This window comes from Ambystoma mexicanum, chromosome 13 (genome assembly GCF_040938575.1).
Source record: "Ambystoma mexicanum isolate Mex_15411 chromosome 13, UKY_AmexF1_1, whole genome shotgun sequence".
Lineage (NCBI taxonomy): Eukaryota > Metazoa > Chordata > Amphibia > Caudata > Ambystomatidae > Ambystoma > Ambystoma mexicanum.
In genome coordinates, this window is record NC_090938.1 from 758,416,226 (window position 1) to 758,488,314 (window position 72,089).

Genomic DNA, 72,089 nt, shown 5'->3' on the forward strand with positions numbered 1-72,089 from the left:
AATGTCTTGTAGCACAAGTTGAAGATCACCCAATTTCCAAAGATGCACTCGGAACAGCGAAGGCATCAGCCAGGTACCCCAGGAGAGAGCTGTTACATCCAGTGGACGCTTCCAAAGGCTCATATCCTCAAGGGTGTCTAGACTGGTTGTTGCCACCGGTCCAGGGGACACAGTACTGATGAGGTCTTCTTCACATCAAGACAGAGGAGCAGGGCTTCTCTGGGATTTGGCTCGAGTCAATGCTTGTCGTAAAACAGTTTGCATTTCTTCATAGGGGTCTTGTCTCCAATATTGAATGACTGCAGGAGTCCTCCTTTTATCCAAGATTTGGATTTGAAGATCGCCTAGGTCCACCTATGGTAAGGGTCTGCACTATTCAAATTTATGGATAACTACTGGCCACACAATCTGCCAAGCAACAGGCATTCCAGCACCTGAATGGGGACTGGGACTAGACAGACCAGCCCTCACATCCGTGCTTACACACAGACAACAACTTTGCCTAGTAAAGCAGCAGCTTTCTCTGGGAAAGAGCTTCCCTCCGAATACAATTCCGGACCCAAGAGGGCAAGACGAAGACTTAAAACAATATGGCCAAAGGACAGGTGAAAACCTTGTTGCACAGCTATCTTACAGTGCTAGCCACTCTTAGCTGTTAGGAAAAATTTCTCTTTTGGCAACTTACCCTCCATAGATCTGTAGCCCAGCATCCCTTCTTGCGTTTGGCCTGGTGAAGCCCTGCTGGACTCCCTGACCTGCGAAGGCCCTGTGTGGTGCTTCAACCCCTGGACTGATGGGACCAACCAGTCCCGACATGTTCTCGAAGATCCAGCTGTCCTGACCCTTTGGAAGTGTCCACGGAACACCCAGTGGATTGACCAGCTCTGCAGTGGGCTGCCATGCTAGAAACGCCACCGTTCCACATTTTTAGACAGAACTTCGATGGTTGCCAGCTTGTCGTGTAAGTCGCCTTCCAACCAAATCGCAGCCTCCCAGCTTCAAGTTATCCTGCTCTGGAAAGTCTTCTACAGCCGCGACTGGAATGACGCCTGCCTTTGTCTGTGTGCCTTGCCTGATGCTGGAACTTGCCTTCACCCATCCTATGAAGTGTCCTGCATCAGTGCTTTCTGCATTTCTCCATCGCCAAGGTTTGCAATCAGCTCCTGGACCCGACCAGAAGAATCCTTGCACCTGCAGCTCCTGGGCACCTCTCACTGGAACCAAAAGTGGGAAATCCAACCTTTTTAATTCAGTCGGGTAACCCAAAATCACTATTGTGTGAAAACAATGCCTACTACCAGAGTAATTCTACAATGTAAACAAAAAGGCAATAGTCTTTCACTGGTGCTTATTCATACAATATTATAAACGGTACTTTGAAAAATTATTTTTTATTATCATACAAAAACACATACAAGCATATCACAATTTCATAAAACATTTTGCGCATTCAGATGTATAATTACACATTTTACATATTTTCAGAAGTGCCCAAACTTCTGCCTGTAATAACCTCTGAGCATTGGGCATTCGTGCTATGAAGCCTGATTTTAGTTGCAAGTTGTTTTATGCAAGAACTGGGCAGCCTATGATCTATGCCATGTATCAGAGTCGTCATGGTTACGTCATGCTGATTGAATAGTGGATTAAAAGGTGGATGGTCGGTACACAGATCATGTGACGCGGGGCACAATGATGACGTTAAGATTACACGTGATGCCAGTAGGGGTCCAAAGCCTATATATTAACGGAAGAGGTTGTGAGCCTCTGCACCAAATAATCGTAGTGGAGTTGTTCGGTTGTGACGTACGTGAATTCCAGAAAGCGATTAAGTTGGTTTTATGTTGAAGAACAATAGAAATGATGTTGGTGGCCTGAGTTTGAATTACTTTATGTGTAGATTCAGTTTGAAGGATTTATCTTGCACCCCTTGTAGGTTTTTACAGCAACAGTAAGACGTTTCAGACATGCCAGTTGTGTTGCGGTAACAAAATACAAAGCTTTGCTCGTAAGGCAAGCATAGCTATACTCTGGTTTGAAGAGTGCTACTTTTACTTTGGGTGTACTGCAGGGCACTTTGCACTACATTCGTGATGGGGTGGTAATTGGTAATGATGCATGAAGCAGCATCCTCACCTGTGATCTTGGTTGTGGATACACAGCGGTGTGTGTCAGGTAGTGGACATCTTCAGTAATTATTTTTTTGTGATTTGTTATCACACTGCAAAATGCAATTGACATGTGCTGTGTTTGATTTTTTTAGACAGGTAGGATCCTGAGATGTCATTGTCAAGTAGACATGAGTGTCATCATATTTATGATTTTGAGATGATCCATCAATTTTGAAAGATTTACAGGTATGGTGTATTATGTAGGTGTGACATAACTCTACACATTAATTGTTGAAACATGAAAATGATGACCATGTTGGTTTATAGTGGTGTGTATGTATAATTGAGAATGATTGGGTTTGCTTTTAGAAAGAAGTTCGCGGTTTAGGTAGCCCTGATTGAGAAATTGTGATGTACATGTGTCCAGAAAACTGGCTAAGAACAAGTGGAGATTATTTCTACAAACATTGGTATTCCATTGGAAGAGTGACCCTGTAGTAGGAGATGAAAATCATGTTATCGCCCCTAAAGAATGTCTGACAGTTATTGGAAAGGACAGAAACATGTTGGTGAAAACTGAACTAGGATCAGGTTAGCGAGAATTGCAACGTGCCTTTCAGGTGTACTTCTAATCTTGATGTTATTTCTAGACAGCAGTACTAACCATCAGTGGAACGTTTGATGTTTTAGATTGTTGGATCTCCTTTTTTATCATAGTTTATTTATTCCGCAGATTCATACAGAGAACAGACATTTCAACATATCCATAAACCATTATCTTGCAACTTAAATGATAACCCCTTTAGAGACCCTTTAGATGTCTCTGCTGGCTCCACGGGTTTTAACTTTTCAAACTCCCCCACTCAACATCTTTCCCACTCCCCCCATGTCCTCCCCCCTCGACCCAACTTATTCCGTTCCAAATTTGTATGCTGTTGAAAACTGCCAGGTATCTTATTCCAACTAGACTATTTCTAAGTATCCTGGGTCTGAAGTAGTGAGGTTCCTTGTCTTTTACCATTTCTCGGAAGGGTTCCCAAGTTGCCAGAAACTTGAGCTATCTACCTGCTTGCAATGCGCAGATCTTCTCCATTGCCAAGATCCCCCATATTTTAATCCACCACCACGCAATTACTGGCCCCTGCTCCGTTTTCCATCCCTGGGCTGAAGTCAATCTTGCAGCCGAGAGCAGGTGCGTAATTAGCATGGCCTTGTGCCCCTTTGCCGCATATATATTGTCAGCTACCGCCCCCAGCAAAATTACTTTTAGGTCATATGGCATCACGATTCCTGTCATCGCCTTAATAGTGCCAGGACCTCTTTCCAGAATATCTGTGCCTTAGGGCAGGTCCACCACATGTGGAAGAAGTCCGCTATTCCCCCACACTTCCTCAAACAGAACGGGGAGTATCTAACGTTTATCTTGTGCAGTCTGGAGGGAGGCCTATACTACCGGTAACAGATCTTGTAGGCCGACTCTTTGATTGCCGTGCATCTAGAGCTTTTATGGGCTCTTTCCCATATCTTTCCCCATTCCTCCACCAAAATACTGCCCCCAAGGTCCTTTTCACAGCTCATTTTGAATTGCAATACATCTTCTGGCAGGGCCTTATCCAGTAGTTTATAGAGCCTTGAGATTCCCTTTCTCGTTGAGCCCTCCTGTGGGGCTAGTTCGAGACCTAATGGGGTCTGTTAGCCGCCTTTCTGACAGTTGGATGTGTGATCCAATGCCTTAATTGGGTATATCTGTATCTCTGATTTTCTCCAATGTCGAATTTCTGTTTACATTCCTGGAAGGAGAGTGGTTCCCCATCCAGGAAAATTTCAGACAGGGTCAGAGATTCGGCTGCTATCCAGCCTTCCCAAAACATAGCTTGGAGTCCCGGGGTGAATTCAGGGTTGTATGCTAATGGAGAGTGGGGGCTCAGTCCACGCGGAATGTTCCTGCTTCTTAACTCATCGTCCCAACTATTGAGCGCCACCCTAGTGGCATCTAGCAATTTACCCCTTACGTGACGTTCGTGTTGTGGGAGAGTGTGCAGCATTTTTAGTGGGATCGTAGTAGCCTCCTGTTCTATTTGAACCCAGCCCAGGGATTTTGAGCCGCCCAGTACAGCATAGGTGTAATATGTGCCGCCCGGATGTATCTCTGTATGTCTGGCAATCCTAGGCCACTGAGGAGTGGGGGACGCGTCATGAGTTTCTGTTGTACTCTAGGTCTTTTACCTTTCCAGACAAAGGCGGAGATGGCTATTTGCAGGGCTTCAGAAACTCGTGGGGGATCCTAACTGGGAGGGAGCTAACGACATACAGCATACGGAGGAGGAGGGTCATCTATACTGCCGTTTTTCGGGCAAACCAAGACAGCTCCTGATTGTCCCATCTACAGAGGTCCTCCTGCAGTTGCTTCCATAACGATTTTATATTTACTTCATATAGGTCACTATATTTCCGGGTTAAACGGACACCCAGGTATTCTAGGGAGTCTTTTTCCCAGGACAGTGGGAGTGACCGTTCTAGCTCTACAATCTCTCCCTGTTCTTCAGTTATATTCAGGGCTTTAGATTGATCATATTTTATGTGGAACCCTGAGACCTCTGCAAATTCTTGAAGTTTTTGCATTACCATCGGCAAAGTGTCCCTGGTATTTGATATGAATAGCATAAGATCATCAGCATATAACGCAATTTTATGTTTGGTGTCCCTGCATTTCACTTCCACTATATTACTATCCTGTCTGATTTGTGCTGCAAATGGCTCCATTGCCATAGAAAATATTAACGGGGATAAGGGGCAGCCGTGTCTAGTGCCCCTTTCTATCTTGATCTTCCCAGAACTTTGCCCGTTGATCAAGAGGTTTGTCGAAGGGATCTGTAAGTTTGCCAATACCATGCTGATAAAATGAGGTCCACCTCCGAACCTCTCTAGTACCAACCTCAGATGTCTCCAATCCAGACTGTCAAACACTCTTCTAGCATCTAAAGCTGCCAAAGAGAAGCGCTGGCCTGTTCAGGTGCCTAGTTCAAAGATGTTTAAAGCCTGTCTCACATTATCTTGGGTGCTTCTGCCGGTTATTAACCCTGTTTGGTCAGTATGTATAATTCGCGGGAGGACCTTCCCCAATCTAGTTGCCACAATTTTGGCATAAAGCTTAGCATCCAAATTCAACAATGCTATGGGTTGATAGTTAGGACATTCTAAGGGTTCCCTCACTGGTTTCGTTATTAGTAAAGTTAGGGATCTACCCATATCTGGGGTGACCATACCTTTTTCCCTAATTAGATTAAAGAGCTTTACTAATGGCGCCAGTAGCAGTGTACGGAAAGTTTTATAGAACTCCCCACCACCCCCCACCCAAGGCCATCTGGTCCAGGGGTGTCATGATTCCTGCCCCTCATGTCCCCAGCCCTCCAAGATGTCAGGCTGGAGCCAGGCCACGATTATCTACATGGCCCTCAAGGGCCTCTACATCCCTCCAAAGACCCACTTGGAGTCAGACTTGGGGCTTGTGACACCAGACTCACTCACTCCCATAGGATAACATTGGGGATTGGACTTGTAGTGCATTGATGGGGACAAGATGGATGCCCCCACATATTTCGGTTCCCAGAACTGCGTGTGCAGTCTAGTCTTTTGGGTGTGATTCAGCCCAGAGGCACCTGGGATACCCAGAGACTATTTAAGCCACACCCAGGCCGAGAAACATGCTTTGCGTTTTCTGCACCTGCAGCGTGACACTCGCCGTGTTCGGATCGGTCTCCAGTAGGCCTGCATCTTTCTTCTGCGCTCAGCTCCTGCAAGAACAAGAACACCGTTAGGAACAGCCTTACCTTGCGGCGCTTCTGCCCATCAGTCATCGCTCCTTCTGTTCTGCGGGCATCTTCGGCGGTGTCATTCCCATCCCGGCACGCCGCTTCCTAAGGAAAAGGGAAAAGAACAGAAAAAAGGCATTAGTAAGCATTCTGCAAATCTTTGCTTATTTTTAAATACTGTACGAGCTTCAAACGCTTACCTGAATCCCAGCCGCTCTGGGGGAACTGTGTCTCCGGAACTTCTTATCCATCTGCAAGAGGGAAAAGACACTCCAGGTTAGCGTGGAAACATCTAGAGGTGCTGCATATCGCGCTTACCTACCGCATTTGTTCTTCATAACCGGCATCCATGCTGAAAACGTCGCGGCACCTAAAAGACACAGAAAAAGAACTCAGTTCAATGCAAATACGAAAGGGGTGCATCGCGCTCTCACTCACCTTCAGCGCTACTCATCTCAGCAGCATGCCGCTATCCTTGGACGCCAGCCATCATCTAAGGAAGGAAAGGAACGAAGTTAGAGAACTGTTCAAAAGACTCATTATACTTACCTGTTGGACTCTTGCCAGTGAAGTAACTAGGCAGCAACGAGCCTGCATCAAGCCACGCGCCCCTGCGCTGAAGGCAGGACGGAGAGCACACTATCCAAGAAAACAAGGTGAGCTGTGGATCAAAGGGAAGGGTTGGACCCCGGGGAAGAAGGGGTTCAAGCACACAGATACAATAGGGAGTTAAACTCTACCAATCCTGTGTTTCAGGCCCAGTCTCCAGTCAAATAGCCTCCAGGGAAGTGTTTGAGATCGTAAGAGGTCAGAACAGGCTGAGTGACGTCCCAGTGGATACCAGGTGAGCGTTACAAGGGGTTTTATTGGCCGGTACGCCTGCTATCGCATCACTGACCTCCTGTGCTGTTATCTCCTATCCTAGTGCCTCATTTTCTTCTTCTGTTATTTGGGGTAGGATTGTCTCAGACCGATACCTTTTTGGGCTTGGGGATTTAGTTCCTCTTGCTTCAATAAATTTGTGTGGTAATTTATCATTATCTCCAACTTCTCTTTTTCTCCCCAGCACAATTCTCCCTGACCACCCCTCAATTGTGTCATATAGTTGCAGGATTTTAGTTTTTGTAGCTTGGCCACTTGGAATTTGTTTGCTTTTCCCCCATGGACATAGTAGGACTGCTTGATGCGCAGGAGGGACTGCGCTACTCTGTCTGCTGTGTAGGCTTCCAGTTGCGCTCTGTTTTTTTTAAGGGCTGTGAGTGACTTTTGTGTCCGTCTACATTTGTGTTGGGATTCTGCTTCTCTCAGTTCTTTTTACAGTTTTTGGGTTACTAATGTCCGCTCCCTCTTGTATATTACTGCCTGCGAGATGAATTCCCCCCGTATGACCGCCTTTCCCGTGTCCCAGACCGTTCCAAAGTCCATCCCTTCCTTATAATTTTCCTTAAAGTAGTTGAGGATTGTATCTTCTATATGCGCTCTAAGCGCTATGTCCTTCAGAAGGAGCTCATTAAGCGTCCACTGCTTTGCCTTATTCGTTTTAACCTCCCCATGTCTGTGTATTATTACCGGCGCGTGGTTAGTCATTTATTGGACCCCTATATCCACCTTCATAACTTGTGGGATCAGCGTAGCAGACACTAGGATCATGTTGATCCTGGAATACCCCCGATGGACTGCTGAGAAATGTGTGTTCTCCCTATCTCTTTTGTGGAAGAACCTCCAAGTCTCGATCACCCCCAGGTCTCAGAAGAGTGTGCCTAGTGCCTGCCTATTCCTGCCGTCTGCCATTGTCGCCGGTAGTGTTTTATCTAATGACGGGTCCATAACACAGTTAAAATCTCCCCCTATTATTGTTTACCCTTCACACCAGCCACCAAATGTATCCAACACCCCCTGAATGTACTTGTCTTGGTTGTCGTTAGGTAGATATAGTGCAATAAATGTGTATTTCTGTCCCTTGATCTGACCCCCAAGGCCTATGAACCTTCCCTCCGGATCTGTAAGCATTTGGTCTTTCAAGAATCCCTGTTCCCTGCCCAATAAGATTGCCACTCTCTTTGATTTCTTTCCTCCTGAGGCAAAATATTGCTGTGGGAATAGTCTATGGGCCATTCGCTTTTCGTCTTCCGGGAGGAGGTGCGCTTCTTGTGGGAACGCCACCGACACCTTAAGCTCCATTACCCTCCCCAAGATTGCCCGGCGTTTCGCTGGAGAATTTAATCCCTGCACGTTTAGGGACACTATCACCGCTTCATCCATTTATCATGACCTGCGGGGTTTGTTGATCCTGCCTGGTACCCCTAGACCCTTGTGTGTCTTTGCTTAATGGGTCGCTGTTTTCAGTAGTCCCATTTCGCACTTGGAACCATAACGTATTTTTCTCCTTTCTGCAGTTAATTCTCTTCCCCGTTCTCTCCAGTGTCCCCCCTCCCTACTTCCCTTGTCCCCCTCCCCCTACTTGGGCAGAGTCCATCCGGACTCTCCCTGATTCATGATCAGGACTTAGGGCCCTTCTCTCTTCAACCACTCTCCTTCGCCTCCTTCGCCTGAACATCTTCAGCACAAGGATGCCTCTCCTTCGTTCTCCGTCCTCGCTTGTAGTTATGTTTTGTGCAGCTTACTTTCTTTCTGTCATCCCTCGATCCCGGAAGATTGAGATTGGGCCTCACCCAGTTCCACTCGTTCATCTGGTTCAGTCCATGTTTGGATGGGGGACCATCAGGGACCCTTCGCGGACCTTTTTCGCAGACCTCTCCGACATCCACTCCCATTGGTTGCTTGTGACTTTCTGAGGGGATTGTCGTATTGACGTTTCAGTCTGGCCTGTGTCTTCTCCAATGTGTAATATTGACATTCCCTCCTCGCATGTGGTGATCCGGTGAGTCTTTCCACCCCACGCAAATATCAAGCCATAGGGATAGGTCCATTGGTATCTTATGTGTTTGGCCGTCGGCTCTTTAGTCACTGGCCTCATCAGTCTCCTCTTCTGCAGCGTCGAAAGGGCCAGGTCTTGTTAGAGTTGAGCCCGGCTTCCATTGATTGTTAGCTCTGTTTGTGATCTGACGCTTTTCAGAATTTCTTCCTTCTGGGTAAAGGAGGTGCAGGCAACCAGCACATCCCTGGGTCTGTTTCCGGGTCATTTCTTCTCGGGCCAATTCAGTGTATTCTATCAAAGCGGATCTCTTCCGGTGGGGTATCTTTAATGAGACTGCTGAAGCATTGTTGTAGCGTGGAGCAAAGGTCCACGTCCGATACTGTCTCTGTTAGGCCTTTGACCCTAATGTTTGATCTTCGGGATCTATTTTCGAAGTCCTCAGCCTGTATTGATTAGTTGTCGCTCTGGCCATTTGTTCTAAGAAGATGCTGCTCTGGTTGGTATCCTCTGCCACAAAGGAGAGACCATTTTCCACCATGTCCACTCTCTCCCCAAGGTCATTAACTTCTTTCTTAATGTCTTGTAAGGCCAGCTTCAGCTCTTCCTTCAGTTGTCCCAATTGTCTCTGGAATGTGCTCATCCTTCTCGCTTCCATTCCCTTCAGACATGTCAGCACTTCTTCCTTGTCCGATGCCATGTCTACTGGCGCCCCTGCGGTTTCATCTTCTGCGTTATCCTGTCAAGTCGCCAGTGATAGGTCCTTCTCTGCTTGTTTATTTTTCAAACATTTAGCACCTGGCATCAGATTTTTTCAAGTTGGGCAGACACAGCCCTCGTATTGGATCCCACCTATGTGATTAGATGTTTTTATGGTTGCGTTGGGATTGGCAGGCTCCACCTCGGTTCCTTTGCCAGCCGGAGTTTGGCAATGTCTGGATCAGTTGTGGAGGAGTTGGGACCCTCTGCTTCACTGTGCTATTTCTCGAAGGCCTTTCCGTTCAGATCCTAGACCAGCGTGATTTCCACTGTTTTATGACCCTGGAAATGGGAGGGGTAGCCTGCATTTCCTCCAGAATCAGGACTCTCTAGTATTGGGATCCTTCTGGGTGAAAAAATGTTTGCCAGACTGGATTGCTGTATTAGAGGTGTTTTAATTTCGCTGTTTCTCCACCGCTGCCTTGCTTTATGGAGTGAGTATTGCACGTGTATGATTTGCCTAACATCAATTCCGAATGTGCTCTCTGAGAGGGATGGGGTCCTCCCTATTAGTAAAAGGGGGGCCTTTTGGCCGTTTTGGTTGCTCTTGGAGCTTCACAGGTGGGGGGACGGGTGGGCTGCAGTGATCCACCACTCCAACCGTGCCCCCAATGGCAGGTGCCCCGCACTGCAGATTTCCCCATGGCTCTGATCTCTGATCCTCTCTGTTCCTCTGGTGGGGACTGCCCTTAGTTTCACTTGGCCCCTCTTATTTTCTGGAGATTTGCCGGTGCGCTTCTCTATGGGTCGGTCCCATCCCCGGGAAGCCACGCACCTGGCTCAGCCGTCCTTCCGTGTTATCAGGTAGGCGCAGGGTCCGGGCGCGCTCTCTCTCCAGTCTATAGCCAGCATGGTCGCTCGCCTCAGCAGTACGCCTCCCAGCTTAATAACTCGGCCAGCCCCCACGCTTCTTTCACGGCCTGCCGACTTCAGAGCTCCGCTTACAGGGGGGAGGTCTACTTTACATGCAGCCCAGGTTACTGGCTTCTCCCGAAGCACAGCACCCCACGCAGCGTTCTCCGCGTCCGATCGAGAGTAGAACAACTTTGTGGTCTGGCGCCTCACTGCTGCATACAGTTCCTCCTTAATGACTTGGACTCTGACATCGAATCATCGATTCGCAATGTCGGAGTCCTCCGCAGCGGCTTCTTTCCGCCTTTAATCATTGCTGTTCGGACAGAGACTCGAACGCGTCTCCTCTACACGGCGACCATCTTGGAATCCAGGATCTCCTTTTTTTACATGTGTTTTAGAAGTTTGGACACTTCTGAAAATGTGTAATTATAAATATGAATGTGCAAAATGTTTTATGGAAGTGTGATATGCTTGTATGTGTTTTTCTATGATAATAAAACAGTATTTTCGAAGTTGTGTGTATGATATTGTCTGAATAAGCACCAGTGAAAGACTATTGCCTTTTTGTTTACATGGGAAATTCAACCCCCAGTCGACCCATCCAGTCCTCTGAGAAAATCTGAGTCAGGGGGTTAAGTAAACGCAAAACATTTGCCTTCCCCCTATCCTCTTTAGGATAATATTGAGGACAAGTTTCTTTGTATCCTTCCAAGTGCAACTGGGGCCACAAATTCTGCCGAAACATGCACTACAATCCTGCCACATACTAAGGAGACTTCTGAAACTGCTACTTTGTGAGGTGAAACCCCTGCTTTTTCTCTCTGCACATAATATTGAATCTAAAGATGCTTCGACCTCGTGACATAAGAGGGACCTTTTGGAGGGTTTTCTACTACGAGGAAACGCTGTGAGCACTCTGCCTCCCTTTGACAATAATTGTTAAACCTATGCTACAGCCTACAAAGAGAAGTGTTGTGTTGCGCAATGCACGGCTGTGAAGGATCAGAATGCACCCATTACCAATATTCTAGGTTTCAGCCATGCCAAAACACCCGATTTAGAGTAATTAGTTGATTCTACCAACAGCCTTGCCAGCGATTGCTCCTTAGCTAGCGAAGACACCCTTGGAAAGTCTTGCAGTGAAACTAATAATTTTCTTCTGCTATTGAAGGCTGTCCTGGCATTGTGCACTGAAATATTCAAAGAATTAAAGAGCAATCGTGCCCTTTTGCAATATATAGACCCGGGATTAATTACTTCAGCAGTACATCGATCCACACTCAAAGGGAGCTCATTGGAGGATGATCCTTGTGAGATCCTACTGCCTGTTGATTACATGGATGAAAGTGTAAATTCCATTATCCGACCACCTCCTTCCTTCACTGATGATGCAAGGTTGGAGGACATTGAGAAACGCATGCCCGGTCTCGCCCACTGCAAAGTATTTTGAGCAGAAGACCAGCTTTATGGCAGTAAAACACCATTTCAAAAGTAAAAAATGGCTTACTAGAAAATTTAAAAAAACGAATCTGGTTGCCCATGCAAAAAAATAAATTAACTGCCCTCTGTAAAGAAAAATAAGATTTCTTTGGCTTCCCAATCTTGTACACGGGTGACCTGTGTCTCGACGAAAAGTAAATACGTAGTCATGGGAAACAAAATCTAACAGAAAAAAGGAAGCAAAAAAAGAACAGAAAATTCAAAATTGCTGAATAAATTGGCTCTAGACAATTTGGTGTTGGTGACGAACAATGAGGAAAGGGAAGAAGATTCTGTAGCAAGTCTTGGACAACCTTTTGTGGCCTCCACAATGTTGTCCCTGAATGACATCAATGCAGAGTGAAATGTTAACACAATTAGGAGGTGCTGATTAATCAGGAGTCTGTGGAGACTATGGAGGTTCCCATGATGGACAGACTTGTGAATAATCCGCAAGCAATGGCTGGACGGACTGGCATAAAGTGACCGTTACAGAGCTATTCGCCATGCCTGAAAGCGCATGTTGAAATCTGAACACAGCAATGAGTTTGCCCCACTTGATTTCCCAGTTCTGGGTTATTACTGGAGAGGACAACGGAAATGGTGGCGTTACCCCGATCTTTTAACAATACAAATTGGTTATGTCTGCATTTCTTAAGCAGCAGATTTTGTTGCCTCTTTTGCGCCACATTTTCTAAACTAGGTTGTCTTTTAAATGAAAGTGGTGCTTTTCTATGCACAAACTATCGCAGAAAGACCGATACATTTTGAAATCACAACGAACCCTAATAGCAGGTGCATAACAAATGATGGAGGTATTGGGAATCTTTCTACTGCTGAGGGAACGGAGGAAGACTGGGCATGGTTACCCTTAGTTTTACTAAAATTTAACAAATACATTAATACATGTTCTAAAGATATTGCATTTAACTTGTTTAGTGGGAACACACAAGGCCACTCACATTTTGTTTATAGAGGAACTGGACTGGCAGTCCATACTAGTTGTGATGACTTTGTGCTACAGGAAATGTGGCTCACTACACATTTAATGATTGTTGGGCATGAGATAGTCAATAGATTGGCACATAGGGGTAAGTCTGGTAGGCCTCATGGAGGCCTGGTTATTGGCGTCAAGGCTCAGATCTCTGAGCAAATGCTCAGTTAGGGGCGTTCTACCCTATATGTTATGCGCCCCTTTGAGAATGGGTAATAGCCCAAAGGATACTTGCCTATTCATAGTTCATGTATACGTAGCGCAAGGCGGGGAGAAGACCTTAGAAATGATGACCTGCATCATCACAGTATTGCTTGAATTAAAAAATTAAGGACACCCTCTCCCCCTTCCCTTCTCTGCCTTTCCTCTCTTCTCCCCTCACAAGGTTTCTAGACAAGTCAGATCTATGAAAACCTCATCTAAGCAGGTCTTTCCCTGTTCTTCCAAAACCATCAAGGACCACATTCACACCCTTGCTCCACCCTTAGCTGACTTCTACAACCTTCTTCACCTCTGGAACCTTCCCCTCCTGTCTGAATCAATCTCTTGTGTACCCTCTTCTCACAAAACCCTCAGCCGACCCCTCCCTTCTGGCTAACTATTGCCCGAACTCTATCACTCCTTCCCTGGGCAAACTCCTTGAAAAGAAGGCCACCGCCCAGCATAATCTTCACACTGAATCTGTTGGCTGTGTCCATGACCATCAGTCTGGCTTCAGAGCAGCCAGAAGCACAGAATCTGCTCTCCTGGACACCTGTGAAGACCTGCTCTCAAACCTTGATTCTAACCTCCCCTCTGCCCTCATCCTACTCGATCTGTCTTCTGCCTTTGACACGGTTAACCATGCCATCCTGCTCATCTGGCTCTGTGATAATCTGGCGATCACTGATCAGGCTCTGGCCTGGCTGTCTTCTTTCCTCTCTGACCGACCCTCCCAGGTCCAACTTGGGTCCTTCATTTCCTCTATTTCTCTCTTCACCTGTGTTGTTTCCCAGGAGTCTAACCTTTCTCCCTGGTTGTTCAACCAATACCTGGCACGTCTCGCCCACTGCATTGCTGCTCTCTGATCCAACTTCCAGTGCTATGCGGATGACACCCAGCTTGCCTTCAGGCTCCCCTCTGCCTCCTCTTCTCCATCTCCCATTCCCGACTGTCTGTCTGCAATCCAGGAGTGGTGTGCCACCAATGAGTTCTGCCTGAATGCCAGTATGACACACATCCTCCTCATGGGCACACCTGCATCCCTCTTTCCTGCCACTCTCTGGCCAGCTCCCCTTGGCCCTCTTCCTGCTACCACCTGCAAGGCTAAGAACCTCTGGGTCATCTTCGACTCCACACTCTCCTTCTCTCGGACATCTCTAAGAAGTCAAACTACCAACTGTACCTCCTTAGAGGTGTTCTTCCTTTCCTCTCCTTCCCCCAGAAGATCACTGTTTCCAGAGCTCTGATTCTCTCCATGCTTGACTACTGTAACAGCCTCTTTTTTAAAATCTACCTGCCACTACATTCCGTCCTTTGCAACTCATCCAGAATGGGACTGCAAGACTTGTCCTTGGCCTCAAGCCCTGTGATCGTATCTCTCCAGCTTTGACATCCCTCCATTGGCTCCCAGTGGCTGCAAGGATCAAATTCAATACCCTTTGCTTTGTCCACGAGGCCTTCTGGGGCCTAGGACCAAAATATCTCCAACATTCTCTTCAGAAATAGCTTCCTTCTCGAGCTCTTCGCTCCTGCACCTCCAACTCCTTGAGGGTCAGTCGCTTTCCTAAGCAACAAGTTGGTGGCAGAGTCTCTCTTCAACCTGCGCCTCCCTTTGGAACAGCCTCCCTGCCTCTCTGAAACTTGAGCAGAACCACTGCCTGTTCCGGAAGCCGCTTAAGACTTTACTCTTTGCTTCTGCCTTCTGTCTTCCACTTCCCTGCTGATCTCCTGTCTGATACCACACTGGTTACCTGGCTACCCTCTGAACCACGGATCCGGTTCCTGCCTGCCCAGCTGCACAACTGCACTGCTTCCTGGCAACCCTGCACTTGGGACTTTATCTGCAACCCTACAGTCCCCCTACCTTCACTTATCTATCACTGCTACCTGCACTTAACCCTTGCACTGCCACCTGATGGCCGCACTTCTTTTCTATGTCTTGATCCTATGTCTCGCACTTTTCCTCCTCCCTTCCACTTTTCCCCTTCTCTCTTCCCCTGCACTTGCGCAATCTCAATGTCACTTGGCCTATTAAGATAATTGTCTTGTCCTCCCTTGTCCCCTACCTTGCCTCGTCTCGCCTTGAAACACTTGTGTATAGGCACGCTATGAATAAAATATCATATCATACCATGTCTGTTTACATTGTGAATTCTACTGCTGACCTTCACTGACTTTAGTTTTCAGAGTGCCTAACGCAGGCTTTTAAGTTAGAAAACAGAAGTGATCGCATCGCAGAAATGACTTTCGAAATATGCCTTGCAAAGTAGCATATTTCGATTTAAAAAGTCTTTGGTGAAAGAAAATGGAGCCCATTTAACATGGCCAATAACCAGTAACTGAGAGGATCAGTGCGGCATCTGTTTTTGTAGACTGGTACAATGATATGGTCTCTCCAGGACAATGGAAAGGTCTGGTTCATACTGATCAACAGAATAATCAGTGGAGCCCCTCATCTCAGATACTGCAGTCAGGTTTAAGGCGCTGGTTACAAAGCCCATCTGGGCCTGGAGTTCTAGATGATTTACTATCCAAGATTATTTTAGCTATGTCCGTGGGGCCCTTATCAAAGATCCAGACGGAGGAAAGCAGTGTATGTGTTAACTTGAGGGGAGGCAAGGGTTTAGTCGCCCAAGGTTTGCTAGATACGGAAAAAACAATCTTTTTCCAGAACCCCTCCCACCGTTCTACCTTTAACATTATTGCCATTGACAATCCTCCAGAACTGCTTATGATCATTGATGGTTGAGCAGTGAACCAGGTTGCGCCATTTGGCGCACTCCACTGAAAACATATGCCCCTTTAACCAACTATGATGGTTGGCCATATGTTTCTTTTACTGAGAGGGCCAAGTCTAGTGGGATTAGACTAAGTTTAGCTATTTTGCGCAAGCACTCAGAAGGAGCCTTTTCTTATTCCTTATGGCTATACCAAAGGTATGTTGGTAGGTGGCTATGGGACCTGCTCCTCCTTTCCTGGATAATCCCCCACTGTTAGTGGAAATACTGGCCTTGATCTTGTCAACACAGCACTTGTATTTTTTAATGGCTGATCAGACGTTTTCAATGTTATCCAAAGATACAGCGTTGGCTCTCTCTGAACAAAAAGTTCCTAACAGATCCTACACCAAACATATTCTCAAAAAACCAACCCTTGACCCACACCTCCCCCAAAATTGCCGACCTATCTCCAATACGTGTTTCATCGCAAAACTGAGTGGCCACGCCGCTTACACACAGCTTGGCCAACTTGCCGAAGCCAACAACCTCCTAGACCCAGCACAATCAGGTTTCAGACCGCTAAGGGGAACATAATCCTCCCTAGTCTCCATCTGGGACGACCTAAAAAGGACAGCTGATGCAGACGGCTATGCGGTCCTCATCCTGTTAGACCTTTCTGCAGCCTTCGTTACTATCGATCACGCTATTCTATTACTCAGACTACAAACACTGGGAATTACAAGCACAGCTCTTTCGTGGATCTCCTCCTTTATCTCTAACCAGTTGAAAATCATGCATCTCGACCAGTTCACATCCATATCATGTCCAGTTTGTAAAGGTGCCCCCAAGGAGGGTCCACATCACCGTTAATCTTCAATTTCTACATACAACCCATTCCCACAATCATCCGCTCGTGCAACCTTACCTACTACAACTATGCAAATGACACCCAGATCATCCTAAAAATCCCAAACTCTGAGGGCTCTGCCAGCCCGGACCTGTCATCGTGCCTCTCCGACATTGATCACTGGATGAAGACCAACCACCTCATCCTCAATCCTGGGAAAACTGAAATCTTAGTCAGAGGGAAAACATCACTCATCCCCCAACCAATCCTGTTGCCCAAATCTCTAGGACAAGCACCCGCACCCTGTAACATGGTTAAAACCTTGGATGCGAATTTGACTCAGATTTATCCCTCACTCAACACACCACCAGCGTATCCAAAACCTGTTTCTTCCACCTACGCATCCTTAGGCGGATTTTCCCCTACCTCGCTTATCCCCATCATTTCTCAGCCATCAACTCCATCATCTTTTCCCGCCTAGACTATGCAAACTGCCTCTACCTAAGAGCCCCAGCAGCCAAACTAGGCAAACTCCAAAGAATCCAAAATGCAGCAGCACGTCCACTCATTAACCTGCCCGCCAGAGAACACATCAGCCCTACCGTGAGAGTCCTCGACTGGCTCCCTATTGCTCGTCGCATCACTTTCAAAGCCATGTGTATCACCCACCGCGCAGACCACAACACCGGCCCTGAATTCCTCAGAGACAAAAGTTGTCCCCTACCCACCTCCCAGGAACCTCAGATCTCCCACTGCATTTCGCCTAGTGATCCCACCCCACAGCTCTATTAGACTTGGTGGTTTCTCTCTCTCTCTGTCCAAGCACCAATCATCTGGAATTCCCTTGCATTACACATTTGCAACACAGAAAACTACGTGAAATTCAGGAAGGCCCTTAAAACCTGGCTCTTCCCAATACTCTCCTAATCCACTGCTCCCCGTGAATATACCACTGATAAATGCCCACGCTTCAGCCACAACTCAGGGGCTGGCAGCTCTTGCAGCGGTTTCTCCTGACTCACCACTGACTGGTACTTCAGGTAAGCCAGCATCTTTCGCTGTGGCCCACTCGCAACACTACCAACATTCCCACGGTGGGCCCGCCCGCCAGCTCACATAAGAGACAAATAACAATGAATTAAGTAACCCAGGGAAGCGCACGCCCATCACAAAGTAATTCACTGCCACTCTTAACCAGCTCTCAACACTAGCAATCTCAGACTCCTAAGGTATTCCCAAAACTAGGTTCAACAAACCATCAATTTCTGCTACTCTATGGAAACCTACTGTACTATAGGCTGAATCCTACGGCACTACGAAGCCTAGGTGCTCCCCTCCCCGCCCACCATGCAGGACTCTCGAATCTGGACGTAGCCTCCAGCCTTGTTTATTATATGATGAGACCTACTGCATTTTTAGATCGAAGCTTGTTGCACACCATACAGGATTCCCAAATACAGGTGTGGCCTCCATCTTTGTTCTCTGTATGACGAAACCTACTGCATTGTGATACCTGGGCGCCTCTCCAAATGTACAGGATTCTCAAATCTATGCGTAGCCTCCATCTCTGTCTAATATAGGCAGCTACCTGTTACAGTATGAAAGCTATGCCCATTGGTATAGGACCCTCAATTCTAGACCTGAACATATATTGCCTGAGCCGAGCAATCTCGGAGCCTACGGTATGTATATCTTCACACCATTAGTGTGGACACAGGCCGCAGACACGGCCAAGCATCCATGCATGATAGAATACGACTACGGCCAAGCACACCTGGTCTAGTGCGCACATAGCCGTCCAGACAATCACCTGACGTACCTCAACACCTCTGCCACTAGCCTACAGCGACCACCGTCCGAAAGGAATCCGGTATAGCTGGCCTCATATAGACTCTCTCAACAATAGCAATCTATCTCATTCCCTGAGCAGCACCCACCCATGTGTCTGGCCTCTCTTGGGCTGCTTAGTCGAGCCTTGCCAGCCACCCAAGTCCTAGAACGGCAACATGCACACATGCATCTCTAAAGCTAAACTCCCTAGAATTTCCAACCACATCGATTACGGTCACCAAGGGCGTTCATCCGAGGAAAAAGCGCATTGAGGCCACACAAGTGGGGAAAGAACGCTATATAAATAACCAAACTCAATACAACACAAGTAGGGTATTTCCACTAGTTACAAGGGATGTTTTACACCCAAGATCAAGCCTCACCTTGGTCTTTCCCCTGAGACCTTGACTGGGTGGTTTGTTTAGAATGCACCAGTCATCTATTGCTATCTGCTCAGTGTGTCTGGTCTCCTGCAAGGCAACAACACAGAAGTTATCGATGCATTCCAACAGTCCATCCTGCTTGAACAGATGACATTACCATGGGTGTTCCATGAGACAAGCAAATATGGAGGACTAGGAGCAAGCCTGCCTTCTCTGTTGAACAAGCTTTGCTTGCCACTTCCAGTGGCACTCTTCCCAAGAAGTAATACCTGAGTCAGCCAACCAAGCAACCCTCCTTTGCCCAGGTGTGTGAGGGTGGTGCTGTTCCCCACCCAGGCTATTGGCCGAGCTTGCGTTTCCTTGTGCACCATCCTTTCTTGGCAAGTTCACAGGATCCACAAAAGGGACCTGCAAGATTAATCTTTCCCACCTCATGGTGATGAGCCACTCATTCAATGCTGCAGAATATTGAAGAATATAATCCATGAGGTTCTCCACCTGAAAGTGGATTAAAGAAGTAGCATGTTTGGCATTCTCACACAATTCCACAATGCACATGTCATGGCTCCTAATGTGACACAATGGAATAATACCATGGAACAGTTCCAGCAACCTAGATCTGTTTATATGTGACGAGTCACCATAGCAAAAGAGCTGCTGATTTTCCGGCCCCTGAGCCTTTTAGTGGCCTTGGGTGTAGGGTGGGTGTAGGTTAAGGCAGGAGCAGTGACACTAGGATCCATTTGCATCGAGACACTGGTGGCCCTGCCACATTGTTAGCAGTGCTAAATAGTCCTTTAAGACACTACACTTCTTCACAGTCTTTGCTGATAGACCCAACAGTTTAACCCAATTTCTTATGGGGCCCCACTTTAGCCCGTCGATTTAAAGAGGAGCGCTCCTTGCGCCAAGTTGACGTATGAGCGAATGTCCCCCCTGTTCTTGCTTGGAGGCATTACGAGACATCCTCTTCCCCCTCTTCGATGTTGAAGGGCTCCCCTGTGTGCAGTTGTCTGCGTTGGGGACCTGTGGGTTTTGCGGTCAGATTTCTGTGAGTGGAGTGCATTTTCAGATGCTCGCAACCAGTCCCGTGCCCTGAAGGAAGAAGGAAGCTGGAGTGCGGAGTGAGACAGCCTCCTTGCTTGTAATTCAGGATAGGATGCAAAAGGACGGGTGGCAATGGGTTAAGACGGTTTGCCTGACTTGCCCCTCCCAAAATGGCATAATGGCACTAGCAGCTCAATTGTCCTCAATTACCATCCCACATGGGCAGAATGATACCTATATACTTAGGGTGTCTGATCTTATTTGTGTGTCTTGTAATAAGCATATTCATTTAAGCACTCCAAGCTGCAATCAGCCCCTGGCTGCCCTTTGACCCCCACCTCTTAGTTTGTATGGCCTGGGGTATATATGCTCAATTGATGTGCAATGATTTGTAAGCTGGGCTGGCCTGGGTCAATTTATTTAGGTACACACACAGGGTATACATTACTGGTGCTGTTTGGTTATATTATCTGCACTGAAAATGGCAATATAAAAAGATATATCATGGCAAACCCTAATTTCCCATTTGCTGATGGAATGTTGTACTGATATCCTCAAGCAAACCACAAGAGGTGATAGCTGGAAGCTTTGTCACCCCGAGTGGGACGAGTATGCCCAGACTTGCGTCCCATGCCTGCTGGGCCTAGAGACACACCCAATGAGGCAAAAACATGTCTGGGGATGCTTGTGGTCTCATGCAGAAAGAATGTGACCTATGTGAGGAGCCAGGAATGAGACACAGAGGACTCATGGTTTTGGTTATAGACTTTTATTAAATGAAAAAGGGTTTGAAAAATTCCTTATTATCCTAATGCTAAAAGGTATTTTCCCTACCTCAACCAAAATGACGGGTCAAGATGTCCAAATCAAAAAAAGTACATCCTCTGTCCGGAATCCAATCCTAGTCTCACACTCTGAAAACGAACTATCAAGTGCTAAGGATATTGTCTCTGATTCTCAAAGCGCACAAATGTTCAGCTCCAACAAAAGGTATAAATCTACCTTTGGAAAAAAAAGTTCTCTGTGAACAATATTCAGGGTTCCAGCGAGTGATTCTCATTCCCAGGTTCCTCTTGTGTCCAATGAAATAAAACAAGAAGTTCCAACAAAGAATAATCAAGTTCCTTGTAGCCCAAGAGGGCAACTCCCTCCTGGTGCATTCAGAGTTTCACGCAACGGCTCCCCTCCTCAGATTCCTCCTCCTATGCAAAGAAAGTCACAATCCTAAAGGTATAACTCCTCCTTGGGTTTCTTTTTTACTACTTGTTGGTTGTGGCTCCCAGACTCGCAGGCCACCTGGTATACTCCCCTGACAGGTTTTCCCTTCACTTTAGAAAACAACTCACAATCTCAAGGCCATGGGCTCGCCTTGACATTTCTTTTCACTGTTGTTCGTCACACACACCTTTTCACTTTGCCTGGTGTACTCTCCTGCCAGGTCTTGGATACAGTCTTTCAAACACTTATGTTTCCCTGATATATTCTCCTGCCAGACCTTTGGTGTAATATTTCAGTCACTTGACATACAGTCTCTTTCGATTGCTGTTACGCTCACCTGATCTCCACGGGGGTGTTGGGGCGCGGTTGGAGCCCTCTCTGGACCTGGCTCCCATGGATCAGCTCTCTCTCCCAGCCACTGCGTTATCGAGGACCCAGCATACTGGTTCTGCTCCTGAGGGAAGATGGGAGATCGTAAAAATGGTGTGGTGACGTTGGGATTCCCCTCACCCCTTTCGTGCAAGAAGGTTGTGAGCAAGAGTTTGCCCATGCAGGCTCACCTGTTTTGCTTGAAAGATGAGCTCTCCGTCCTGCTTTCTTCCAGCAAGGGCGCTGTAGATGGACCTAGTTGCGTCACTGGTCCTTGGCGAGACGGTCCAGAGCGACTGCAACCTTTCCGTCTTGAAGGTAAGTTTTTGTAACTATGATTATTGTTCGTATTGATTGTGTTAATCTTCCTCCATGATTGTCTGTAACCCATATTGTCCTTGCTCTCTTCCTTAGGTATGAAGATGACCCAGGATCGTGTGACGACAAAGTCTACTCCTGAGGAGCCACCAGAGGTAAGTGGCCTCGATCTGAAGCTCGCCGCTCTGAGTTTGAAAGTCTATGCAAGTGTTAACCTTGTGTTTCCTTTCCCTTTGCAGGTGCAGCTGATCGGTGCTTGATGGGCGGTTTCGAACTCTTACAGGCGGCCGGAGATGCAGATCCTCGAGAATGGTGCGTTGGAAGAAGATCCCATGTTGATGGAAGTTCGGGACTGGTAAGGATGCCGGGTGGCAGCCGCGATGGGGCTGCAGATCCAAGTAAGGTATGTGCGTGGCTGCAGAAGGGGAAGCTTTAGCATTGCTTCCAGCGATGGTGCGGCTGACCAAGGTAAGATGCACGCGTAGTTGCAGAAGTGAAGTGAAGCGATGGCAGTGCTTCCAGCGATGGTGTGGCTGACTCAGGTAAAAAGCGCGCGTAGCTGCAGAAGTGAAGCGATGGTGTGGCTGACCTCAAGGTAGGATGCTGGAGGGTTCCGGAGACTGAGGATACACCTGCTGAAACAGGTAAAGTCATCTGAATGGCGGTAAGTGTTACGCTGCACTAGCAGACTAACGCGAAGCGCCAGCATGCGGGTGGGGCCAGCTTATATAGCCTGGCCCCAGCCACTCCCTTTAGGCCCGCCCTGAGGCCCCACCTTGCCACTCCTCCTGCCTTCTGCACATGCCTTCCATGCATTGCTAGGGCCCCGCCCTGCCCAGATGCACGTACCGTCAACAGTCTGTGTGCCAAGCACACTTTATAATGAGCTTGGTGCCAAGACTGGGTCCATTGGGACCCTGCAGGACGTGGAGTGACTGGCCAATAACCAGTGGCCATGACAATTGCTTTACTTTACCTTTTGTGATGCAGCATACACTTTCAAGGAAGTGTCCTTCTTCATGTTTCCTACACTTACCCTAACAATATTCACTTAATTTCAGGGGTTCTCTCTTCCCCAAGATTCCTGCGGTGCTCATGTGACTTTAATTTCAAGGAGAATGCGCCTTCCATTCTCTCATATCAAACAAACATGATTTTTCCATTTCTCAGGCAGTCTCCTTACCCCCCTTGTGTCTGTTACAACATGCATGAACTCTTAAGAGGAATGGGTCTTCTCTTAAGTGTACAGTTTCCCATGCCAAACATAGTTCAACACTTGAATAGGTTTTTTCCATCCCCGTCCTCCAAACTTCCACACACTTCCTGCTTTTACGCGTCCCAGCCCCTTTTCCATACACTTTTTCAATATTTTTACAGGTTTTTGACCCTTATTCGTATATTTTAGTTTTCACATGATTTCCCAATACTTGTCCCGAGGGCCCTATTATCCTGTTTGGGCTTCCCTAGTTCTTACTCCCGTCTCTTTCAGATATGCGGCAAACCTGCCGAAGCGCCCCAGCGTTCTCATCCCTCTGTGTGGGCTCACCAGATTTCTGTGGTGCTGTCGGCATCCTTTGCGTCTACTGCTGTGGTTTGCTGGCTACTGTCAGGTCTGGAAGACGCCTCATCCGCTCTGTAGTCTCTGCCACACCACTGGCTTCCGCCGGCAGCTTCGCTGGCTCTGAGGTCTCAAAGCAGATCTCTGTCCCCTGAGCATCTCTGGATAACATCTCTTTGCTTTCTTCCTCGGTTGGGTATTTCTGTGTATCCGGCACCAGTCAAATGTTCGTAATGACTAGAGCGCATGGGATGCTTCCCAGTCTTAGTGATCTGCATCACTCCATTCAGCCTACTCCCAGTATTTCCAGATGTATGAACATTATAGGCAGTTCTTGTTATTTCATATACAGAATGTTGGAAAGTGTTACCAGTAGGTTTCATAGATGGTTGAAGGGAGTCGGCACAATAGGTTATCGAGGCCTGAGGAATGAAGGGGGTATCCCCAAAAGGAAAAGAGGAATGGATATATGTCTACTTTCAAGGATGTCTCGTCATCCCCGTGAGGATCGCCTCCCCTCATGTGGTCCTGCCTCATGTAGCCGCCCCCAGGGTCAGGATCAGATAGCAGCTGCCGTCCCCTGGCCACATGGGAAGAGGTCACCCCCGGGAAAGAAGTAATGACATCCTTTCATCATCGAACCTAGAAACTTGGGCTGGACTACTCTTTTTGAGGTGGAAAAAAGCCTGATTTGCATATGGTCTTTCCCCTTTCTGTAATGGCTTGGCAATTGAAGAACGATGGTCTGGAGGGTTGCCCAGAGCAATTGACAAAGGTTTAAGATTAATTCTAAACCTTCCGGCCATCTTCTCTTGGTTTTGTACCAATATCTTCCCCCATAACTTGCTTGAATGTATATCTATTTTGACAATTTATCTCCCAGTTAAGTGGTGTTATACCATTAATATACATTAACTGACTACTAGACCATGCTAGACTTTGAATTTTTACAACTCTTCATTTTTTGATTTTATGTATATACAAAGAGAATACAAATGTGTGACTTGTGCGGGGCTCCAAACTATACCCCTCTCTTGAGAAGTCCTTCAGGTTGACTACAGGAGTTCTCCCGCTGTACTTTTTTTTTTCTCAGATTCCTAAAAGAAAATCCTTCTCAAGCCAATTCTTAGAGGCTCGGTTCAAGTTCCCTGGATTTGTAACAAATGAAACGAAACAAAGTGCTAATGCAGTCTTTCATTCTGAGTAATATCACTTCATATAGAATATGCCCATTCAAATGTATGAAAAATTTATATTTTTCTCAAATATTTTAGGACTTTGGGGAAAATTCCCCGGCACTCAGTTCCTTGTTGATTCCACAGTGTGGCGTCCGGTGAGTAGTTGCTCAATGACATCTGGGTAGTATTACATCTGGCTTCCATTGTTTGTCCTGTAGTTGTCACTGAGTCTCTCTCTGTAGGGAGCGGTGACTCCGAATTTCAACTGTCTCTCCACATTTTAGCTAGGGCTCTGCATTTCAACAAGGGTAAAAGATTGATCCCAGTAGTGAGCAAGAGTGTGAGACTCATGTGTGAGACTCATGCCGAATCTAATAGATGTCCATACTGTGAATACATAAAGCACATGCCAGCTAAAAGGTGAATTCAAAATTGATACTGCACAACATGGATTTTACTGCATATCACAGTCATGGACTGAATTGTTGTGGGCCATAAGATTGACATCTAGGGCCTCGCCACGAATTGGGCGGTAACGCTGGCAGTATTACTGCAGGCGGTATTAGCCCTACCGCCAAACCCCCCAGCACTATTAGCACCGGATCACGGGTTTGGCGGTAATGGAATTCCCCATTCCCCAATGAGCCCATTCAGGAATGCCCCATTCCCCATTGGGCTCAATGGGGAATTTTTTTTGCGCTCTTACCTCCGGCGGATTTCCCGCCGGCGGTAATAGCGCGAATTTTCGGCAGATTTCCCCCCAGCTCAGAGCTGGGGAGAAATCCACCAAAGCCCTGATTTGGTGGACCCTTAAATCTGGCGGTAATAGCGCGACCGCCGGATTTAAGGGTTACCGCCAAACTTGTGATGAGGCCCCTACTAATTTACCTTATCCATCTAACTTATACATATTCCCTATTAACATTCAGAGCAAATCAGTTCATGATTGTTGTGTACAAACTTTGGTGCAGATTGTTTAATAACTGAATATTCAGGCATTTGTACTGTGATGAGTTAAACATGAAAGTAGATCCATCTTTCTGTCCTCATGTGGCTTGAAATGAGCCATTATTAAATTTGCAACATCGGAATGCAGTGCAAGGGAAATGTATCTCTCTCATCTGTGTTTTTGCCATTCCAAGCAGCTCTGAATAAACACGTGCTTGAGGGTGTTTGACAAAGGGTGGTGGGTCTGATGGAGTGATATCACTGGAAGAGGCGGGCTTTCCTATATTTTATGAAAGTAAGACTTACATTATGGGATGTCTTAGTTCAGAGGCTTTAAGTAGCACAGCGCAGGAGGGCTGTCTCTTGCTCTCGGGTTTCTGGGCTAGCAGTTGTCTCAGAAGAGTTTGCGGTCTCGGGGACTCTTATTCTTTGGCTGACCCTGGGAGAAGTGTGTGGCAGAAAGGCTAGCAGAGAACTCTATGGGCACAGAGGGAGTAAACCGGATAAATCATTCTTCTGTCCAGCAACTAGACTGGGGTCGTGAGCAGTTCAGGACACACGCACAATCAACTATTATTCTTAAGTTCAGTTAATTGAGGTGAGCGTGAGCACATGATTTGTGATCAGATAGTGTAGGGTGGGTAACTCATTTTTTGAATAGGTGCTGCACTGTACATTTTAAACGCAGACGGCTGTGTTCATGTTTCTCCACTAATGCGATAAAATTCAGATGAGAGAAGCTTGTACCCTGCCAAGATTATTTATGATGTTCAAGGCTAATGTTGGCAGAACTCTAAGCATTATCGCAAATAGAATGTTTTGAAACCCATTGCAGGAAAGGTTTAGTTTTATACAGCAGAGCATTTTGAAGACCATCATTCATCTTGGGGAAAGTATCTGCAAATGAGCTGTGCTTATTATGCTCCCTTTTCATCTTTGAAACAGGTTCAAAATGTAATGTGGATATCGTGCATTGCACATGTCAATCTGTATTTTGCATATTTTAATTTCTGATAAAGAATCCAAGAAAAAAGTGAATTAGCCTCAGTGCACTTATTCTGTGTTCAGGTTTCTTGGGTTGGCATACAGATAGATACAGAGTGGATGGTAGATTCATTTGACCACAGGCGGTAATTCATTTCACTGTATCAAATGTATTGCAATGCAAAGCAAAGATAGTCACAGTAAATTGTGTTATTCCAAGAGGCTCTGAATGAATGTTCATATTTGATTTTACATGGTGAATGCATTCTGAGATGCAAGCCAAAAGGGCATAATATGGTATTGTACATAAAATATTGCAAAGGAATAAAATCATCATTTAGAGTGTACAAAGTCCAGTCCTTGCTTACCGTTAGTGACCCGGTATAAGTCAATTATTAGACGGTACTCTGAAGCTATGCTCATCGCTATACCATGAAATACTGAAAATACCACCAACCAAAACTACCACCAAAATACCTTTAACACTCACAACCTTTAAAAGCAACTGGAGTTTGGATGAGAGTGGTAGCTAATAAGGCCAAGTCTTCCAGGCCTACCTTCTAGCAGGGGCTCTTGAAGGTCTTATCACTTCCCTCAGGGTCCTGATTGTGACACTCTGTGGCCCCCCTTGCTAACTGCCTTCTGTTCCTGGCCCTCCTCACTGCCACCTACTTGTTCCCCTCCTGACATTGGCTCAACAGCTTCAGGCCGGGACTTTGCCTTTTCTTCCGTCTTGGGTGATAATTGCCTTCTCATGCCTTCCTGTTCTTAGCGGTTCTAGACTCCAATGTCCTTGACTCCTTTTTCTTTTTCACAGCCTCCTGCTGGATCCACAATCGTGCCACTGCCTGGGTTCCTTTTCCAGCCAAAATACTAGGTTGTTCTCTCACTTGAGGTTCTCATGTGTCCACCTACTTCATCTCTTCTCATCACCTTATTGCCTTCTAATCCCGCAACGTCGGCTCTTTCTCCTGCCACCACCTTGTGTTCTTCCTTCGCTCCCTTTTGCTAACAGTCCCCTCCACTTACTCCTCTCCGTCTCATTCATCAGGCTCCCTCTAAAATTACCCACTCACTCTGAACTCGTGTCAAACCTTACTCCAAATACCCACATCCTGCAGACTCCCTGGCAGGGATGTATGCATAGTTGCTCCTCCGGGGTTTGGCTCTGCTCTGGGGTTTCCACCTGGGTGTTAGTTTTAAGTTTGGTGCCTCATTGCTTCCTGCATAATGAATTTCTTGGTTCTGGGCAGTGTGTGTTGCTGTGAATGCCACAGGCATCCGGCTTTGCAAGTGTAGCTGTGTTGTCGTCTCCCTGCTGAGTGAGTAATCATGCAGTACATGCTATGCAAGTAATGTAAATATATACTTTATCTTTCTTTGCTATGGCGGTTGCTCCACAGGCATGCTCTTAATCATGACGGGAGATTTCTGAACTTTCCTGTATGACATAATCTTGAGTAATTAATCAACCCTCTATGTGTGTAAATTATTTTGCTATTCCTGAGAATGTCTGCATGCATACCTTTCTGTTAAAGGGCCAGTTCTACTCTGCTGGCATGTGTGCCTGGCTCAGTGTCCCCATTCAAGGTCCCCAAATCAAGACAGGGGATTTTGTCACAGTATGTAACCCCCACCAACACTGGTGTGAGGTTTGAGATTACCTAATGAGATAACCACATTTACAATTAATATATAAAAGAATGGAACTATTATGTGCCAAACTAACTATGACTCCCCAGCAAAATTGGATAAATGCTCACTCATATGTTAGACAAAGTTTTCAAATGCCCCCTTATCACAGACTAACACACATCAGATGCCCTCCATCTAGTGCTAGGGTAAGTACCACAGAGACTGTGCTTAATATCCATCCAAACATCAAATTGGGTGCAACAGCCCTGAATACACAGTAGGACCTGGCTTCTAATCCTCTCAGATCAACAGAGGCTAGGGATAGATTAGGAGCAACGTGTTAAAAAAAAAAATAAAGCAAGCAATTTATTGCCTTAAAAATAAAAACTGGTCTGCTTATTCTGAGCCAGCAAACACTATTGTGCACACTACCTTTACTCATATGTCCCGTCCCGTTTCCTCTATCTTTATGGGCGTCCCCCAGCGTTAGGACGGTACCGGAACCTGTTGACATTGAAAAATATAAGCTTCCCCTTTAAATTTAGCATAGTGCACAGGGGCATGGCCACTAGGCTCCACCCTCCGGTGCCTCACCTCAGTCCCTTTTTCCGCTCGGATGGTAACAGACATGGCAGCTTGTATGGGTGTCCTTTTATGAGCTTCTGTTGCTTCCCCCTGCTATTTTACTCTTTCAATCTTACCTCCCTTCGGTGCCACACCTTCCCCGGTGCATGCCGGTCGTGGGAGGCTTCTCCAGGTACACCTCCTGCAACTGTTTCTTCTTGGTGTTGGACCCCCATGTTCTTTGCCTAGAGCACCTGGGACACGACCACCGATGGGACACGTGTGCAGCGTGCAGTGCCCTTGCCCTGTGTTCTCTCAAGGAGGGAGATTTTCAACTCTTTGCCACCCTGACACCGGAAGCACTTCATTTCCAAAGCATTGTGGCACGACAAAGTTGGTCACCTCTTCAATCAATAAAGCACCCCAGCACAGTGATTCCTTCCCGGGGTTGCTGTCTGGCAGGGCCCCTTAAGGCTCTTCTCCCAGAGATAGGCCCGAGGATGCGAAGGCTACCTGGGCTAGTGCCAAGGGGCCCTACCGGGTCTGCCTCCGAGGCCACACCGGGGGGAGAGGGACCTTAGGGCTCTAGCTTGAAAGGGAGAGTGGAGGCGTCTTTTTTTTAGCACATCGACTACTGGTGCTTGCACCAAGGGTGAAGGGCCTACCGGAGACATCTCTGGGATCTACGGTCAGTGTCGGAGGATTACCAGTTGCTCGACTGAGGGTACCACACCTTCCGGAGTCCAATCCGAGGTCCCAGAGGCTTAGTCAGGGCTATCCCAATTGGAGGCCCCAAGCACTACTCAACATCTGGCGCGTGACCCAAAAATGGTGGCCAAGCATGTGGCGCAATCTTCCAGGCCAGACTCTGCACAGGAGGACAGGGCCACGCGCAGTCTCCAGCAAGAGGTGCCTGTGCCCCTAGGTCGTCTAACCATAGCTGAACGAGTAAGGCTGGATCTGGGTCCTGATATTTGACCCCAGGTTCCACATTCTCCCTCATCAGAGTGGGCTGTTCAGGGCGGGATCAGCCCCTCCTCTGTCGGAGGTAGGCAAGCGTGGGATGTTTGGTTGCCTCAAAGGGACCAGTTTGCTAGTCTGCCGTGGGGCTACCCTCTACAGGTCCCCAGGAGGGCTGAATCTTCCAGGCTGTCTAGTGCCCTGGAGGTTCAGCATCAACCATGTGGCCCCAGTGCTTCAGAGGGCCGGGACTCCCAGCCGAGCCAGGCAGCGTGTAACGACTGCTTTTTTTAGCGTTTTGTAACGCTCATGATGTCTAAAAAGATGGCAGGCTACCTTCAGGACCTTATCCGTGACGTGGTGTCCCAAATGCTGCCTCCCAGGCCTCCCCCACTGGGGCCCCCACCACAGCCTCCAGCTGCCCCAGTCCCGGTCACCGCCGCCTTGCCTCTGCTGTTGCCACAGGCTCCCATGCCTCCACCCCTCATGCCTCCACTGCCACTTCCGATCCTGCTGCTCCCTCCGGCTTTGTGTCCACTGGCTCTGCCCATCCAAGACACGAGTCCTAGTTGATCAGCGGGATGACGTTCCCTTCAATGCACAAGATGACGGGGACAATGACTCTGATGAATCCAAAACCTCTGCCTCGGTTAAGGCTTTCCATGATCGGCTCCAAGGGCTTGCAGATTATTTGTGTCCCCCCTCAACCGGAGCAGGCTCAGCAGGAGCCAGGAGTGTTGGCCGAGGTTTCACTCTGTCAGCCAGCAGGTCCAGCATCCCTCTTCAAATGAATGTCCTTTCAGTCACCTCAAAGGTTTGGGAGAAGCTGAGTGCTAATTTGCAACTGAACAAGTGGCTTGATGGTCATTTTCGGCAGATGTAGAAGGATCTGGTGCTGCTCTCTGTGCACCCCCAGATGCATTCGTCAGTGGTGGCGGAAGCCTCTTTATGCTCTAAGTCTTTGGGGTCCTTGTCTTCGACCAGTTGCCTCTCCAAGGAGGACAAAGTACTGGAGTCCTTTGGCAGGAAGGTTTACCTTAATGCGGCGGCTACACCTTTCGGCAAGCAAACGTGGACGCACTTCTGTCAGCCACTAATCAGAAGCTGTGGAGTGAGATCAGCGATTTTCTCCCTGATCTTCGACCAGAAAGACATACCGCATTCAAGTTGGCCCTCACGAACGCCAGGACCATTGCGCAGGACCTGATTGGGGCTGCTGTCTCCCATATTGACAAGGCCTGGCAATCCACTCTGTCCCACCAGTTCCTAGGAGTCAGGTGGGATACCGAGAGGGTTTTTCCTACTCCCAAGCAGCTGGTGTCAACCTGCAAGTCTGTTCACTACTTTCTTAGCAACTCCTCAACGTCAGCGCAGTAGTTTCAGCACTTGCTGGGCCTTCTGGCCTCATGTGTCCTCACGGTTCCACCCACCACATGCCAGGTTCAACATGAGGTGGCACATCTACACGTGCTTGCGATAAAAAGCAAGTGGAAGCATTTTACTACTTGGTGTGTGGTAGGTAAGATTTTCATTTCAATGATAAATCTTCCAGACCTGTGTCAACCCCAGAATGTTTTGCTTTGACTAGGTAACCATCTATTATACCTTGTCCCCAGGTGAAGAAGAATCTTTTTTCCCCTCTCACTTAGTTATTTACTCTTTTTATTTATTTGGATATATAAAGCGCCCGGCGGCCTGGAGGAATTGTGGTGCTGTTACAGTATATTCACTTAGAAGACAAATTTATCAGAGGCAGAAATGCAGGTTCAGCGACAGTGTTGTAGCGGTGTTCCTTGGTTACAGGGGACCGACCTTCGACATCAAACGTGAGCAATATTAGTTGAATAGCTTAGTTTGTAATGCCTTTCTGAATGATATGAGAGAGTCTTCGCTTCTTAAGCTGAGCGGAGGTGGCATTCCAGGCTTTTGGGGCTGACACTTCGAAGCTGGTGCCGCCGGCTTTGGCTCTATTTAATGCCGGGTCTGAAAGTAGGTGGGAGTATTGGTCTCTTTTTGGTCTGTGGATGGGCATTTGATGTATTCTTTCAGCTAGGTAGGATGGGGCAGTATGGGAGAGGCATCTGTGTGTAATCGTGAGGGCCTTGAATACTATGCGCTCTTTAGCCGGGAGCCAATTGGCGTCTTTTCTCGCGTGAGAGATGTGCTCTCTCCTAGGGATACTCTGGGCCGCTCTGGGGGTGGTGTTTTGCGTAGTTTGTAATTTGTTGATGTTATTGGCGGATGTGCCCAGGAGTAGTATGGCTGACCTTTGTATGTCTCTCCATAGTGTACAGGTGAAGTTATAGTTTCCTACAACTTTTGGGTTTAGGCTGGGTTGCCCCTATGGGCTCCCCTGTTAATTACTCTTTCATGTACTCGAGTGAAATACAGTTCTCAAGTAGTAAAGAGGGATTTTGATCTCCCTTTACATTTTACAGACAGAGCTAGCACACCCCACCTTATGTCGAGTGTGGGGGGCATACAATGTATCCCCTTTATTACTTACCTGGTAACCTTTTTTTTTTTTTTTTACAAATGCGAGTATTACATGAATGGCTGGTGGCAGTGGTTTTACCTTTATGACTTTTAGTCTTTATTACTTGCAGGCTGTTAATTCAGCCTCGGTAATACACAGAAGGGCCACCATTTTTCTAAAATGGTGGGCTCCTTCTTTTTTCAGCATCTCTTGTGTGCTTGCTGTTTCTGAGGTCTTCCTTTGTCATTCTAGGTGGGAAGGACCTCAGCGGCTTTTTTGTCTGACAGGAATCCTGTGGATTCCCCTCCCAGGCTCCAGAGAGTCTGGACTAGCAGGAAGCAAGGGAGTAGTCCAAAACTCTGCAGCCCTTTGTCTTCCACCTTGCCTGAGAGGGAACAACTACCAGTGAGGGGTGGGGGAGAGGGGGGCTGGCTGTTCTCATTGCCTGTTTCTGTAGAATGCAGGGCGAGAATGCAGAGGTTGTGCTGTAGTTCCTAATAAAAACTCTGAACCTGGAAGCAGGTGACCTCATCCGGGCTGAGCTACACTGAAGTCCTAAATCCGCCACCCAACCCGCCGCAAGCTGCCAGCCCAGCGCGACGGCGAGATCCATCAACTTAAAACCATCATTGGTGAAGATTGGAGCTTTTTTTCTTCACTATTACTTCACTATTACTGTAACTGTGCATCAAGGGTAAAGCAAACATAAGTGTTATTACATGGCTAGACTGCACAACATGCAGGTCTAAGATGGCTGCCGCTTTTTTTTTTATCCAACTGCAGCCTGCTGATGTGGCCAGGCACAGCTGATTGGTGGCACACTACTACTTCTAGCCAATCAGAGGTAGCCGGCCCCTCGTTCAAATACCATCGTTCAAGGCTCCTGTCCCAAGCCTGTTGGAACGGGAGACGCCATAAATCTGCGATGTAATAGTTCCTACCTTCACCCAAACTGCACCTGTATGAAACTTCCCCTCCCATATGCTACACATATCACACACTGCCCCACCTCTCTGTCCAGGCTTTCGGACTGTTACTATGGCGATGAGCCACGCTACCTAGTAAACACTGAACTGCCTTACCCCCATTCATTGTTTATCTACCGGCTAGCCCTACTCTGTACTTCCCACACCGGTATTGCAAAGGATGGGCAAACATTGACGATATAGGAATGAACATTGAAATAATGTATGCTCGATAAGCAATTCCTACGAATGACTCGTGTCTTGCACATGCGAGTTCGTCTCACCCTGCCTCAGCTCTAGTTACATTTAGATTAATGCGTTTCATAGATTACTGTTCATGGGTTGCACGCAAACTCCACGCCCGTCTTTGGTGTGCACAGGGTTTACCTATGTAATTGAAAGTAAGTGACATACTGTATAATGTTATACAATGTTCGCCATCTTAAAGTGATATTACAAAATGCCCCAGATTACTCATTCACTGTAATATGTACGTATAAGCTTCACTAGTCTCAGCGCACTGCCGCGCCACCTCAAATTACCTACTGCTCAAATGTGCACTACTGAAACCCATTAACGGGCTGGCATGCAAACACTCCCTGACCATTAAGTGCATGCTCGCTGCTCATCCCATTAGATGAGCTTTGTTCCACAGGGACCGGAAAGTATTTCATCGTAACCTCATGTGTGATTTGGTCCATGCATGTAATGCTATGATGTTATGCTAAATAATGTTTACCATCATGTACTATATTATGCTCAGAACTCCGAGTTAGCCTATTTTTCTCACCCTACTTAAAATAGTACTCTCATTACTCACACTACCCTTGTTCAGCCCATTCACTACGTAATTAGGCTGGCGCATCTTGCATCTCGAGACTGGCCTGCACGCTAATCCACTTGATAGTGCACCCACTACCACAGTCGCAATAAAAGACTACTATGGACCATGACTCACCCCCCAATGTAGACAACTTTGTATGCTGCACAGGAGGTGCATTTACCCCTATGGGCAATGGCCTGGCTAAACTTGCATGTCTGCGCCACCACCCAATCCCCTGCCCTACCCCTTTTCTTCCCAAAACTCCCCCTTTTGCACAGACCCTACCCCATACAGCTCTCTATAGCCCTATCAGAAGCCACAGCCTGACCACAGAGATAACTATACCTAATGTAATGGCCCTCAACACTAGCACAAAATCCACCTGCCACACTAGCCCACCCAGCACTGGACTACATTGCGCTTCACGTCTCTGCTCCAGACTGCCAAACTCTCTGACAACCACTACATGTCCTAGCACAGGAACTGGCAGACACATTAGATTAGGCTCACGCTTCAGCCACCACCATGCCAGAAACCTTCCATGCACGCAAGAGCATAATATGCTTATGCAGCGTATGCACAGAGCCCCACAACCCCAAGCTTTTACCTCCATGCCCGAGCCTGCCCCTAAGCTCAAAGGTGCCCTCCTCAACGTGCACTCTCTAGGAGCCCATGCTATTGAGAGACACAACTTTATCATAGACCAAGAACTAGACTTTCTAGTAGTCACCGAAACATGGTTGCATCAAGCCTCAGGCCCCCTACTAACGCTGGCCATCCCCCCGACTACAGCATACACAGGGCTGATCGGCCCAATGCATTGGGAGGAGGTGTTGCTATCATTGCTAAAACTAACCTCCAACTCAGACCATGCCCGTTAGATACAATGAAAGGTTACAAATTACTTCTCATCAAACTAACAACGTACCCCAAAACCACACTAAACTTTCTCATAATATACAGAGCCCCCAACCACAGCAGAAACCCCAAATCCGACATACCACTTCTCATCACACCGCTCATTAAGCCTAACACCAAATATCATTATCCTAGAAGACCTCAACTTAGGTTTCAATGATACCCAAGACCACAAAGATAGTGCCCTCTACCGCAGCCCTTATGGATATGAAATTCTCCCAGCTAGTAACCTCACCTACTCATGAAAAGGTCAGAATATTAGATTGGATACTGATGTCAAACATCCGCCTCTTCATTGAATCTAACACAGCAATCAACTGGTCTGACCACCACCTAATTTGCTTTACTATTTCACCACAAGAAAAACCCGCTCTCCTCTCCACTATTCCTAGCACTATCGAAATCAGAAACACCTGTAATCTCACAATAGATAACCTCACCCCAGTGCTGGTGGAGGCATTCGCAGACCACTCCTATGCCAACTCAAACCCAAACGGCATTGCCGACAGCTACCACAACTGCCTCAAAACCACCACTAACGCCTTAGCCCCGCTCAAAACTAAAATATCTAGATCAACCAAACGGTCCATTTTCTGGTTCAATGAGGAACTTGTGGTGTTACGGCGTAACAAAAGATCCTTGGAATATATCCACTGAAACTCCCCATCAGATGATTCGGCTAAAACATTCCTAGCAGCCAACAACTCTACAAAGCCACTATTATAGCACACAAAGCCAACACACTAAACACCCATATAAATAATGCATTCTCGAATTCCAAAGAACTTTTTACTATTTCCAACCATTATGAGTAAAGCCTGGTGCACTACTATACAAAATGCACTAGCCTAAAAAATAAACATGCTCCAAGTTAAAATATCAGCCAAGAGAAAATTACTAGACGACAAAAGTTCAGCTCCCCTAATCTTGGACACTGACCATGAAAGCTCAGTAACCCAATTCAAAATTCTCGCAGGTCAGCCAGGTCCAGGTGCTAGACACCATTGGCAAGTTAAAATCATCTATCTGTAAAGGATATTGCTTCCCCGCCCATCTTGTCAAACCGTGTGCACCAACCTTAGCACCAATCATTACCAATTTTGTTAATGCCTCATTCTGCACTAACACAGCCCTGGCTAGCATCAAAGAAGAAAGGGGTCACCCCTCTTCTCAAAAAACCATTGCTAGATCCCACAGTACCCACTAACTACCGCCCCATAACGACAGTCCCCTTTCTGCTGAAAATGATTGATAAAATTGCATACTCTGAAATACAAAACCACCTTGAAAAAAAAACCTCTTCTAGGAGCTAGACAATCCGGCTTCCGGACTAGTCATAGCACAGAAACGGCACTATTGGATCTTAAAATCCAAATGGATTCCAAAGGAGACTCTGGTAACCTGTGTATCCTACTCCTTTTAGATATATCAGCCGCTTTTCACTTGGTGGACAATGACAAAATATGTAATGCTCTGTCTGAAAACTTCAAATTCTCTCATGAAGCCACACTATGGGTCAAATCTTTCTTTTCGGAACAGACATTAAGAGTTGCCATAGGTAAGGAAACATCGGGCCCAATTCCAGTCCCCATAGGAGTACCACAAGGGTCATGCCTCTCCCCTACCCTCTATAATGCCTACACTAAATTGCTATTTGCTGCACTAGATCCAATGGGTGTCATCTACACTAACTTCGCGGATGACCCTCAGATACTCATCCCCATCACTGGAGACCATGGGAAAGATACAATCACTATAAACAAAATGTACGCCATTATCCAAAATGGGATGGCCAACAACAGTCTGTCTCAACGATGGAAAGACAGAGATAAAATTAAATCTCTACATTCTGATTACTCATCTATCACCATCAATGGAACACCTATCGCTATGCTCAGACAAGTTAAAATACTGGGCGTCTATCTAGATACTAATCTAACAATGACCAAACATGTCAACTTTCTTTCATCAGCCATATCATATACATCCAAACTTATTGTGCTAAGCTGCCAATTCTTGACCCCACAAAACTGTATTACTTTCGCCTGTGCGCTCATCCTGTCTAAATTAGATTATTCTAATGTACTATTGTTAGGGTCCTCCAATACTAACCTGGCCAAGCTCCAACTTCTACAAAATAAAGCACTGCGAGCAGCCCTTGGTATAAAAAAATCTGACCACATTTCCAAGTCTAGGCAGGAGGCCCACTGGCTCCCTATCAAATCCAGAATTATCTTCAAAACACTTTGCATTACCCAGAAATGTATCAGTAAGACAGCTCCCATCTACCTCAACAAGGCCACCAGAGCTCTGAAATCCAATAACAGCACCCAACTCTTTGTCCCATGCTTCAAATGCACAAGGGCGGGAGGAACCAGCTTTCCAGTAACGGCCCCAATCTATGGAACTCCATCCGCCTTAATATCAGAAATGAGCCAACCCACCAAAGATTCAAGAAGTCATTAAAAACTGGCTCTTTAACAAATACTAAACATCGTGGGCTGCCCTGCCATGATAGTGTCTCTACTCCCCTGATATACTTGTACTGCCTTGTACCTGTGACTGTTACTATGTATATCTGTACTAAATGCAACCCTGACTACCTACTGCAATCACAGAATCAATTGCGTAAACAATGTTGTTTAGTGTGTAACCTGCAATCATGATTCTACTGTAACCAGAATGTATAACCTGCAATTATTATTCTACTGTGACCAGACTCTTTAAGCATCCTGTAACCTATGCCGTGATACCTCTGGGTCTGTGCATATAACACATGTTATAAATAAATACCCCCACCCGCCCATGGTTGCCTGTGTTGCTGTGAGTGCCCCCCACACCCCTATGGCTGCCTGCTATGTCATATGTGCCCTCCACCCCCCACCATGGCCGCCTGTTATGTTGTGTGTGCCCTCCAGCCCCCCATGGTCGATTGTGTTGCCGTCAATGCCCCCCACCTCCCCCATGGTCGCCTGTTATGCTGTGTGGGCCCTCCACCCCCCCCCCCCATGGTCGCCTGTGTTGCTGTGAGTGCCCCCCATGGTCGCCTGTGTTGCTGTCAATGCCCCCCACCTCCCCCATGGTCGCCTGTTATGCTGTGTGGGCCCTCCACCCCCCCCCATAGCCACCTCGGTTGCTGTGAGCGCCCCCTTCTTCCCTCCTGTTGCCCTCCCCCCTCCCCTTTCCCTCTCTTCCAAGTCACACCTGACTAAAATTGACTTTCTGCATCTGTAGGCTGCTGCCGCCAGGGTCGGACTGGGAAAAGAAATAGGCCCGGTCACCCAAAAAAAAGAGGCCCACCCCTCGCTTCAAAAAAGTGACTCACCCCTCGCCTCACGACCCTTGACCTCTGATGACATCACCAGAAGTGATGTCATTTAACCCCACCCCAAAGTGACATCCTGGGAAGCAATGAAACACAACCTTTCACCCCTTGACAAAATAGGAAGTGGCATCAAATGGCACTGTTCCTAAGTACACTACAAAAAATATGTTTATGATTTCACTAATGTAAAATACATTTCATACAAGAATGGATCACCATATGTATCATTAATATCTGAGTGTATAGATCCATATTGTCAAATGACTGTGAATCCAAGCAGACGTCCAAGGCCAATTGATAATATGTTATTGTATAGCACTTACGCTTAAGCTCTTTTTTATAGAACAAATATGCACAGAATATCACCCAACCTGTGTCGGTACTCATTTATCGATCTACAAAAACTGGCCCACTCCCCAGGGACGATTTCGGCCCGGCCACGGGCCGAAAAGCCAAGGGGCCAATTGGACCCTGGCTGCCGCCCTGCAACAGGGTAATAGGCAACATGTTTGTGCCACCCAAACTGACTCTGCATTTATATGCTGCTGCCGCCCTGACACATGAGGTTGGGCAACATGTTTGTGCTACCTAAAGTGACTCTTGTCCTCTGGCACCTCCAAACGGCCCAGAGAGTCAGGGTTTGCTCAGAAGCACTTTAAGACAAGATAGCAGCATCCGTGAGATAAATGGGGTTGCAGATTAAATACCCTAACAACAAATTAATAATGACAACTTGACGGTTTTGCAAAAGGAGTCCGTTTAATGACAAGTACAAAAAACAGGGAGTTATGAATATCAACAGTGGCGCGATCTTCCTTCTCTCTTAAACTTCAACGAACTTCATAAAAATCATAACATTTATACTGAAAACTTGTCATCATTGACGTGTAATGCTTAAAAGTTGGCATACAATTCTATTGGTTCAGGAAAGGTAACTTTACTATAGGTACTGCATCTGTATATGGTAACGGAATAAGGGGATTGGGTAAACACTGTCAGGTGTGGCATCTAAGCCCTACCTTCAAGCTAGCTACTGTAGAAGTCACTAAGGGTATGACATCTCATTGGTTCTACTAACTATAGGACCCTACATTACTTGGTCCCTTGTGATTGGGTTGGCACCAACCCCACCCGTACTTTTCCACTTTGCTTAGCAGCACGCAGAATAATGAGGCCAGGTGCAGGGAGTAAGTCTGTACCCCAGCTTTCCTTCAATTTATGTTACATCTATTCATCACCTTAGTGGCTGTGTGTCAATTACGATATTACCCACATTGTTCGTTTACAATTGTTCGAATTTAAAGGGTCACAATTGACCTTTTCACAATTGACCGTATACATATATATACCAGTGATAAATGTCAATCCAAGTGTCACATTCAGAAAAGCCAAGTCTCTACAATCCAAAGTTTCTCCCAGTATGTTCCAGTTTAAATCGAAAACAAATTGGCTAGAAAAACCAGCAGGGTTTCAAAGATGTGCAAAATGCAAAGCGTGCAAATTTGGACAAAATACGAAGCAATACATCCATCCTCGAACAGGGCGTGATGTTAGGATAACTAAAACGATATATTGTAGTACCAAATTTGTAATATATGTGATAACCTGCAGTTGCAATCTCTGGTACATAGGAAGTACGAAGCTGGAAGTCAAGGTTAGAATTCTACAGCATCTCAGAGCGATTAAAAACTTGGACCTAACTTACCCCCTAGCTAAACATTTCTCTGAAGTCCATGGAGGAGATATCCAGTCCCTTAAGTATTTTGGCATTGATCATGTACAGCCTCTAATCAGAGGGGGCAATAGGGAGCACAAATTGCGACAATTGGAAAGTCGATATATAATCAACTATCACACTAAATTACCCGGTGGACACAATAAGGATGAAGAAATGTACATGTTTATAGGGGAGTAAGATGACCAAGAAATAAGTCAAATATCCTGAAATGGAAAGATATATATATATATGGGAAAAACAATTTGAATGTTAGGCTATATTCAGTTTAAATGACAATAAGAATTCTGTAGCCAGTAATAACCAAAAAGGTGTTGATGTTGAAATTGAACTGCAAACAAGTCCTCTCACTGAATAAGGGTTTTTTTAAGTGTGATTTTCTAAAGTGTGACCTTTTTTCTTAAATGTATATTCAGTTGATATTGCACTATGCGCCAGGCACTTTATCATAGTTTGTATTGAACTTTTAAATCAAATAAGTATAATATCTTTTAATAAAGATTTAACTAATTATCCAGTGAGTGATAACATTTGCCAAAGATATAAGATCACATGATTTCCCCCAAGAGATTAATTGAAATTAAATCTAAGTTAAGCACTAGTCACTTTAATATTTTAAGCATATGGTTAGACAACATAGAATCATAATGAATGTGCACATGTGTACATATACATATACATGTGCACTCTCATTCCGCCTGCATAATTAAAATTAAAAATTATAAATATGTTGTCATTTTTATGAAGTTTTGTTATATTTTGTCATATTTGATCACACACAATGCTACATGTCTCCAATGTGATTGTTTGCACTTGTATTTTATAATATTGATCTTTTCAAAACCACTTAGCCAAAAATAGTCTGTAACTTTTAAAAGTCAGCGGCAAAATATACTCATCTAACATGGCCACTTCCAACAGACGGATAGCAAAGATAAAAATAGCGGTCTAGTGGTTATAACACAGGAAATGGAAACGAAGCCAAACAGGAAACATAATATAAGTTGATGTAAACATGGTGTTAGTCACAATCTGACGAAGCCCAGTTTGGGGTGAAACGCATTATTGCAATTTTTCATGGGTGTGCTCTTTATAGTCCATACCAAAAATAAAGGACATTTTTATAAATGGAATATGCGTGAGTGGCGTACTTTGTTTGGAGGAACGCTGGAAGGAGGAGTGCCGCTGTGAGCCGCTGCTTTGCGGTTCGTTTTTTGCTTCATTTATTTAACATGTGCCCACCACGTTTACAGCAGGCAGTTCATCGAAGATCTCAAGCAGTATCGCAAGAAAAAGAAAGGAAGATACAAAGACAACCTGACAGTGATGGAAAGAATGGCAGTAAAAGAACTACAGACCCTCAGCAATTGTATAATTAAGCCCTCGGATAAAGGTCGAAATATCGTTCTGATGAACAGAGAAGAATACATCAAGAGTGCTTACAAACAATTGCATGATAAAAAATGCTATGAAAAAATTGGGGGTAATCCAACAAAAACCCTAGAAAATAAAGTAAGGGACTTCCTCGCAATATGGGAAGAAAGAGGGATTCTCACTGAGGATAACTGTAAGTTCCTGAAGACGACAAACTCAGTGATTCTGACAATATACTTTCTTCCGAAAATCCACAAGGATATCAAGAAACCTCCAGGCAGACCAATAGTCTCTTCAATGGGCTCCGCCCTTGAAAATATGTCAAAGTACATAGACGAAACACTTTTTCCCTTTGTGTCCTCTCTCCCATCCTATATCAAAGATACAACGGATTTTCTGACACACATTGAAAATATGCCTTGGCAAACCAATTATATCATGGCCACTATGGATGTTGTTTCCTTGTACACATCCATAGGGCATGAATATGGGAAAAAGGCATGCGAAAGCTTTCTGAACACAAGATCTCTACATTTTTTAGAACACACCAAGATGATTCTTGAGATGATCGATTTGTGCCTGACGAATAATGTTTTCATCTTTAATAATGAGTATTTTAGACAAGTGCAAGGCACAGCGATGGCCACAATATTTGCCCCATCCTACGCAAATCTGACCATGGGAGGCTTCGGATGTGTGGACAGAAGAAAATCATACAACTACTGATAACATCGTGCTGTGGCTCAGGTACATTGACAACCTTTTTATAATATGGAAAGGGTCGGAAAAAGCATGGACAACATTTGTCAAACTTTTAAATGACAATGACCACAATCTGAGGTTCACAGAGACACATAGTAAAACCTTCCTAACCTTTTTGGATGTTAATCTCCGAATTGTGGACGAGACATTGACCACGGAATTACATAGGAAACCAACTGGTGCGAATACACCTCTGCATGCAACTAGCGGCCATTCTAAAAACTTGATATGGAGCATTCCGTATGGTGAGTTTATAAGGATCAGGAGGAATTGCTCTACTTTGAAGGCCTATGACTCTGACAGCAAAATTGCAGCAAAGGGTTTCCTGAATCAATGTTATCCAAAGAAGGTCATTGCAAAAGCTTATATAAAAGCAAGGAAGGGAGAAAGATCTGACCTGTTAGGAACTCGCTTGACAAATGAGTCCACAAAAGACAATGATGCAACAAGATTATTCCTGACCTACAACAATGAAACCTCCGAAATCAAACGTATATTACAAAGACATTGGAAGATTTTACGAGCGGACAAAGACCTTGCACCTATTTTGAAAACTTATCCAGAAATTAGTCTCAGACGCAACCGCTCTCTCAAAGACTCACTGGTTCAGAGCTTTCTAACACAAGAAACAAGGTCTGTACAAGAAACATGGCTGACAAAACAGAAGCCAGGCTTCCGGAAATGTACAAGATGCAACATTTGTAAATATGCCAAGAATTGTTCAGATTACACACACCCAATTTTTGGTGACTCAATTAAGATTACAGACAGAATCACGTGAGACTGAATACGTGGTGTATGTACTCTCATGTACATGTCAAAAATGGTACATAGGCAGCACCAAATGTAAACTGAAAATAAGAATTCAGCAACGTGTGAGGGCCATTTTACATCAAGATCCGAATTATCCAATGGCCAAACATTTTTATGACTGTCATCACTGCAATCTGGAGGATTTTAATTTCTTTGGCATTCATAAAATCAAACAAAATATCAGAGGCGGAGATAGAGAAAAGAAACTTCGTCAGAAAGAGACATGCTGCATCTTAGACTTTGAAAGCAAGTACCCCAAAGGACATAACATAGACGAAGAGATGTACACCTTTTTAGGTTGACATATTGAATGCAATTATGTGTCAAGTGTGTCATCAATAAATCAATCTATCCTGTATTTTCGTATTTGTGTTTTTTCAGTTTTTTCTGATTTCTCTGCCTCTCCAACGCATAAGGATTTATGTTTTCCCATTTAGTTTGGAAATTTATTTAATAATATTTTGATCCTGTATGGACAATTCGGATGAAAAAATGACTTTTTCCTGTACTTACAACCCTTTTGATTTCCTTAGGCTTGTTTCCTTAAGGGTGTGATTTGGTCAGAACTTCTTTAGTCTCAGTAAGGGTTACATAATATGGTGCTAATTTTGGTGTTTTGGTGTTTTTAGGACCCCGGTTGGGGGTTCATCATTTTTTATAGTAGTACACTTTTGGTGAAATTGTAACTAATTTTGGTGAATTTTTATATGTGCATGGTGAAAATAGGCTATGATGAGGAGATGTGTGGACATAATTTTCATTTTTATTTTTGTTATGTACTATCAACTAAGAAATCAGACATGGCCATCGGGACTGGCAACTGTGGATCCTCTGTTTTAAAATCTGTTTTAAGATGTACTGTTGCAGGCTTTTTATCAGTATTTATATCAGAGTATTAATCGACTGTCTATGTACATGATATGTCTACATATGATTGTGCGTTAAGGCGATTAGCACGAGGCACTTTAATTTATGGACATAGGAACAGTTGAAGCACTATGCACTTTAATGTATGTACATAGGAATGTCTGGTACAGATTATTATGCAGCACTTTATAGGCATTATGCACTTTATCGGAACTGCACTATGCACTTTACTTTATAAATGAAGTTAAGGACATTTTAGCTACAAAGACACAATAATGTTACAGACGATATTACAGAGAACTATAAGCTCGAAGCAATAGTAATGGCAACATATTGCTTTTCATGTATTCCTGCACAATGCATTTCCCCATTAACCAATTGTACAAGCACTAAGCAATTATTGTATATGTCAGGGGCGACTAGTGAAAATTGTGACCACATCAGAGGTGTCATAGAAATAGTTGGCGGACAATTGGGCAAACAGATGCAATTGTGAGTAATCAGTCCCTCTTTTATGTCCATGTTTGGTTTCTGCCCATTCGGAGATGGCCGACAATCGGTCACCACACAAAAAAATCAGTCCTCTTTCTATGCCTAAAACCATGCCACATGAGCCATTTTAAAGGTTTGGTAACATGGCTCACCTGTTGTGATCAAGCGGTGAGGAAACCGCGAAACGCGTAACCTATGCTATGCAAGGGCCATATGTTTTTGGGAGAACCACGATGTTAGTGGATTTTTATGAGCTGTATGCTGCGCATTTTTAACTAATAAAGGATACCTTTTTTTGATACTGAACATCGGTTTCCTGGAGTAATACTGTTTGACTGGGGGGTGCTTTCCATGGACTGCAGAGGAAACAGTCTTTTCTAACACACATATATATATATATATATATATATATATATATATATATATATATATATATATATATATATATATATATAGGGGTTTGGCGTTGGGTAGGAGGTTGTGGGGGGTTTCCCCCCACATATGTTACAATTGACCTTCACAATTCGGTCAATTTTGAAAAGGTCAATTGTAATTCGAACAGTTGTAAAACGAACAATTTGTATACAACCTCAATTACTGCCTTGTAGTTTGGCCTTGAGTCTGCCTCTTGGTCTGAGAAAGTTAAGGAGGATGGGTACGATAAGGCTTAATGCGTAGGTGTGAAAGGCTTACTTCTGCTAGCTCGGCTGGTCACGTGGTTCAGACACCGTGAATTTGCCTCTTCTTCGTACAATTTGTGTATTTGACTTTTGTTTCACCCACCACCTGCCTTCGGCTTCTTATCTTGACCCTTCAGAGCAGTATATTCTGTTCTTTGCTTCAATTAATTGTAGCCACTGTTCATCCATCTCGACAAATACGACCTTGGTTTTCCAGGCACGATTTGCCTCTGCTGAGTTTCGTTTCAGCCGCTGTAGTCTTGATTTCGCCGACTATGAAACTCTTCTCCTGTGGCCTTTTAGTAACCTTTTGGTTGATTCTGTTTCTTGTGCAAAGTGGAAATGTACTTATATAATGTACTTCTTTGAGGTAGATTATGTATAGTAGCGCTTGCCGCACTATCTTTCTACGAAGCATAGCAAGCCGCACGATTTTCTTAGCTGTCTTGCGGTTCCAAGCATATGTACATATGTAAACTTGGTTGAATATCTTCACCATGCTCATGGCTTAAGCTTCTTATGTTTGACATTGTCCTTTCACTTTAGGTTCACAATATCCTTTATTCATGGTGTTTCGTCTCTGTTAGGGAGAATTCTCCAGAATGGCTAATTTCCCTTATTTAATGAGTCCCTCAGCAACTTTCCTGGATTTCTAGGATTTAATTTTTTTCACCTGGTAAGAGTGTGAGCCTTTTTCCCCCACTCTTGCATGTGTTTTACTGCATGCGTTTAACATGTTTGTGTTCATACACTGTGGAGCCTCACCTACTCCACAGGCATAATATTTTTACTGTGTGTTACACAGCACCTTCAGTGCAGTGACACAGGGTTGTCTTTTAGACTTCCCAACTCAGACTCTATTTTCTGGGACTGACTACTGTCTCCCAGAACACATAAAGTTGCCATTAACTTTATTAGCCTCTGTAAAACCACAGACCCAGTCCACACAATCTTACATGGAGTACTGGAAAGGATTAATACTTATCCCTTTTTGTCTGTTTTTCTTGGAGCATTGTTTCACTCCCTTTTCATCAAGACTTGGCGGGTGGCAGAGCTAACTACCCTATTTTTCCTACCGCGGTTATCTTAAATTACTTTGGCATGTTTTAGGCTATCTTGGTAGCCTCGAACTTAAACCCGCTAGACCATATATGTTTTATTACGTTTCCGGCTGTGTTTATTCAACATTTCTTTTTGTAAAAGTCTTTCTCGTGTTTTACTCTGCGTGCCAAACCAGGTTTGGTTCCTTTGTTCACTGTATTTCCGCGGGCTTCTACGCAGAAGCCCTCCTTAGGCGCCTCTATGTCTGGTTGGGATCGGATGTGAGGGAGGGGTTTAGGACTCCCTGCACAGGGTCTCCTTGGAGACCCATGTCACACTCTGAACTGATTGGCTGTGGTGACTGTCCCGGCAGGACAGCCACCCTGCTGTGTGATTGACAGCCAGGCTGTGTGAATGGGGGAAAACTGCATAAAAAGCAGGTCTCTGGGTCTGGAAAGGCAGAGTCGCCACTGGAATGAAAGAACTGACGATGAGCTGACAGAAGAGGACCCCTACCACGACTGAACTGCCCGGTCAAGCGCTGCTGCATGTCCGAATCCTCAAACTCCGACGACAGAGAAGATATTCTAGGAATCTTCTTCCCCTGAGCAGGTGGGAACAACCAGTTAGTCAAAACTGCAAGCCAGGCCTCCCTCCTCTGGTCGAATTCGCTGTACAGAGCTACAGCGGGCCGGATAGCCAGGAAGGTCGGACCCTGCTTGGGTTTTAAGGAGCGCACCATTTATTTGTTGCTTTGCTCTGCTGCTGGTTTCTTCCCTGGGTAGTGCAGGACTCTCCAGTCTTCCTACTTCGTGTCAGTCCGACAGTCGCTTCAGGAACCGTGAGCCTGCAGGAACTACCGGGAACGTCCGACTCAGCTACAGCTTCTTCTCCATTTAAAGGTACTGTGCAAATCCGGTTGTTCGTTTTGTTCAGCTGTGGTGAAAGTGTGTGTAATCTTTCTCCAATCCGAGGGCTTGTCCTTCTCTACTCTTTAAACTAACTTTTCTGCCAACCAACTTCGTCCGGAACTCTTGGCAAAGACTTAACCGCGAACTACCCTGAACTGTGTGATCTTGAGCAAAAGACTTTTGTCCTATTGACTTTGGCCCTAAGCCTTTTTGATTTGATTCCATCACTGTAGTTCCTTTTTCTAGATTGCCCTGCTTTCTTACCTGTTGGCGCTGTTCAATTTCTGCCTAACTTTGTCTTTCCCTCCCTTTTAAATTTCTGGAGTGCCATTTTGCTCCCACTTCATTTGTGAGCTTAACTTGTCTGGAACCTATTGGGAGTGGTGTGGTGTATTAAGAGTGTGATTTTTAAACTGCTTTACTTTAGTGAAATGTTATACAATTGATGTGTAAATAAATGTATATTCTTTTACTCAGAAACCTTGAGTCAGTGTTTGTTTGAATCATGGTAATTGCTGACCTTTGTGTAACTATTTGATACTGCTCACTTGCTCTTGAGATACGTCTGGCTGCTCAGCCATCGCTACCACTTTAACTGTGTAGTTCAGGCTTGTACCAAAGGTGAATTTGGACTGTCACTTGTAGTCTTAATTGTGTGTGGTGTTCCCAAAGGGTACTGCATATAATTCTGCCTAACAAAGGTGTACAGCGGTGAGGATCAAGTATAATAATTACACTTAGAGTGCTGCTATTACCTTGGATCAACTAACCACAAGACTAACATCACCAAAAAGCAATATTAATCATGTCTGATATGGAAAGCTACAGTCAGGACACCCTCCTTAGTTACACTGTGGATTATTTGAAAAATCTGTGTAGCGAAAGGAACCTCTCTGCCAAAGGCAAAAAGTCTGAATTGATTGAAAAGTTGTTGAAGAACCAATGTCTGGGGAGTGGGTCTGAAATGCCTGACTCTCCAGCAAATGTGGAAAATAATGAGGATGATAATGTGTCTATTGTTGATGACCTAGAGGAAATAAATGTGTCTCCTAATGTAGGCCTCACTGCTCCCTTGTCTGCGCAGCAACCTCAACCTTTGTCCACTGGGACCCCATTAGGTCCCACACTCCGTCCTGAATTCATTGCTCTAGAAAAGATGAGGCTTGAATTGGAATTCAAACGTCTAAATGCTCAAACTGAGCAAAAACACCAACAACTTAAACTCAGAGAAATGGAGTTGAATCATGAACTAGAAATGTAAAGTTTATCTCTTGAAAATGCTTCTCTCCCAGAGTCTGCTAGGTCTTCCAGTCCTAAGAGACCCCATATGCCTAAAGAAATTGTGGGTATGTATGAGGTTAAGCTTGATATTTTAGATTGGTTGGCAATGTTTGAATATAACCATGGGATTCAATGTCTTACAGGGAATCGGTTGCTTCCCTGGCTCTTCTCTAAGCTACCCACTGTTGCAACTGATGTTGTGATGGAGTTGGGGGACGTGGATAGGATGGATTATGAGTGGGTGAAGCTAGCTTTAATTGCTAGATTTGGCAAGACCCCTTCCCAGTACCATAAGAGGTTTAGGACCCTCAAAAAGCATGATGGTTCTCCTTGGGCTACCTGGGTATGTGAATGTTTAAAAAACTTAGATGGTTGGGTTAATGGTTACAGAGTGAACACTTATGAAGGTATGAGGAATCTTGTTATGTTGGAGTCAATTTATGATGCCTGCTCTTCTGAGCTCAGAGAGCACTTGGCTGATTCAAAGGAGATAGATCCAAAGAAGTTAGCTAAGGCTGCTGACTTGTGGGTTGCCAACAGGGCTACTCACAAGGATTCTGACTCAGAAGAAGGATGAGGGAAAGCAGCCAAAGAAAAATAACAAGGAGAATTCTAATACCTCCAATCCAAAATAGGGCCACAAACAGCAACATAAGGGTAAACCTCAAGGGAAACCGAATCAGGCTAGTATACCATCTGGACCCAAACCAGATGGAGGTCAGAACAAACCCCCATTCATCAAGACATTTAGGACATGTTATGTTTGTGGGTCAACTGACAGTGTGAAAAGGGATCCCAGATGTAAGGGTAAACCTTCAGGGATCCACACTGTCTGCTTAGCCTTATCCACCGAGAAGGATGTACCTATGGCAAGTGGAAACGTTCACCTACTGACTGATGAACCCATGAGAGTCTCAGCTTGTGTTTCTTTAGTGTCCTTTGGCTTGTGGGACCAACAGAATTTAGATGTCTATAATTCCATCCCAGATAATACTAAAGAGTATTATAAATATAGTGTTCTTGTGAATGGCCAGGAGACTCCTGCCATCAGAGACACTGAAGCCAGCATAACTGTGGTGGATGAATCATTTTTCAAGGTGGAGGATGTTGCTAAGGCACCCAAACGCCTCACCACGTTAGCTGGAGGCCCTGTGCAAATGCTTCCCCAGTTACCAGTTCTCATCCAGTGTAATGATATGACCGTTAAAATACCTGTTAGTGTGCAGAGTGAAGTGCCTGGGAGAGTCCTGTTGGGTAATGACCTGAAAACTCTTGGAGTTGTGTCAAGCACCCCATGCCTCCCAGTAAAAGGAGACAGGAGCTCACTAGGCCTGCAGGAGAGAGGACCTTGAGAGGCTCTCCAGAGGAGTTGATACAGGAAACTATCACTCCCACTCCACAGGAGTTGCTCACTGCTATATATAGGAAGACTGAGGCAAAGGGGAAACCAAAGACCTGAAGGAAAAAGTCAGACATCACCCCTATGCTACCAACCAGGACATCCCCAATATTGTCCAAGGTCCCACCTGTGACTCCTCCACCTGCTGAGGCAGAGTGTGAAGTCCAACCTTGTGTGGTTGAGCCAGTTTCTGAAGAATCAGATCTGGAAGAAAACACTGTCTTAGTTGGAGATCTTGACCCTGTTGACCATCCTGAGCTACAGTCTTTACTGGCAGAAGGTGAACCCAACAGGGCATATTTCAGCAGAGGACAAAGAGTGTCCTACTCTCGTGGGTCTTCGACAACAGGACGCTAACCAACTTGATGGGCAAGAAGTTGGAAAGCACAGGTTAAGCTGGGAAGATGCCTCTTCTACAGTGAACAGACTGAGTCTATCCATGGGGACTGCAAAAGAATTGTAGTGCCCCTTGCTAACAGACTCCAGTTCCTACAGTTGGCCCAAAAGATACCTTTGGATGGTCACTTGAGTTTCAAAAAGACCAAGGAAAGGCTCTCCTGATCCTTCTACTGGCCTAAAATAGGTTCAGAAGTTGACAAATTCTGTGGGTGCTGTCACACTTGCCAAACCTCTGGCAAGAGTGGAGCCAAGAATGTGGCACCCCTGGTGCCTCTGAGTGGTGGGAGTTCCTTTTGACAGGGTGGGCATTGACATTGTTGGTCCCCTTGACCCTCCCACATCTTCAGGGAACAGGTTTATCCTGGTTGTAGTAGACCATGCTACAAGATACCCAGAAGCCATACCTATGAGAACTGTTTGGCTCAGGCTGTGGCTAAGGCTCTACTTGGTATTTTCACCAGAGTAGGGTTTCCTAAGGAAGTGATATCCGACAGGGGATCCAATTTAATGTCCCACTACAGGCAAGCCATGTGGAAAAACTGTGGTGTCACTTACAAGTTCTCTACAGCCTACCATCCACAGACAAATGGACTGGTAGAGAGGTTTAATCGTACTATGAAGAGCATGATGGGTGCTTTAGAGGAACCCCTTAAAAGAAAGTGGGACCTTCTACTGCCATGCTTTCTATTTGCTTATAGTGAAGTCCCTCAGGAGGGAGTTGGTTACAGTCCCTTTGAACTTCTCTATGGCCATCCAGTCAGAGGTCCATTGACCCCGATTAAGGAGGGGTTGGAGAGTGCTCCTTCCCCCAAGCCAGTCAGAGTGACTGACTATGTGATAGGTCTCTGGAGGAGAATCTCACACATGATGGCAGAAGCCAGTGATAACTTAAAAGTAGGTCAGGCTCTGGTCAAACATTGGCATGACCAGAAGGCCAGCATGATTGAGTTTATTCAAGACCAGCTTGTGTTAGTTGTGGTGCCAATAAGGCAGAGGGCCTTGCAGGACAAATGGATAGGACCCGTAACGGTTGTGGGCAAACTTGGAGAGGTGAACTATTTGGTGAATTTAGGCAGACCTAAGGAGGCTCCCAGAGTCTTTCGCACCAACCGTTTGAAGGCATATGTCTCGAGACCAGAAGTGGAAGCTTTGCTTCTAGCTTCAGCTCAAGAGGAAGAGGAGAGTGAACCTCTACCTGACCTCCTCAGAGGCCAACTTTTGGATGGGAAAATAGGAGTCAATCTCTCTTCTCAACTGACTTTTGAACAACAGGAGGAGTGCAAAGTTCTGTTAAATCAGTTTGCCTCCCTGTTTTCACTATCACCACGCTTGACCACTTGGGGCCAGCATGATATTCTCACTGGTGACTGTTTACCTGTGATAAGCAGAGGTTACAGAATGTCAGAACATGTGAGATCCCACATCAAAGGAGAGGTCAACAAGATTCTTGATCTCGGGGTTATAGAGCCCTCTACAAGTCCATGGTCTAGTCCAGTTCTAGTACCAAAGGCAGGATCCAAGGAGTTGAGATTCTGTGTGGACTATAGAACTCTAAATGCAGTCACTAAGACTGATGCCCATCCTTTGCCAAAGACAGATGAACTGGCGGATAGACTTGGTTCAGCCAAGTACCTCAGTACATTTGACCTGACGTCAGGCTATTGGCAAATAGCCCTGACAGACCATGCCAAGGAGAAAACTGCATTCTCAACCCCAGCAGGCCCCTACCAGTTTAAGGTTATGCCTAAAGAATGCACCTGCTACATTCCAAAGGATGGTCAATTAAGTTCTGAATGGGATGGAGTACTTCTGCATGGCATACTTGGATGACATTGTAGTGTTCAGCCCTATATGGATAGAACATATTGATCACTTAGGATATGTTTTGCAGGCTCTCGAGCAGGCCCATCTGACCATAAAGGCAAGTAAATGTGAAATTGGTCATAGAAAAAGTGGTCTACCTTGGTCATGAGGTAGCAGGAGGTGAAATAAGGCCATTGCCTAGCAATGCACAATCTGTACAAAACTGGGCCATCCCTACTACTCAAACCCAAGTGAGAGCTTTCCTATGTCTCACTGGGTACTACAGGAATTTCATAGAGAACTGTGGGACCATAGCTTCTCCCTTGAATGTGATCTTCTCTCCAAAATTCCCTAAAAACGTTAGATGGAATGAGGAGTGCACTCAAACCTTTCAAAACCGGAAGAAAGCCCTTTGTCAAGCTCCAGTCCTAAGAGCTCCTGATTATCACCAACCCTTCATTGTGCAGACAGATGCCTCCAATACTGGTATAGGTGCAGTCCTTAGTCAACTGGATGAGAAAGGTAGGGAGCATCCAATTTGCTTCATCGGTAGGAAACTGAAGGAACCAGAAACAAGGTGGACAACCATAGAGCGTGAATGTCTTGCCATTGCGTGGTCTCTGAAGATTATAGTCCATACTTGTATGGATCTACTTTTGTGATTCAGACAGACCACCAACCCTTGAGATGGTTAATGCAAATGAAAGGGGAAAACCCAAAACATCTGAGATGGTCAATCTGCCTGCAAGGGTTTGATTTCACCATTGCGCACAGAGCAGGATGTCACCACCAAAATGCTGATGGTCTCTCTACTATGTTTTTAACCGACTAGATGTAGAGATTCATCCAGGAGTGGATTAAATCCTCCTGTCCCTTAGTCTGGAGGAGGGGAGGGGGGCGAGTGTTTGGGAGAATTCTCCAGAATGGCTAATTTCCCTTACCTTATGAGTCCCTCAGCAGCTTTGCTGGATTTCTAGGATTTAATTTTTTTACCTGGTAAGAGATTGAGCCTTTTTTCCCCACTCTTACATTTGTTTTACTGTATGCGTTTAACATTTTTGTGTTCATAGACTGTGGAGCCTCACCTACTCCACAGGCATCATCTTTTTACTGTGTGTTACACAGCACCTTCAGTGCAGTGACACAGGGTTGTCTTTTAGACTTCCCAACTCAGACTCCATTTTCTGGGACTGACTACTGTCTCCCAGAACACATAAAGTTGCCATTAACTTTATTAGCCTTTGTAAAACCACAGACCCAGTACAAACCATCGTACATGGAGTACTGGAAAGGGTTAATACTTATCACTTTTTGTCTGTTTCTCTTGGAGCATTGTTTCGCTCCCTGTTCATCAAGACTTGGCTGGTGGCAGTGGTAACTACCTTTTTTTTCCTACCGCAGTTATCTTAAATAACCTTGGTATTGTTTTAGGCTATCTTGGTAGCCTCGAAATTAAACTCGCTAGATTACGGTTCTGGATGGGTTTATTTGCCATTTCTTTTTGGAAAAGTCTTTCTTGTGTTTTACTCTGTGCGCCAAACCAGGTTCGGTTCCTTTGTTCACCGTCTTTTTGTGGGCTTCTACGCAGAAGCCCTCCTTAGGCGCCTGTATGTCTGTGGGGAACAAGATGTGAGGGAGGGGTTTAGTACTCCCTGCACAAGGTCTCCTTGGAGACCCATGTCGCACTCTGAACTGATTGGCTGTGGTGACTGTCCCGGCGGGACAGCCACCCTGCTGTGTGATTGACAGCCAGGCTGTGTGAATTGGGGAAAACTGCATAAAAAGCAGGTCTCTGGTTCTGGAAAGGCAGAGTTGCCACTGGAACGAAATAACCGATGAGAAGCTGACGGAAGAGGGCCCCTACTACGACTGAACCACCCGGTGAAGCCCTGCTGCAGGTCTGAATCCTCAAACTCCAAAGACAGAGAAGATCCTCCAGGTGGAACCAACCAGTTCGCCCAAACTGCAAGCCAGGACTCCCTCCTCTGGTCGAATTTGCTGTACAGAGCTACAGTGGGCCGGATAGCCAGGAAGGTCGGACCCTGCTTGGGTTTTAAGGAGTGCACCTTTTATTTGTTGCTTTGCTCTGCTGCTGGTTCCTTCCCTGGGTAGTGCAGGACCCTCCAGTCTTCCTACTTCGTGTCAGTCCGACAGTCGCTTCAGGAACCGTGAGTCTGCAGGAACTACCAGGAACGTCCGCCTCAGCTACAACTTCTTCTCCATTTAAAGGTACTGTGCAAATCTGGTTGTTCGTTTCGTTCAGCTGTGGTGAAAGTGTGTGAAATCTTTCTCCAATCCGAGGGCTTGTCCTTCTCTACTCTTTAAACTAACTTTTCTGCCAACCAACTTCGTCCGGAACTCTTGGCAAAGACTTAACTGCGAACTACCCTGAGCTGTGTGATCTTGAGCAAAAGACTTTTGTCCTATTGACTTTGGCCCTAAGCCTTTTTCATTTGATTCCATCACAGTTGTTACTTTTTCTAGATTGCCCTGCTTTCTTACCTGTTGGTGCTGTTCACTTTATGCCTAACTTTATCTTTCCCTCCCTTTTAAATTTCTGGAGTGCCATTTTACTCCCACTTCATTTTTTAGCTTAACTTGTCTGGAACCTATTGGGAGTGGTGTGGTGTATTGTGTGATTTTTAAACTACTTTACTTTAGTGAAATGTTATACAACTGATGTGTACATAAATGTATATTCTTTTACTCAGAAACCTTGAGTCAGTGTTTGTTTGAATCATAGTAATTGCTGTCCGTTGTGTAACTATTTAATACTGCTCACTTGCTCTTGAGATAGGTCTGGCTGCTCAGCCATCGCTACCGCTTTACTGTGTAGTACAGGCTTGTACCAAAGGTGAATTTGTACTGACACTTGTAGTCTTAATTGTGTGTGGTGTTCCCAAAGGGTACTGCATATAGTTCTGCCTAACAATCTCTTTAAGTCATTCCTTATATATATATATATGTCAGTCCAGGTTCTTGTGACGTCACCATTCGTCTCCCATCAAGACCTTTTTGGTTTCTTCAGGGGCTATATTTAGATGATTTTCGTTTTATTGGTTGAGGGCTTCCTCAATGGATACCTTACTCTCCATGGTTTCCTTGGTACTGGTACTTCAATAGGTGCTGTTCTTCTGATAGGTACTAGACAGAGCCGCACTGCGGCTCTCTGCTGGTTTATTTGCTCATCATACATTGCATATCTCGGTATGGATGGTTGGAGTGCAGGCTATACATGGGACCTCCTCGACACACCCCCATCTGGGTGATTCATCAATCACTTTCTCTTCTTCCTTCAGTTATTTCAGTTTCTCTTTTGCTTCATTGTTTGCATCCATTCTCTCTTCATCTTCTGGGTCTACACATGAGGGTCTAAAGAAATGTCTCTTTGGGGTCCATAGCTTTATGACTCCTTTTAGACTTACTGCTGTTCTCACGTGTTCATCTTTGTTTCATGTCATCAGTTGACACTGTCCATTTGGGCTGCAGTAAACGCATCTTCTCACATAATTTCTATGCTTCTTGGGATATTGAAACTTTGTTCCTTCTGGTGTGTGAATGCTGTCATTCACAAAGTCTCTTATTTCTTCGTCAGTCAAGTCTTTGGGCTTCCAACCTGACATCAATCATGATCTTCATCCCAATGGCTTATTTCGCAGTTTTCTGGTACTGAGAGAGAATTATCTTGATGACACAGACGCCTAGCAATATCATCACTAGCAGGGCTCTAGGAACTTGAATGCATCTGCCATCCATTGCGGAACCCATGAGAATAGTAATCCAAACCAGCTGTCATCATCAACTTCGCCAGTTTCATCAATCATCTGGTTCTGTAGCTTCGTCAGCATACCTATGGCTTCTATTAAGGTTCCATTTTCTTCGTCGTGAGAGGGTCTGAATGTGCAACATGATTCTCTGATTTTTGCAAAAACACCTCCATACATAGCTGTGATCATGTCGAGGACATATCTGTTCTGGAGAGTCATCAGTCGAACTGCCCTTAACTCTTCCTTTATGGCGTTGAATCCTTTTATGGTCGTGTTGATGGTCTGCAGTAACTCCCATCTGGTTATCTTAAACCATTTAGTTTTTGCTCCAACTTGGAATCTTGGCATGAAGATTGTCGTGAACACTGATGAGGTGAGGCTGAACAGCCTGTGTTCATATGGGATTGCATGAAAAGCTTCTTCTGATATGGCAGAAAAGTAATTTTGTCTCTTCATTCTATTCAGCAGTTCCACAGATCTCTTCTTCCTCAGGTGAGCATCTGCTTTTGGGAAACTGTCAATGCTCAGGTCACTCTTCGGGATCACCAACGGTGGAATGTGGATATTCACTAATGTGCATATACCTCCCCAGTTTTTCGACAGTCTGATGTATGCATTTGATCCATATGCCCAAAAATTATCCATTATTTAATGCTCACCTGGTATCCACGGGGACGTCACTCAGTCTGTTCTGACCTCGTACGACCTCGTACCCTTCCCTGGAGGCTATTCGACTGGAGACTGGGCCTGAAACACAGGATTGGTAGGGTAGAGTTTAAATCCCTATTGTCTCTGTGTGCTTGAACCCCTTCTTCCCCGGGGTCCAACCCTTCCCTTTGATCCACAGCTCACCTTGTTTTCTTGAATAGTGTGCTCTCCGTCCTGCTTTTAGCGCAGGGGTGCGTTGATTGATGCAGGCTCGTTGCTGCCTAGTTACTTCACTGGCAAAAGTCTGACAGGTAAATATAATGAGTCTTTTGAACAGTTCTCTAACTTCGTTCCTTTTCTTCCTTAGATGATGGCCGGCGTCCAGGGGTGGCGGCGTGCTGCTGAAATGAGTAGCGCTGAAGGTGAGTGAGCGCGCGATGCACGATGCACCCTTTTCGTATTTGCATTGAACTGAGTTCTTTTTTCTGTGTCTTTTAGATGCTGCAACGTTTTCAGCGTGGATGCCGGTTATGAAGAACAAATGCGACGTTTTCAGCGGTATGCGGCACCTCTAGATGTTTCCACGCTAACCTGGAGTGTCTTTTCCCTCTTGCAGATGGATGAGAAGTTCCGGAGACAGAGTTCCCTCAGAGCGGCTGGGATTCAGGTAAGCTGTTAAAGCTCGTACAGTATTTAAAAATAAGCGAAGATTTGAAGAATGCTTACTAATGCCTTACGGTGTTCTTGTTCTTTGTTCTTGCAGGAGCTGAGCGCAGAAGAAAGATGCAGGCCTACTGGAGACAGATCCGAACACGGTGAGCGTCACGCTGCAGGTGCAGAAAGCGCAAAGCATGTTTCTCAGCCTGGGTGTGGCTTAAATAATCTCTGGGTATCCCAGGTGTTTCTGGGCTGAACCACACCCAAAAGACTAGACTGCACATGCAGTCTGGGAACCAAAATATGTGGGGGCATCCATCTTGTCCCCATCAATGCACTACAAGTCCAATCCCCAATGTTATCCTATGGGAGTGAGTGAGTCTGGTGCCATAAGCGCCAAGTCTGACTCCAAGTGGGTCTTTGGAGGGATGGAGCGGCCCTTGAGGGCCATGTAGGTGATCGTGGCCTGGCTCCAGCCTGACATCTTGGAGGGCTGGGGACATGAGGGGCAGGAATCATGACACATTATTACTACAGTTCCATGCACCATCCCTGGAGCATCAAAAATGTGTCCATATTTCTGATTCCCTCCCATCTTCCTTGTGCCATTAGTCTTGAAGCACAGTTTCGGATTCTCCAATGGCACTATCTGCAAGGGTCCCCCTCTGTCTTTGACCCATGTCAATAGTTTTGCAAGCTTTGGCCACAATGGCTTGCATATTCTTTGTGAATTTTCAATTGCTTCCTTGCAGGCTCCGAGGACCATCCATGCCCTGCAAATCACTACCCCTTTTTTCCATCAATCTGGTGAAAGTACTGTTCCCCAGACTTGCATTTGGCCTCTGTTCTTCCACCCACGAGCCTCTTCTTGAGTTTTCCCTTGGACATTTAGCTTCTTGTTCACTCCCATCGTATTTCAGCTCCCTTCACTCCAGGTTTCCCGTACCTGATCACATGGTTCTTAGTATGAGCTCTGTTTCTTGTCTTTATCTCCTGGACATAATCATCTTCATCAGGATCAGTTGCTTCAGTTGTCCATTTCAATGAAGCATCACTTCCCATGAACTGGCCTCTAATCTTACACATTGCTACATGCGAGAGACAGTGTGCTGAATGGACATCAACCTCTACAGCTACGAAGATCTTGGACTTCCTCATGCTATACGGTAGGAGTGCACAAACAAAACATCCCCCTCTGAACTTCGTCTTCCAACTTCTTTCATGTGCTGGTACCAAATGTTGTTTCCCAAATGTGCTGTGCTGTCCAAGTAATCGTTTAGTTCACTGTCGTCTCTGTTTATGCTTCTCTTAATCCTTAAGGTTTTCATGTAGTTTGCTATAACTACATCCCTGAAGGCATCTGTATGGCTTTTCCTTGCTGGAGGATGCTCAGGTATCACGATCCATGATGCAGGTATCTTCATCTGTGCTAGTCGAGTGGAGGAAAGCCTGACAATCCTTTCTATTTCCTCTTGCCTCTTCCTGGTGCTGGCTAATGACGGCCAAAATCGATTCTGCTATCAGCTGTGCTCATGAAATTTCCCTTAAACTCGTTTTCTCCTCCATCGGTGTCACATTAGGGGTGTTCATTAATATTATTTCGGTTGGTTTCTTCTCCAAATTCTCTTGCATTCCTTCTCTTTTGGTCAAAAGTGTCCATATCCGCTCTGTCATTGGGCTAGTATATGGCTGTATTGTAGAACTTTTGTTTGTCCCCTTCACTGGAACATATGTGCTTGTTGAAGTGGTCTGTGTGGGTTAAATCCCTGTCTCCTCAGGAGTTCAGTTTTTTTCACTTCACTTGTAATGGAACTCCTCATAGTGGGCTGTCTCTTCTTCTTCCATGCTTCAAATTGTGGTTCTGCAGTTATTGACACTAGGCATGGCGTGTGTTTATTCAATGTTTGCGTGCATGTGATTGTCAGTAACCTTTTTACATTCATACTCTGCTAACCCTGTCTCCGGCTTTTCACTTTGCTTGCCACCATAAGAGTGTTGTGTCATTGCTAATCACATCCATCTCAAGTTCATTCATTCCACCATCAGATTTCCTAGGGACGGGAATGACTATCTAAGGTCTGGGTGATTTTGTAGGTTTCATGTATGCAACATTTGGTGGATATATTGGGATTGGAATGCTTTGTACACCAATAAAAATGCAGTTCTGATCGTCAGCAACAGTAAAATATTGATAAATATAATACATAAATACATTATTCCCCTGTAGGTCCATCAGCAGCATTTACTTTCAGGAAAGGACGGACGTCTCTCTACCTAGGGAGGAAGAGATTGCTGCTCTGAATCCCCATCTCGATCATCCGTTAAAATATGCTAACTTTTAATGTAACTTCTAAACAATATTATCTCTGGATTCTGTTGGTTCTGGTTGCGAGCTGCAGGTACTAAACAATTGCCCCCCTCTGTCTGAACACTGGATTGTCTAGTATTTCTGGACACAGTTCTCTTGTCGGGCTTTGGGAAGTGTCAAATCAAGTAATAATTTAGTAAGTCTCTTTACTGTGCATGTTCAAAATATCTTATCTCCCAGTCCACGCCTCTGATTTTCTTCATTCCCGAAGACATGTTGTGTCCTTTTGTGAATATAAAAATAAGAAATTAAATCTTTGGCACTGCTCTCTCGATCTGTGCCTCGACGGAAAGCTTCACGGTCTCCTCCAGAAACTCTGGGGGCGATTGGAGAGTTTAATTTGAACTACAATACCATGCAGGAGCATGCTTAGCTGGGTAGACTTTGCTGGGCCTCTCGTGAGGACGTCAACATCTACAAGTCTCCCCACAAGCTCTGGAAAGACCTCAATTAGGCGAAAGAAGACAATGTTCACCAATCTGCTATCTTCTTGTGACAGGGACATTTGTCCTGCCCTTGCTGAGGTTTGGGACTATTGGCTCTCGTTTACTATGAACAGTTTCTGCAATTTAGGTGTGCGTTTAGAGCAACTTGGATCACAATACCGTTTAGGATTATGCTTAGACGTTCTGTATTTGCTGGATCTCGAAGGAATGTCAGTACGTCTGTAGTTCCTCCGACAAGACCTGGACAGTCTTCAATTAGGCGAGAGAATAGTATGCTGATAAGCCTATTTGCTTCTTCCTCCGCTTGGGACATTTGCTTTTACCTCGCTGTATTCTGGAAGTAGGAGGAACTGTTCGACAATTATAGTAAGCAGCCTCCTTATAATTTTTTTGTTTTCAGGATCTTGAAGGAAGTCAGTGACACTGGTGAGCCTCCCCACCAATGACGGGTATGATCTTAGCACTAGATCGAAATATGATAGTACATCTTTTGTGATGTCGCTACTGTGGGACAGAATAAGTGATTCCAAATAAGGTCTCTGTGTAGAAAGAATCTGGATACTGTATTTTCTTCCAATTTATGTGTCCTTGATCAAAATTTGGCACATCCTTTTCTAATCTAGGCTTCAGTGTGCCTCAGTCCAAAGTTCAAAGTCAACAAACTATGTTGTGGCTTCTACGTGCATTTTTCTTCTTCACTCTGCAACTCGGATGCACAGAGTGTCCGTTTTTTCTTTTAACGTCCATATTCCCTTTTTGCTCGGAGGAATGTCCATAATGAAGCCACAACTGTTGCACAAATGTTTTTTGTCTTTATTTTGCTGCTGGTCATGCGTCCTCCTTCCTCGTCATGGATCTTGTCTGCACGTGCTGTGGTTCTTCCCCCTCGTCTGTAGTCTCTTCACGCTTGGGTGCAGGCAGGGGGCCTTCTTCGATGTATCGCTTGATGTCACTCAAAACGATCCAAGTACTTCTTCCTTGTAGCTTTACTGCAGAGGGAGTGCAGTCTTCCACTGTAAAGGGACTGTTAAACCTTGGCTCATCCCACCTCTTCCTTGTATGACTCTTTGCCAGGACAGTATCTCCAGGGAAGATGGATGTAAGACATAGTCCTTGAGCTGTGTCTGCAGTAAGATCTCCTTCTGTGTTCTGTGCTGGGCTGCACCCTTTTCGTTGTCGCTGCAGCTGGCCTGAAATTACAGTAATGGAAACAAAGAGGTGGCGTCCTACCACATATATTTCAGTTTCTTTACTAACAAAGTTATTGTAAAGATTTCAACATTTTTCATGCTAAGTATATGTAGAGCTTTATGGTTTGATCACTTGCATTAAGAGGGATGGGAGCAAAAAACACATGTTGAGTAAATTTAAGGCTTTTTTATTTAGCCAATATCAAAGAGAGGTGCAGGCTCAATTCTGCATTCTGTTTTTAGGAAAGCAATACAGTCTGCGTATCATTTACAAACATATTATACAAACAAAAAAGGAAAAGCAAGGAAGTGAGCACAGGTACATTCAAAATCCTAATGAGTGAACATTGACATTTAAATATGAAACTACACGTGCTACACAGTTATAAAACAGTGAAAACTGTGGAGGTTGACCCCTATGTACAACACATTTGAGTACTTTAAATGTTTTTTTATAGGGCAACCAGCAAATTATGTGATACCAGTGATGTTCAAACTGTAGGAATCTGGTTCAGAGAGTCATCACTAGTGCAACCTTTTTGGGTTTTTTGAGGTGCATTGAGTTTTAGAGAGTGACCTAGTCGTTGGTTACAGTAAGGCAAGATGTCATGCAATTCAAGTAATTTTGCATTTCAGACCCTAAGATTTCTCCTGTTGACTGAGCATCACATCTAGCTCTGTCTTGGGGTGTCAGTGTAGTGTGCATTCTTCTTCCTGTGGCTATTTCGTGCAGCGTAAGATGTTGGTCGGAACCAGGTTGATTCCGGAGTGCATACAGTGCCAAAGGAAGGCAGTGTAACCTTCATAGAGTAAGATTCAACTTGGCTATCCTTTCCTTAAATAAGCTGTTGAGCTTCTAACATATCCTGTTACCTTGCGGATGATACACCAACGGTGATACACCAACGAGAACGTGTGCTTTATACGAAGCAATAAGCTTATCTGCTCAAAATCTTCATTTACAAAGTGAGTCCCGTTATCTGATCTCACAACTTTGCATACCCCCCACCTCGGAAATACCTCTCTCACTAGGAATTTGGCCACACAGGTAGAGTCTGGGTGTATACATGGACCTGCTTCTATCCATCTAGAGAATGGACATACCACAACAATTAAATACCTGTACCCGTTACATACTTGAATCATATCGACGTAATCGACATGCAAGTGCTGACAAGGCCCATTGGGCCTTGGGATGACTCCTCTGATTACTTTTAGTGTGTGCCCAGCTGTGAACTGTTGGCAAATTATACAGTTCACCATATAAAATGCAACATGCTCCGCTAAGTTCGGTATGAACCAGTCTTCCGTGAGCATTGCCGCTAGAATCTCTTTTGTCATGTGTGCTGGATAGTATAGCTGCTCCAGCGCTATTTTCAACAGGGCTATAGGCATTACTGGTTTACCAGTGCTGTCTTGTCACCACAAGCTTTCGGGGGGGTTTAAAGAACACCCTCGCCGTTTCCATAAGTTCTTCTCCTTCTGTGGTGCCTCCCCTTGGAGTTCCATTAACTGTGTCTGTCCCATATCATTGTAACTTTCAGGTTCGCTCCGTGCAACGATCATTTTCTCATTTATGTTAGTGACTTCCACATCCATAATTGTCTCGCTCTTGGATGCCATACGCTTGGCTTTCGTGTCTGCTGCTTGATTTCCTCGTGAGATAAAATCTGTCCCCTTCGTGTGGGCGGCACATTTCATGACCGCTATGCCCACTGGGAGCTGTAGTGCCTGAATCAACCTGTCCAATAAGGCTGCGTGCTGCACTTGCATGCTATCCACTCGGAGGTAGCCCCTCCCTTTCCAGCGTGCTAAGCCTGCATGCACTGTTGATGCCACATATGCGGAGTCGCTGTACACTGTTACTTCCTGGTCTACGTGATTCTCAATCGTGAGTATCAACGCTAATAATTCTGCAGCTTGCGCTGAATAATTAGATGGTTTCGTGCACTAAGAAGTACTCGAAATCCTCCATTTGCTGTATGCTTCATCACAGCAACGCCTGTATATCTTTGCCCCTCATTTTGATCGAATCTCGAAGAACCGTCAATGAAGACAATTTCTCCTGCTGCCAATGCATTTTCTTTCACTCTGGGAATCTCATCATAGAATTCTTCATAATTCGCACAGTCATGTATTGGCTCTCCTTCAGTGAATAGCTCGGCTATGAACATAGCTGGGTTCACTATTTTGCATCGGACTAATTTAATCGATGGATTTGATATGATAACTTCATAAGCAGAAGCTCTCTGAGATGTCAGTGTGCCCTTCGGTTTCTCTAGAATAGCAAACAGCGAGTGCTCGACGTACAACGCCATTGAGCATCCCATTACAATGGTAGTAGCCTTCTCGATGGTAAACGCTGCAGCAGCTGAACTTTGTTCGCACGGGAAATGGCCCCTCATCAATGTACCCCAATGTGGTTCTCTGTGTGAGCACTGCCGTCATAATGCTGCCATTCGTGTGTGAGAACAGGTAGAATTCCTCTGTATAATTGGGAATCCCGAAAACTGGTGCCGTGCAAATGGCTCTTTTGAGTTCAGCAAATCCTTCCTCCATGGTTTCAGACCATTCAATCTTTTCCTTTGTCACTTGTTGTCACGATGCCTACCCCCGGGCATCCAGACCAAGTCCATCAACCCCGGAAGCGGGCATCATGTTACCCAGGGAAAACCCAGCAACCCCTGTTAGGGGCTATATGGGTACAGTCCTGGCGTCTATGGTGCCAGGCTCATATGGGGCATCAGTCCTGGCGCCATAGGCACCAGGCTCATATGTTAAAACGTACCTGATGCAGACCATGCTGCAAGGGATCCAAGCCCATGTGAGGTTTGGGAGGGACTACTTTACCCAGGAACTATTTTGTTACTCGGGTGTGGTTGTGGAGGAATACTTACTTGGGACTACTTTGGAGGCTATTTAAACCACACCCGAAGAGCAGCACACGCAACGCGTTATTCTGCATCCTGCAGCGTAACGCTCACCGTGCCTGCAGTCAGCATCCTGCCTCTAGCCACGAGTCCAGAGCGCCTAGAAAGAAGGGAAAGAAGAAGAAAGGTTAGAACAAGAACATTATTGGGTTTCTTACCTGATTCCGGATTCATCGCACCTTTGAACCAGAAACAGACTTTATTTTAAACACGTCGCATCGCCAGTAGCAGCGCCGCGCCATACTCACAGTTCCTCGCAGCATCTCTACGATCCGGCACAGTCTCCATCATTATGTTGCCGCATTCCATCACCTAAGGGGGACAAGAAAATAACAAGGTGAGCCGAGGGAACAAACAAGGACAATCTCTTGCCACCATATACTTACCTGATTTTACCGCCGGAGGTATTATTCACCAGCACGCCAATTTTTCTTACGCCGCACCTGTAAGAAAAGAGAAAGCAGCGAGTTAAACCTTGGCATCATTTAACGGACAGTGTGGAATAACACAGACTCTTACCTGAACGCTTTCAGCGGCCACAAGACTATCTTCTTTTGGGTCTAAGCTGCAAGATAAACAAAGGAATTGGACAAGAGTGATTATTCAGACATTTTTGAACTCTTAAGAACTATATACTTACCGTCCTTTGCCAGGAGGTTTGGAGCCAAGATTTGTCTAGAACTCTTCCAATATCCTCAAGCCAGTGACATAACTGGCCATCAACGCGCCCCTGCGTTCTTCGCAGGATGGAGAGCTCATCATTCAAAACTATAAGGTGAGCTTTGTGAACGGGAATATCAGAGGTGATAAATGGGAACGCAGTGAGGGGGCTATTACTCAAATCCACGGGTGGCTAATTCCCTTTCTCCGCCTTTAGGAGACTACTTCTATGGGTCAAGCAGACAAAGCTAGGTGGGCCAGTCCAGTCAGTCATCTCTGCACTACGCATCACGTTGGTGGAGACCGTGGCTGTCCAGTTCCGCTCGACACCCCTGTGGGAACCAGGTGAGCGTAACAGAACGCAAAGCCTTCCTACAAATCCTCACCCGGGTGTCATGGAGACCTCAGAAACTGACCAACTGGCCCAATTATTAGGGGAACTTAGAGCTGAAGTGCATGCCGCTCGCCAAGAAACTAATACCCTCAGGAGAGAGCTGATTGTTTCTAAGGAACGCACTGATGATCTTGCTAGACAATTACTGCAAAACCAAGCTGGGCAAACACCATTACCTGGACTCGGGGGGAATTCAACTTCTGTTTCATCGAGCAATCCTGTGCAAGTGGTTCCACCAGGGAGCATTCCTTTAGCTCCACCGGAACGTTTTGCTGGGGACCCGAAAAAGTTTGCCGTGTTTATGAACCAATGCCGCTTGCACTTTTTATACAGACCTGGAGCCTTTACAAACGACCAAGCCAAAGTAGCCTTTGTATTATCATATCTCAGCGGCAGTGCAGCGGATTGGTCAATCCCACTAGTCAATCAGCATGACCCTATTCTTTGGGATTTTCAGGGTTTTCAAATGAGCATGGAAAGACTATTTTCCAGGCACTCCCAAGGTCAGGCCCTGGATAACAAACTTGTGTCCCTACAACAGGGTAACAAGGACCTTCTAACCTACATCGCAACCTTCAATAGGTTGGTGGTGGAAACTGGATGGCCCGAGGTAAAACAGATTACGTTATTTCATCGAGGACTTCGAGGAGAACTCAAAGATGTTTTGGCTCAAGTTGTGAACCCACCTCAAGACTGTGCTGAATATATAGACTTAGTGGTCCAGTTAGATCACAGACTTCAGAACAGAAAGGCTGACCGAGCCAAGTTCGAGAACCGGGTGTTGGTTAAACCCAACGCTACTCCCAAAGGAGCAGATGCCTCAGAAACTATGCAAATTGGAGGGGTTAAAGGACCCTTGACTCAGAAGGAAAGAGAAAGGAGATGGCAAATGCAATTGTGTCTATACTGTGGAACTTCGGGACATTTTCTACGCGATTGCCCTGTAAAACCACCCAAGAAAGTGGTAGGAGTTGCTGATAAAAGCCATATGGAGCCTGACTCGGGAAACGACCACGCCCGACAAGCGGAGAGGTCCGCTTGCCGAGCTTGAAGAAGGATACTCAGACCTCGCACTTCATCATACCAATGGTCCTTATAGGTCCAAGGCAGCCATCACTATGCACGCAGTAAGGGCATACATTGATAGCAGGGCCATAGGAAACTATGTGGACCACAAATTGGCTTTTAGGATGAATCTACCTCTCTGCAGAAAGACCACTTCGGATGTCATCACCACAGTCGATGGAACTGAAATTGCCTCTGGGCCTGTAACTCATTCCACCACAGAGATGACACTATTGGGTCAGGATGGTTATCGAGAGACTATTGTGTGTGATATAATCAAAGCCCTGCAGTTCCAAATAATAATGGGGATACCTTGGTTGGAAACACATAATCCTTGTATTGATTGGCAAGAGAAGAGAATAACCTTCCCGGATTGTGCACATACTTGTTACCCAAAAGAACCCTTGAACAAAGGCTTGGCCACAGTCACTACTCCAGTCATGCAGTTACCTCAGGAATATCAAGAATTCCAGGATGTTTTCCAAAAAGAACAAGCAAACACCTTACGAACTCACAGATCATACGATTGTCAAATCGATCTCATACCCGGTGCACAACCTCCATGTAGTAGGATCTATGCCCTTACGGAACCTGAAAACCATCACCTACAACATGACTTTGCCAGTGGCTTAATTCGTCCATCCAAGTCCCCTGCATCTTCAGCTTTGTTCTTTATGCCAAAAAAGGAAGGTGACCTCAGAACGTGCATAGACTACCGCGTATTGAATCAGATCACGGTTAAGAACCGATACCCATTGCCTCTGATCCCCGAATTACTAGACCAAATAAAGGACGCTTGTATCTACACTAAATTAGATCTCCGAGGGGCATATCATCTGGTACGTGTAAAGAAAGGTGACAAATGGAAGACTGCTTTTCGCACTAAGTATGGGTTATTCGAATACCAGGTGATGCCCTTCGAGTTGTGCAATGCACCAGCAGCCTTCCAGTATTTTATGAACGATGTCCTTCGTGAACTCATTGATGTCTGTGTTGTCGTATACACAGACGATATTCTAGTGTACTCCTCTTCAGAATCAGACCATGTGAAGCACGTTCGTGCAGTCCTTGAGAAACCACGCCAGCACAAGTTATATGCAAAATTAGAAAAATGCGTTTTTCATGCTACGGAAGTTGAATTCCTTGGATTTATCCTGACTCCAAAAGGAGTCCGAATGGACTCTCGAAAGGTGGACGCAATTCTCAAGTGGCCATCACCCAGTTCAGTTAAAGGAGTACAAAGCATGCTCAGATTTACTAATTTCTACCGCAGTTTCATTCTGGATTTCTCACATGTTGTACACCCTATCACAGCACTCTTTTGAAAAAACAAACGCTTCTTGTGGACCGAAGAAGCTGAAAATGCCTTCCAAGAGTTGAAAGCGAAATTCACGTCTGCACCTGTATTAAAGCATCCACGCCCTGAACTTCCATACATAGTTGAAATTGATGCATCCAGTTTAGCCATGGGAGTTGTCCTGTCCCAGAAACATCCTGAAACTGGTCAACTTCACCCAGTAGCATTTTGGTCCAGAAAGTTCTCGGCACCCGAGTTAAATTATGCGGTTACCGATAAAGAGTTATTATCCATCAAATCCGCCTTCAAGGCATGGCGGCACTATCTTATCGGTGCCAGGCATACCATTACTGTAATCAACGATCACCGGAACTTGCAGTATTTAAAAACAGCCAAGGCCCAATCGTCACGCCAACTTCGATGTGCATTGTTCTTTGCCGAGTTCGATTTCGTGATCACTTATCGACCAGGCTGTAAAAATGGCAAGGCAGACGCCTTATCCCGAATAGGGATGGGAGAAGCATATGTGACCCCAGAACCGGTACCTATCATTTCAGAACAAAGAATTCTTGGCATAACTACTCTACAGACACTAGAGGATATTCAGGTAAAGATCCAACAACTCTTCGATCCAACAGCCCTGCAGGACTGGGTAAAGAAAGGCCCGGAATACTCAGTCATCAATGACCTACCTTATTATCAAGGGCGACTATTTCTGCCACAGAAGGAACTACAAGAACTAGTCATCTCCAATTATCATGACACCCTGATGGAAGGGCACCCAGGTATCGCAAAGACCGACGCTAAAATTAAGAGACAAGTCTGGTGGCCCACCTGGCGAAAAGACGTAGGGTCATTTGTAATGTCCTGTGGCATTTGCGCCCAAAACAAAAGTCAGAAGAAAAAACCAGATGGACTTTTACAACCTTTGGATATTCCGCCTACACCATGGCACACCTTATCGTTAGACTTCATTACAGATCTACCTCCATGTAAAGGATTTAACACCATTCTAGATATTGTGGATCTTTTTTCCAAGATGGCCCACTTTATTCCTTTAAAGGGATTACCTTCTGCTTCAATTCTGGCCAAGGAGTTCCTCGAAAACACTGTTCGAATACACGGATTTCCTTCCGTATTGGTCTTTGACCGAGGTAGTCAATTCATTTCACATTTTTGGAAGAAATGTTGTCAATTGGCACAAATCGACGTGAGGTTATCAACCAGTCACCACCCCCAGACCGATGGTCAGACGGAGAGGACCAACCAGACTCTTGAACAGTACCTGCGTTGTATGTTACACCAGACTGAAGGTAATTGGAAGGACATTCTATGGATTGCCGAATACGCATACAATAACTCTGTACATTCTGGAACTGGACAAAGCCCCTTTTATACCATATACAGGCACCATCCTCGAACCTCAGAACTTGACTCACCTCAACACTTAGAAATGCCCACAGTGAACCATCTGCATGCTACTATTACACAAGCATTTAAGGAAGCAACTGAACATTTGAAACAAACGAAAGAAAAATACAAGAAAAATGCTGATCAGCATAGAGGTGATGCTCCACAATACCAGATTGGGGATCAAGTTTGGTTGGCCACAAAACACATACCTCTATCATCATCGTGAAATATTTTGCCTCAACAGGTATATTACATAGGATTGTAGCCGGCTTCGGGACTAAAGGGATCTCTGCTTCAACAATATCATTTATCAGCCTCAGATCTTGAATTTGCCTCCAAGACCCTCCCTTTAATTTCTTAACAGTGTAAACTGCAGTATTGCATGACTAGGATGCCCTGCTCCATCATAGCCGAAATTGTCTTAAAAATTCCTTCATCTGCCTCCCTGGACATGGGATATTGACGTGCTTTTAGTAAAATTGCTCCTGGCTTCAGTTTGATTTTCACTTTTCCGACCCCTTTCAGTAAGCCTATGTCATAGGGGCCTGTGGTCCACACTGAGACAGGCACCTGGGCCATGTCTTTCTCAGAATATTCTAGACGGTTCTGTGCCACCATCCTTCTCTGAGGCACTCCTCTTTTGATCATTCTCACCCAAAAGGTGAGGTTCACCTCAACTGCTGTTTCTCCCTCATCCGCTTGCTCATCAAACAGATCGTCATCAGTGACGTCAGTCAGTCTGTATCCTTCTTCAATGGCAATTGCTGTGAACCATTATCGGCCTTCATCATCACAACCATCAATCAAAGCCATTTTCCCTTGTATTGCAGCTGTGTGTATCATCAAGGGAAATGCTTGTCCCTTTTCCTTGTGCATAGTTATCCTTGGCCTAAAGAGAAATTCATCTGAGGTCCTCATGGTTTTGTCTGCAAGGCCTGCCAGCCTGGCCGTTAGCACACGCTTCTTCCATACGTGAATATTTCTGGCTCTAGTGGTACAGCCCTCATAGCTGTGTGTCCTGTGTACGCTCTAATCATTTTGCATAAGTTCAGATAATGCATTCCTGGAGTGGAACATACTATGCCATCCTCCGTGAACGAAATTGTCATGTTTAACTTCGTCGTTAGATCTCGACCCAAGATGTTTACTGGGGTTTGTCGCGAATATAGCAAAGGTACATTCATATCACATTCTCCTATAGAGGCTGGAAGTGTGTTTGTAAAAGGAACACGACTTGCAGCTCCTGTGAAACTCTGAGTATTTATAGCATCGCCGGACAAAGAAAACTTGCCTTCACGTATACACGAACGTGTTGCACCCGTGTCAACTAGGAAGGAATATTCTTTATCCCCTACAACGACATCCACCCATTGTTCCTGGTGAGGTTCTGGTGTCACTGATAGGATATAACACAGGGTTCACAGTGAGCTGTCCTAGTCCATATATAATTTTGTCCCACCCTGTGTGAATGAACTTCCCCCATCACCAGCGTTACTCCTCATTCCAGGGTTCATGGCCTGTCCTGTACTTAGTGTCTGTAACAGTTGCATCTGTGACTGTTGAGACTGTCCTTGTGGAAAGCTCATTGAATTCTGAGGTTGCAAACCTTGTTGTGCTCCTGGCGGTTGCAGTTGCACCGTGTGATTCTGTGCAACTCCATTTCCCCCTGCTGTAAAAACATAGGTGGATTCACCATACCTGCTCCTGTTCTGTCATGATGCCTGCTCCCGAGGAGCCAGGTCAGGCCCAGCGTCCCCGGAAGCAGACTTCATACTCACCAAGCATGACCCAGCAAACCCCTATAGGGGCTCTTTGGACCTTGTCCTGGCGCCTTTGGTGCCAGGCTCATAAAAGGCATCTGTCCTGGTGCCATAGGCACCAGGCTCATCATGGCAGAACATATGGTAATGCTTGAGTGAACTCACCTGAGGCAGACCATGCTGCATACTCACCCGAGGCAGACCATGCTGTCTGAAGCTCCAAGCCAACTAAGGCTGGGGAGGAACTATTTTCTTTCAGGAACTCTTTTCTTACTTGGGTGGGGCCAGTGGAAGAACACTCACCTGAAGCTCTTCCAAGGCTATTTAAACAACGCCCGGATGGCCACATGTGCTTCGCGTTATTCTGCATCTGCAGCAGGACGCTCACCGAGTCGGCTCCTGCATCCTGGCTCTTGCCACGCCCGTCAGCACCTGGAACACCTGCAAGGAGAGAAAGGCAAGCATTAGGACATTACCTACCTTCATCCAGCATCCGGATTCTTCACTCCGTCGATCCTGCAAAAGAAAGTCAAGGGTTAGAAACGCATCTCGTTGCTCGCTGCAGCGCCGCTTCCACTTACCTTCACGTGGCGCTGTCTAGCTCTTCAGTGGTCATAGGCGACATCGGCCGCATCCCAGCACCTACGGAAAAGAAAGACAATAGTTAGAAGCGCTCCGCTTCTCACGCTGCCGCGCCGCTTCCACTTACCTTCACGTGGCGCCGGCAACCATTTCAGCGCCCATAGGCGACATCGGTCGCATTCAAGACCTACTGAGAAAAAGGACAAAACAAGGTGAGCAACGAACTAATTGCAAAAGGACAGATTACTCACCTTAAGTCTTACCTGAATTTTGTTGGGACCTCAGTTCCCTTTTTGGGTCGGAGCGGCATTTCTGGCTTTTCCGTACCCCGGCCCCTATGGGGAAATAAGACACTCGTTAAGGTGTCGGAGCAAACCACTACGGCACACCTTCAATAAAAGTACTCACCTGAGTTTACCTTAGCGAATCCATTCCTCCACACGGATTCCTCACCTAGTCCCTGAAAATTAAACAAAGGCCAAGGGACAAATAAGACTTGATCTTTTGAACTATATACTTACGGCAGCATTTTGGTAAAGGCAAGCAGACATCGAACCCTCGCCAAATCCGAGATCCAGTGAAGTAACTGGAAATCTACGCGCCCCTGCGTCAGAAGCAGGATGGAGAGCTTGTCCATACAGAAATTAAGGTGAGAGTCTGCGGAAGGCACAGCTAGGGTTCGAGGAGGGTGAGAAGGGGAAAAGGGGGGAAATCTCACACACAATCTAGCAGACAGTTAACTCTCTTTTCCCATCTACAGAAGGATTATTCTACGGGCCAGACAGACGAGGTTTGGGGGTCCAGTCCAGTCCATCTTCCAAGCACTACGCTTTACTGTGGAAGAAGTTGTAGCAGTCCAGAACGGGTCGGCGCCTCCGTGGGAATCAGGTGAGCGTTACATGTTCCTTGGCCATTTTGCATCATGCCTTGACTTCTGCATGTGCGTGCTAGATGCCCTGTCATCCCACACAACCAACATATTGGCGGTGGTCTGATAATTTGCCCATTTGACATATATGGATTGCCATTTTGCATGTTTTGAAAACCTCCCTGATTACTCTGCCATCCTCGTCCTTTAAATCCTCTTCTTCCCCTGGGGTAAAACCCTGTATTGCCCCGATTATTCATCTGTGGATTATTGGCTTGTTGCATGTTTGATGAGTCTGTGCTGGTTATCATTGCTCCTTCAAGGGCATATTTTGC